Source organism: Triticum urartu, chromosome 2, assembly GCF_003073215.2.
Source record: "Triticum urartu cultivar G1812 chromosome 2, Tu2.1, whole genome shotgun sequence".
NCBI lineage: Eukaryota > Viridiplantae > Streptophyta > Magnoliopsida > Poales > Poaceae > Triticum > Triticum urartu.
Genome location: NC_053023.1, coordinates 730104208 through 730170278, shown reverse-complemented (window position 1 = coordinate 730170278; position 66071 = coordinate 730104208). Strand labels below are relative to the sequence as shown.

Sequence of the window (66071 nt, the reverse complement as noted above, 5' to 3'; positions counted from 1 at the left end):
GGCAATGACACCTTCTCCAGCCTTGGGAACGGCGTTCTTGATGACATACCATAGGTCGACATCAATGGCTTCAAGATGCATGTGAAGGAAATATGCCCTAGAGGCAATAATAAAGTTATTAGTTATTTCCTTATATCATGATAAATGTTTATTATTCATGCTAGAATTGTATTAACCGGAAACATAATACATGTGTGAATACATAGACAAACAGAGTGTCACTAGTATGCCTCTACTTGACTAGCTCATTAATCAAAGATGGTTATGTTTCCTAACCATGAAGAAAGAGTTGTTATTTGATTAATGGGATCACATCATTAGTTGAATGATCTGATTGACATGACCCATTCCATTAGCTTAGCACCCGATCGTTTAGTATGTTGCTATTGCTTTCTTCATGACTTATACATGTTCCTATGACTATGAGATTATGCAACTCCCGTTTGCCAGAGGAACACTTTGGGTGTTACCAAACGTCACAACGTAACTGGGTGATTATAAAGGAGTACTACAGGTGTCTCCAAAGGTAGATGTTGGGTTGGCGTATTTCGAGATTAGAATTTGTCACTCCAATTGTCGGAGAGGTATCTCTGGGCCCTCTCGGTAATACACATCACATAAGCCTTGCAAGCACTGCAACTAATATGTTAGTTGTGAGATGATGTATTACGGAACGAGTAAAGAGACTTGCCAGTAACGAGATTGAACTAGGTATTCTAGGTATTGGACACCGACGATCGAATCTCGGGCAAGTAACATACCGATGACAAAGGGAACAACGTATGTTGTTATGCGGTCTGACCGATAAAGATCTTCGTAGAATATGTAGGAGCCAATATGGGCATCCAGGTCCCGCTATTGGTTATTGACCAGAGACGTTTCTCGGTCATGTCTACATTGTTCTCGAACCGTAGGGTCCGCACGCTTAACGTTACGATGACAGTTATTATGAGTTTATGCATTTTGATGTACCGAAGTTAGTTCGGAGTCCCGGATATGATCACGGACATGACGAGGAGTCTCGAAATGGCCGAGACATAAAGATTGATATATTGGAAGCCTATATTTGGACATCGGAATTGTTCCGGGTGAAAATCGGCATTTTACCGGAGTACCGGGGGGTTACCGGAACCCCCCCGGGGGTTTATGAGCCTACATGGACCATAAGGGAGAAGAGAGGGGCCGGCCAGGGCAGGCCGCACGCCCCCTCCCCCCTAGTCCGAATAGGACAAGGAAGGGGGGCGGCGCCCCCCCTTTCCTCTTCTCCCTCCCTCTTTTCCTTATCCAACAAGGCAAGTGGAAGGGAGTCCTACTCCCGGTGGGAGTAGGACTCCTCCTGGCGCACCCCTTGGGGGCCGGCCGCACCTCCCCCTCCCTCCTTTATATACAGGGGCAGGGGGCACCCTAGAACACACAATTGATCCCCGTGATCGTTCCTTAGCCGTGTGCGGTGCCCCCTGCCACCATATTCCACCTCGGTCATATCGTTGTAGTGCTTAGGCGAAGCCCTGCGTCGGTAGAACATCATCATCGTCACCATGCCGTTGTGCTGACGGAACTCATCCCCGAAGCTTTGCTGGATCAGAGCCCGGGGAGCGTCATCGAGCTGTACGTGTGCTTAGAACTCGGAGGTGCCGGAGTAACGGTGCTTGGATCGGTCGGATCGGGAAGAAGACGTACGACTACTTCCTCTACGTTGTGTTAATGCTTCCATTGTGATCTACAAGGGTACGTAGATCATACTCTCCCCTCTCGTTGCTATGCATCACCATGATCTTGCGTGTGCGTAGGAAATTTTTTGAAATTACTACGTTCCCCAATAGTGGCATCCGAGCCTAGGTTTTATGGTTTGATGTTATTTGCACGAGTAGAACACAAGTGAGTTGTGGACGATATAAGTCATACTGCCTACCAGCATGTCATACTTTGGTTCGACGGTATTGTTGGATGAAGCGGCCCGGACCAACATTACGCGTACGCTTACGCGAGACCGGTTCTCCCGACGTGCTTTGCACAAAGGTGGCTTGCGGGTGACTGTTTCTCCAACTTTAGTTGAACCAAGTGTGGCTACGCCCGGTCCTTGCGAAGGTTAAAACGGAGTCTATTTGACAAACTATCGTTGTGGTTTTGATGCGTAGGTGAGATTGGTTCTTGCTTAAGCCCGTAGCAGCCACGTAAAACTTGCAACAACAAAGTAGAGGACGTCTAACTTGTTTTTGCAGGGCATGTTGTGATGTGATATGGTCAAGACATGATGCTAAATTTTATTGTATGAGATGATCATGTTTTGTAACCGAGTTATCGGCAACTGGCAGGAGCCATATGGTTGTCGCTTTATTGTATGCAATGCAATCGCGATGTAATGCTTTACTTTATTACTAAGCGGTAGTGATAGTCGTGGAAGCATAAGATTGGCGAGACGACAACGATGCTACGATGGAGATCAAGGTGTCGCGCCGGTGACGATGGTGATCATGACGGTGCTTCGGAGATGGAGATCACAGGCACAAGATGATGATGGCCATATCATATCACTTATATTGATTGCATGTGATGTTTATCCTTTATCCATCTTATCTTGCTTTGATTGACGGTAGCATTATAAGATGATCTCTCACTAAATTATCAAGAAGTGTTCTCCCCGAGTATGCACCGTTGCCAAAGTTCGTCGTGCCCAGACACCACGTGATGATCGGGTGTGATAAGCTCTACGTCCATCTACAACGGGTGCAAGCCAGTTTTGCACACGCAGAATACTCGGGTTATACTTGACGAGCCTAGCATATGCAGATATGGCCTCGGAACACGGAGACCGAAAGGTCGAGCATGAATCATATAGTAGATATGATCAACATAATGATGTTCACCATTGAAGACTAATCCATTTCACGTGATGATCAGTTATGGTTTAGTTGATTTGGATCACGTGATCACTTAGAAGATTAGGGGGATGTCTATCTAAGTGGGAGTTCTTAAATAATATGATTAATTGAACTTAAATTTATCATGAACTTAGTACCTGATAGTATCTTGCTTGTTTATGTTGATTGTAGATAGATGGCTCATGCTGTTGTTCCATTGAATTTTAATGCGTTCCTTGAGAAAGCAAAGTTGAAAGATGATGGTAGCAATTACACGGACTGGGTCCGTAACTTGAGGATTATCCTCATTGCTGCTCAGAAGAATTACGTCCTGGAAGCACCGCTGGGTGCCAGGCCTGCTGCTAGAGCAACACCAGATGTTATGAACGTCTGGCAGAGCAAAGCTGATGACTACTCGATAGTTCAGTGTGCCATGCCTTACGGCTTAGAATCGGGACTTCAACGATGTTTTGAACGTCATGGAGCATATGAGATGTTCCAGGAGTTGAAGTTAATATTTTAAGCAAATGCCCAGATTGAGAGATATGAAGTCTCCAATAAGTTCTATAGCTACAAGATGGAGGAGAACAGTTCTGCCAGTGAGCATATACTCAAAATGTCTGGGTATAATAATCACTTGATTCAATTGGGAGTTAATCTTCCGGATGATTGCGTCATTGACAGAATTCTCCAATCACTGCCACCAAGCTACAAGAGCTTCGTGATGAACTATAATATGCAAGGGATGAACAAGACTATTCCCGAGCTCTTCGCAATGCTGAAAGCTGTGGAGGTAGAAATCGAGAAGGAGCATCAAGTGTTGATGGTTAACAAGACCACTAGTTTCAAGAAAAAGGGCAAAGGGAAGAAGAAGGGGAACTTCAAGAAGAACGGCAAAAAAGTTGCTGCTTAAGAGAAGAAACCCAAGTCTGGACCTAAGCTTGAAACTGAGTGCTTCTACTGCAAGCAGACTGGTCACTGGAAGCGGAACTGCCCCAAGTATTTGGCGGATAAGAAGGATGGCAAGGTGAACAAAGGTATATGTGATATACATGTTATTGATGTGTACCTTACTAGAGCTCGCAGTAGCACCTGGGTATTTGATACTGGTTCTGTTGCTAATATTTGCAACTCGAAACAGGGACTACGGATTAAGCGAACACTGGCAAAGGACGAGGTGACGATGCGCGTGGGAAACGGTTCCAAAGTCGATGTGATCGCGGTCGGCACGCTACCTCTACATCTACCTTCGGGATTAATATTAGACCTAAATAATTGTTATTTGGTGCCAGCGTTGAGCATGAACATTATATCTGGATCTTGTTTAATGCGAGACGGTTATTCATTTAAATCAGAGAATAATGGTTGTTCTATTTATATGAGTAATATCTTTTATGGTCATGCACCTTTCAAGAGTGGTCTATTTTTGATGAATCTCGATAGTAGTGATACACATATTCATAATGTTGAAGCCAAAAGATGCAGAGTTGATAATGATAGTGCAACTTATTTGTGGCACTACCGTTTAGGTCATATCGGTGTAAAGCGCATGAAGAAACTCCATACTGATGGGCTTTTGGAACCACTTGATTATGAATCACTTGGTACTTGCGAACCGTGCCTCATGGGCAAGATGACTAAAACGCCGTTCTCCGGTACTATGGACAGAGCAACAGATTTGTTGGAAATCATACATACAGATGTATGTGGTCCGATGAATATTGAGGCTCGTGGCGGATATCGTTATTTTCTCACCTTCACAGATGATTTAAGAAGATATGGGTATATCTACTTAATGAAACATAAGTCTGAAACATTTGAAAAGTTCAAAGAATTTCAGAGTGAAGTTGAAAATCATCGTAACAAGAAAATAAAGTTTCTACGATCTGATCGTGGAGGAGAATATTTGAGTTACGAGTTTGGTGTACATTTGAAAAATTGTGGAATAGTTTCGCAACTCACGCCACCCGGAACACCACAGCGTAATGGTGTGTCCGAACATCGTAATCGTACTTTACTAGATATGGTGCGATCTATGGTGTCTCTTACTGATTTACCGCTATCTTTTTGGGGTTATGCTTTAGAGACGGCCGCATTCACGTTAAATAGGGCACTATCAAAATCTGTTGAGACGACGCCTTATGAACTGTGGTTTGGCAAGAAACCAAAGTTGTCGTTTCTTAAAGTCTGGGGCTGCGATGCTTATGTGAAAAAGCTTCAACCTAATAAGCTCGAACCCAAATCAGAGAAATGTGTCTTCATAGGATACCCAAAGGAGACTGTTGGGTACACCTTCTATCACAGATCTGAAGGCAAGACATTCGTTGCTAAGAATGGATCCTTTCTAGAGAAGGAGTTTCTCTCGAAAGAAGTGAGTGGGAGGAAAGTAGAACTTGACGAGGTAACTGTACCTACTCCCTTATTGGAAAGTAGTACATCACAGAAAACTGTTTCTGCGACACCTATACCAATAAGTGAGGAACCTAATGATGATGATCATGAAACTTTAGATCAAGATACTACTGAACCTCGTAGATCAACCAGAGTGAGATCCGCACCAGAGTGGTATGGTAATCCTGTTCTGGAAGTCATGCTACTAGATCATGATGAACCTACGAACTATGAAGAAGCGATGGTGAGCCCAGATTCCGCAAAATGGCTTGAAGCCATGAAATCTGATATGGGATCCATGTATGAGAACAAAGTATGGACTTTGGTTGACTTGCCCGATGATCGGCAAGCAATTGAGAATAAATGGATCTTCAAGAAGAAGACTGACGCTGATGGTAATGTTACTGTCTACAAAGCTCGACTTGTCGCGAAAGGTTTTCGACAAGTTCAAGGGGTTGACTACGATGAGACCTTCTCACCTGTAGCGATGCTTAAGTCTGTCCGAATCATGTTAGCAATTGCCGCATTTTATGATTATGAAATTTGGCAGATGGATGTCAAAACTGCATTCCTGAATGGATTTCTGGAAGAAGAGTTGTATATGGTGCAACCAGAAGGTTTTGTCAATCCAAAGGGAGCTAACAAAGTGTGCAAGCTCCAGCGATCCATTTATGGACTGGTGCAAGCCTCTCGGAGTTGGAATAAACACTTTGATAGTGTGATCAAAGCATTTGGTTTTATACAGACTTTTGGAGAAGCCTGTATTTACAAAAAGGTGAGTGGGAGCTCTGTAGCATTTCTGATATTATATGTGGATGACATATTACTGATTGGAAATAATATAGAATTTCTGGATAGCATAAAGGGATACTTGAATAAGAGTTTTTCAATGAAAGACCTCGGTGAAGCTGCTTACATATTGGGCATTAAGATCTATAGAGATAGATCGAGACGCTTAATTGGACTTTCACAAAGCACATACCTTGACAAAGTTTTGAAAAAGTTAAAAATGGATCAAGCAAAGAAAGGGTTCTTGCCTGTGTTACAAGGTGTGAGATTGAGTAAGACTCAAACCCCGACCACTGTAGAAGATAAAGAGAAAATGAAAGATGTTCCCTATGCTTCAGCCATAGGCTCTATCATGTATGCAATGCTGTGTACCAGACCTGATGTGTGCCTTGCTATAAGTCTGGCAGGGAGGTACCAAAGTAATCCAGGAGTGGATCACTGGACAGCGGTCAAGAACATCCTGAAATACCTGAAAAGGACTAAGGATATGTTTCTCATATATGGAGGTGACAAAGAGCTCATCGTAAAAGGTTACGTTGATGCAAGCTTTGACACTGATCCGGACGATTCTAAATCGCAAACCGGATACGTGTTTACATTAAACGGTGGAGCTGTCAGTTGGTGCAGTTCGAAACAAAGCGTCGTAGTGGGATCTACATGTGAAGCGGAATACATAGCTGCTTTGGAAGCAGCAAATGAAGGAGTCTGGATGAAGGAGTTCGTATCCGATCTAGGTGTCATACTTAGTGCATCGGGTCCAATGAAAATCTTTTGTGACAATACTGGTGCAATTGCCTTGGCAAAGGAATCCAGATTTCACAAAAGGACCAAACACATCAAGAGAAGCTTCAATTCCATCCGGGATCTAGTCCAGGTGGGAGACATAGAGATTTGCAAGATACATACGGATCTGAATGTTGCAGACCCGTTGGCTAAGCCTCTTCCACGAGCAAAACATGATCAGCACCAAGACTCCATGGGTGTAAGAATCATTACTGTGTAATCTAGATTATTGACTCTAGTGCAAGTGGGAGACTGAAGGAAATATGCCCTAGAGGCAATAATAAAGTTATTAGTTATTTCCTTATATCATGATAAATGTTTATTATTCATGCTAGAATTGTATTAACCGGAAACATAATACATGTGTGAATACATAGACAAACAGAGTGTCACTAGTATGCCTCTACTTGACTAGCTCGTTAATCAAAGATGGTTATGTTTCCTAACCATGAAGAAAGAGTTGTTATTTGATTAACGGGATCACATCATTAGTTGAATGATCTGATTGACATGACCCATTCCATTAGCTTAGCACCCGATCGTTTAGTATGTTGCTATTGCTTTCTTCATGACTTATACATGTTCCTATGACTATGAGATTATGCAACTCCCGTTTGCCAGAGGAACACTTTGGGTGCTACCAAACGTCACAACGTAACTGGGTGATTATAAAGGAGTACTACAGGTGTCTCCAAAGGTAGATGTTGGGTTGGCGTATTTCGAGATTAGAATTTGTCACTCCGATTGCCGGAGAGGTATCTCTGGGCCCTCTCGGTAATACACATCACATAAGCCTTGCAAGCACTGCAACTAATATGTTAGTTGTGAGATGATGTATTACGGAACGAGTAAAGAGACTTGCCGGTAACGAGATTGAACTAGGTATTGGATACCGACGATCGAATCTCGGGCAAGTAACATACCGATGACAAAGGGAACAACGTATGTTGTTATGCGTCTGACCGATAAAGATCTTCGTAGAATATGTAGGAGCCAATATGGGCATCCAGGTCCCGCTATTGGTTATTGACCAGAGACGTGTCTCGGTCATGTCTACAATGTTCTCGAACCGTAGGGTCCGCACGCTTAACGTTACGATGACAGTTATTATGAGTTTATGCATTTTGATGTACCGAAGTTAGTTCGGAGTCCCGGATGTGATCACGAACATGACGAGGAGTCTCGAAATGGCCGAGACATAAAGATTGATATATTGGAAGCCTATATTTGGACATCGGAATTGTTCCGGGTGAAAATCAGCATTTTACCGGAGTACCGGGGGGTTGCCGGAACCCCCCCGGGGGTTTATGGGCCTACATGGACCATAAGGGAGAAGAGAGGGGCTGGCCAGGGCAGGCCGCGCGCCCCCTCCCCCCTAGTCCAAATAGGACAAGGAAGGGGGGGCGGCGCCCCCCTTTCCTCTTCTCCCTCCCTCTTTTCCTTATCCAACAAGGCAAGTGGAAGAGAGCCCTACTCCCGGTGGGAGTAGGACTCCTCCTGGCGCACCCCTTGGGGGCCGGCCGCACCTCCCCCTCCCTCCTTTATATACGATGGGCAGGGGGGCACCCTAGAACACAAAATTGATCCCCGTGATCGTTCCTTAGCCGTGTGCGGTGCCCCCTGCCACCATATTCCACCTCGGTCATATCGTTGTAGTGCTTAGGCGAAGCCCTGCGTCGGTAGAACATCATCATCGTCACCACGCCGTTGTGCTGACGGAACTCATCCCCGAAGCTTTGCTGGATCGGAGCCCGGGGAGCGTCATCGAGCTGTACGTGTGCTAAGAACTCGGAGGTGCCGGAGTAACGGTGCTTGGATCGGTCGGATCGGGAAGAAGACGTACGACTACTTCCTCTACGTTGTGTTAATGCTTCCATTGCGATCTACAAGGGTACGTAGATCATACTCTCCCCTCTCGTTGCTATGCATCACCATGATCTTGCGTGTGCGTAGGAAATTTTTTGAAATTACTACGTTCCCCAACAGCATGCGCATCTTATTCTTCTAGTATGGATATTCAGTTCCATCGAAGACGGGGCATGCAGCGGAGACTATAATTATCCCTGCAGTTGACATAGCTAAAACTCCAGGTGGTTAAACCGAATCACAGAGAACAAGGGAGTACCTTGCTTTGATACCAATTGAAAGTGCTAGTGATCGACTAGAGGGGGGTGAAGGAAATATGCCCTAGAGGCAATAATAAAGTTATTATTTATTTCCTTATATCATGATAAAAGTTTATTATTAATGCTAGAATTGTATTAACCGGAAACATAATACATGTGTGAATACATAGACAAACGGAGTGTCACTAGTATGCCTCTACTTGACTAGCTCGTTAATCAAAGATGGTTATGTTTCCTAACCATTGACAAAGAGTTGTCATTTGATTAAACGGGATCACATCATTAGTTGAATGATCTGATTGACATGACCCATTCCATTAGCTTAGCATCCAATCGTTTAGAATGTTGCTATTGCTTTCTTCATGACTTATACATGTTCCTATGACTATGAGATTATGTAACTCCCGTGTGCCGGAGGAACACTTTGTGTGCTACCAAACGTCACAACGTAACTAGATGATTATAAAGGTACTCTACAGGTGTCTCCAAAGGTACATGTTGGGTTGACGTATTTCGAGATTAGGATTTGTCACTCCGATCGTCGGAGAGGTATCTCTAGGCCCTCTCGGTAATGCACATCACTTAAGCCTTGCAAGCAATGCAGCTAATGAGTTAGTTGCGAGATGATGTATTACAGAATGAGTAAAGAGACTTGCCGGTAACGAGATTGAACTAGGTATTGGATACCGACGATCGAATCTCGGGCAAGTAACATACCGATGACAAAGGGAACAACGTATGTTGTTATGCGGTCTGACCGATAAACATCTTCGTAGAATATGTAGGAGCCAATATGGGCATCCAGGTCCCGCTATTGGTTATTGACCGGAGACATGTCTCGGTCATGTCTACATTGTTCTTGAACCCGTAGGGTCCGCACGCTTAAGGTTTCGATGACAGTTATATTATGAGTTTATACGTTTTGATGTACCGAAGGTTGTTCGGAGTCCCGGATGTGATCACGGAACTGACGAGGAGTCTTGAAATGGTCGAGACATAAAGATTGATATATTGGACGGCTATATTCGAACACCGGAAGTGTTCCGGGTGATGTCGGAGAAAACCAGAAAGCCGGAGGGTTACCGGAACCCCCCCCCCCCCCCCCCCCCCCCCGGAGAAGTAATGGGCCTTAGTGGAGAGAGAGAGGGGCAGCCAAAGGTGGGCCGCGCGCCTCCTCCCCCCTGGTTCGAATTGGACTAGGAGAGGGGGGGGCGGCGCCCCCCTTTCCTTCTCCCTCCCCACTTCTTTCCCCCTCCTAGTAGGAGTCCTACTCCTACTAGGAGGGACTCCTACTAGGAGGAGGACTCCTCCTTGGTGCGCCATAGGGGCCAGCCGGCCTCCTCCTCTCTTGAACCTTTATATACGGAGGCAGGGGCACCCCAGAAACACACAAGTTGATCCACGTGATCATATTCTTAGCCGTGTGCGGCGCCCCCTGCCACCATAGTCCTCGATAATATTGTAGCTGTGCTTAGGCGAAGCCCTGCGACAGTGGTACATCAAGATCGTCACCACGCCGTCGTGCTGACGGAACTCTTCCCCGACACTTTGCTGGATCGGAGTCCGGGGATCGTCATCGAGCTGAACGTGTGCTAAAACTCGGAGGTGCGGTAGTTTCGGTGCTTGATCGGTCGGGCCGTGAAGACGTACGACTACATCAACCGCGTTGTCATAACGCTTCCGCTGTCGGTCTACAAGGGTACGTAGATCACACTCTCCCCTTGTTGCTATGCATCACCATGATCTTGCGTGTGTGTAGGAAAATTTTTGAAATTACTACGTTCCCAACAGTGGCATCCGAGCCTAGGTTTTATGTGTTGATGTTATATGCACGAGTAGAACACAAGTGAGTTGTGGGCGATATAAGTCATACTGCTTACCAGCATGTCATACTTTGGTTCGGCGGTATTGTTGGACGAAGCGGCCCGGACCGACATTACGCGTACGCTTACGCGAGACTGGTTCTCCCGACGTGCTTTGCACATAGGTGGCTTGCGGGTGGCAGTTTCTCCAACTTTAGTTGAACCGAGTGTGGCTACGCTCGGTCCTTGCGAAGGTTAAAACAGCACCAACTTGACAAACTATCATTGTGGTTTTGATGCGTAGGTAAGATTGGTTCTTGCTTAAGCCCGTAGCAGCCACGTAAAACTTGCAACAACAAAGTAGAGGACGTCTAACTTGTTTTTGCAGGGCATGTTGTGATGTGATATGGTCAAGACATGGTGCTGATTTTATTGTATGAGATGATCATGTTTTGTAACCGAGTTATCGGCAACTGGCAGGAGCCATATGGTTGTCGCTTTATTGTATGCAATGCAATCGCGCAGTAATGCTTTACTTTATCACTAAACGGTTGCGATAGTCGTGGAAGCATAATATTGGCGAGACAACAACGATGCTACGATGGAGATCAAGGTGTCGCACTAGTGACGATGGTGATCATGACGGTGCTTCGGAGATGGAGATCACAGGCACAAGATGATGATGGCCATATCATATCACTTATATTGATTGCATGTGATGTTTATCTTTTATGCATCTTATCTTGCTTTGATTGACGGTAGCATTATAAGATGATCTCTCACTAAAATTATCAAGAAGTGTTCTCCCTGAGTATGCACCGTTGCGAAAGTTCTTCGTGCTGAGACACCACGTGATGATCGGGTGTGATAGGCTCTACGTTCAAATACAACGGGTGCAAAACAGTTGCACACGCGGAATACTCAGGTTATACTTGACGAGCCAAGCATATACAGATATGGCCTCGGAACACGGAGACCGAAAGGTCGAGCGTGAATCATATAGTAGATATGATCAACATAGTGATGTTCACCAATGAAACTACTCCATCTAACGTGATGATCGGACATGGTTTAGTTGATTTGGATCACGTGATCACTTAGAGGATTAGAGGGATGTCTATCTAAGTGGGAGTTCTTAAGTAATTTGATTAATTGAACTTAAATTTATCATGAACTTAGTACCTGATAGTATCTTGCTTATGTATGTTTGATTGTAGATAGATGGCCCGTGCTGTTGTTCCGTTGAATTTTAATGCGTTCCTTGAGAAAGCAAAGTTGAAAGATGATGGTAGCAATTACACGGACTGGGTCTGTAACTTGAGGATTATCCTCATTGCTGCACAGAAGAATTACGTCCTGGAAGCACCGCTGGGTGCCAGGCCTGCTGCTGGAGCAACACCAGATGTTATGAACGTCTGGCAGAGCAAAGCTGATGACTACTCGATAGTTCAGTGTGCCATGCTTTACGGCTTAGAATCAGGACTTCAACGATGTTTTGAACGTCATGGAGCATATGAGATGTTCCAGGAGTTGAAGTTAATATTTCAAGCAAATGCCCGAATTGAGAGATATGAAGTCTCCAATAAGTTCTATAGCTGCAAGATGGGGGAGAACAGTCCTGTCAGTGAGCATATACTCAAAATGTCTGGGTATAATAATCACTTGATTCAGATGGGAGTTAATCTTCCAGATGATTGCTTCATTGACAGAATTCTCCAATCACTGCCACCAAGCTACAAGAGCTTCGTGATGAACTATAATATGCAAGGGATGAACAAGACTTTTCCCGAGCTCTTCGCAATGCTGAAAGCTGCGGAGGTAGAAATCAAAAAGGAGCATCAAGTGTTGATGGTCAACAAGACCACTAGTTTCAAGAAAAAGGGCAAAGGGAAGAAGAAGGGGAACTTCAAGAAAAACGGCAAGCAAGTTGCTGCTCAAGAGAAGAAACCCAAGTCTGGACCTAAGCCTGAAACTGAGTGCTTCTACTGCAAGCAGACTGGTCACTGGAAGCGGAACTGCCCCAAGTATTTGGCGGATAAGAAGGATGGCAAGGTGAACCAAGGTATATGTGATATACATGTTATTGATGTGTACCTTACTAATGCTCGCAGTAGCACCTGGGTATTTGATACTGGTTCTGTTGCTAATATTTGCAACTCGAAACAGGGACTACGGATTAAGCGAAGATTGGCTAAGGACGAGGTGACGATGCGCGTGGGAAACGGTTCCAAAGTCGATGTGATCGCGGTCGGCACGCTACCTCTACATCTACCTTCGGGATTAATATTAGACCTAAATAATTGTTATTTGGTGCCAGCGTTGAGCATGAACATTATATCTGGATCTTGTTTAATGCGAGATGGTTATTCATTTAAATCAGAGAATAATGGTTGTTCTATTTATATGAGTAATATCTTTTATGGTCATGCACCCTTGAAGAGTGGTCTATTCTTATTAGATCTCGATAGTAGTGATACACATATTCATAATGTTGAAGCCAAAAGAGGCAGAGTTGATAATGATGGTGCAACTTGTTTGTGGCACTGCCGTTTAGGTCATATCGATGTAAAGCGCATGAAGAAACTCCATACTGATGGACTTTTGGAGCCACTTGATTATGAATCACTTGGTACTTGCGAACCGTGCCTCATGGGCAAGATGACTAAAACACCGTTCTCCGGTACAATGGAGAGAGCAACAGATTTGTTGGAAATCATACATACAGATGTATGTGGTCCCATGAATATTGTGGCTCGTGGTGGATATCGTTATTTTCTCACCTTCACAGATGACTTAAGCAGATATGGGTATATCTACTTAATGAAACATAAGTCTGAAACATTTGAAAAGTTCAAAGAATTTCAGAGTGAAGTTGAAAATCATCGTAACAAGAAAATAAAGTTTCTACGATCTGATCGTGGAGGAGAATATTTGAGTTACGAGTTTGGTGTACATTTGAAGCAATGCGGAATAGTTTCGCAAGTCACGCCACCCGGAACACCACAGCGTAATGGTGTGTCCGAACGTCGTAATAGTACTTTACTAGATATGATGCGATCTATGATGTCTCTTACTGATTTACCGCTACCATTTTGGGGTTATGCTTTAGATACGGCCGCATTCACGTTAAATAGGGCACCATCGAAATCCGTTGAGACGACACCTTATGAACTATGGTTTGGCAAGAAACCAAAGTTGTCGTTTCTGAAAGTTTGGGGCTGCGATGCTTATGTCAAAAAGCTTCAACCTGATAAGCTCGAACCCAAATCGGAGAAATGTGTCTTCATAGGATATCCAAAGGAAACTATTGGATACACCTTCTATCACAGATCCGAAGGCAAAACTTTTGTTGCTAAATTCGGAAACTTTCTGGAGAATGAGTTTCTCCCGAAAGATGTGAGTGGGAGGAAAGTAGAACTTGATGAGGTAACTGTATCTGCTCCCTTATTGGAAAGTAGTACATCACAGAAAACTGTTTCTGCGACACCTACACCAATTAGTAAGGAAGCTATTGATAATGATCATGAAACTTCAGGACAAGATACTACTGAACCTCGTAGATCAACCAGAGTGAGATCCGCGCCAGAGTGGTATGGTAATCATGTTCTGGAAATCATGCTGCTAGATCATGATGAACCTACGAACTATGAAGAAGCGATGGTGAGCCCAGATTCCGCAAAATGGCTTGAAGCCATGAAATCTGAGATGGGATCCATGTATGAGAACAAAGTATGGACTTTGGTTGACTTGCCCGATGATCGGCAAGCAATTGAGAATAAATGGATTTTCAAGAAGAAGACTGACGCTGACGGTAATATTACTGTCTACAAAGCTCGACTTGTCGCAAAAGGTTTTCGACAAGTTCAAGGGGTTGACTACGATGAGACCTTCTCACCCGTAGCGATGCTTAAGTCTGTCCGAATCATGTTAGCAATTACCGCATTTTATAATTATGAAATTTGGCAGATGGATGTCAAAACTGCATTTCTGAATGGATTTCTGGAAGAAGAGTTGTATATGATGCAACCGGAAGGTTTTGTTGATCCAAAGGGAGCTAACAAAGTGTGCAAGCTCCAGCGATCCATTTATGGACTGGTGCAAGCCTCTCGGAGTTGGAATAAACGCTTTGATAGTGTGATCAAAGCATTTGGTTTTATACAGACTTTCGGAGAAGCCTGTATTTACAAGAAAATGAGTGGGAGCTCTGTAGCGTTTCTGATATTATATGTAGATGACATATTACTGACTGGGAATGATATAGAATTTCTGGATAGCATAAAGGGATACTTGAATAAGAGTTTTTCAATGAAAGACCTCGGTGAAGCTGCTTACATATTAGGCATAAAGATCTATAGAGATAGATCAAAACGCTTAATTGGACTTTCACAAAGCACATACCTTGACAAGATTTTGAAGAAGTTCAAAACGGATCAAGCAAAGAAAGGGTTCTTGCCTGTGTTACACGGTGTGAAGTTGAGTCAGACTCAATGCCCGACCATTGCAGAAGATAGAGAGAAAATGAAAGATGTTCCCTATGCTTCAGCCATAGGCTCTATCATGTATGCAATGCTGTGTACCAGACCTGATGTGTTCCTTGCTATAAGTTTAGCAGGGAGGTACCAAAGTAATCCAGGAGTGGATCACTGGACAGCGGTCAAGAACATCCTGAAATACCTGAAAAGGACTAAGGATATGTTTCTCGTATATGGAGGTGACAAAGAGCTCATTGTAAACGGTTACGTTGATGCAAGCTTTGACACTGATCTGGACGATTCTAAATCGCAAACCGTATACGTGTTTACATTAAACGGTGGAGCTGTAAGTTGGTGCAGTTCAAAACAAAGCATCGTGGCGGGATCTACATGTGAAGCAGAGTACATAGCTGCTTCGGAAGCAGCAAACGAAGGAGTCTGGATGAAGGAGTTCATATCCGATCTAGGTGTCATACCTAGTGCATCGGGTCCAATGAAAATCTTTTGTGACAATACTGGTGCAATTGCCTTGGCAAAGGAATCCAGATTTCACAAGAGAACCAAGCACATCAAGAGACGCTTCAATTCCATCCGGGATCTAGTCCAGGTGGGGGACATAGAGATTTGCAAGATACATACGGAGCTGAATGTAGCAGACCCGTTGACTAAGCCTCTTCCACGAGCAAAACATGATCAGCACCAAAGCTCCATGGGTGTTAGAATCATTACTGTGTAATCTAGATTATTGACTCTAGTGCAAGTGGGAGACTGAAGGAAATATGCCCTAGAGGCAATAATAAAGTTATTATTTATTTCATTATATCATGATAAAAGTTTATTATTCATGCTAGAATTGTATTAACCGGAAACATAATACATGTGTGAATACATAGACAAACGGAGTGTCACTAGTATGCCTCTACTTGACTAGCTCGTTAATCAAAGATGGTTATGTTTCCTAACCATTGACAAAGAGTTGTCATTTGATTAAACGGGATCACATCATTAGTTGAATGATCTGATTGACATGACCCATTCCATTAGCTTAGCATCCGATCGTTTAGTATGTTGCTATTGCTTTCTTCATGACTTATACATGTTCCTATGACTATGAGATTATGTAACTCCCATGTGCCGGAGGAACACTTTGTGTGCTACCAAACGTCACAATGTAACTGGGTGATTATAAAGGTACTCTACAGGTGTCTCCAAAGGTACATGTTGGGTTGACGTATTTCGAGATTAGGATTTGTCACTTCGATCGTCGGAGAGGTATCTCTGGGCCCTCTCGGTAATGCACATCACTTAAGCCTTGCAAGCAATGCAACTAATGAGTTAGTTGCGAGATGATGTATTACAGAACGAGTAAAGAGACTTGCCGGTAACGAGATTGAACTAGGTATTGGATACCGACGATCGAATCTCGGGCAAGTAACATACCGATAACAAAGGGAACAACGTATGTTGTTATGCGGTCTGACCGATAAAGATCTTCGTAGAATATGTAGGAGCCAATATGGGCATCCAGGTCCCGCTATTGGTTATTGACCGGAGACATGTCTCGGTCATGTCTACATTGTTCTCGAACCCGTAGGGTCCGCACGCTTAAGGTTTAGATGACAGTTATATTATGAGTTTATACGTTTTGATGTACCGAAGGTTGTTCGGAGTCCCGGATGTGATCACGGACATGACGAGGAGTCTCGAAATGGTCGAGACATAAAGATTGATATATTGGACGGCTATATTCGGACACCGGAAGTGTTCCGGGTGATTTCGGAGAAAACCGGAAAGCCGGAGGGTTACCGGAACCCCCCCGGGAGAAGTAATGGGCCATATGGGCCTTAGTGGAGAGAGAGAGGGGCAGCCAAAGGTGGTCCGCGCGCCTCCTCCCCCCTGGTCCGAATTGGACTAGGAGAGGGGGGGCGCCCCCCTTTCCTTCTCCCTCCCCACTTCTTTCCCCCTCCTAGTAGGAGTCCTACTCCTACTAGGAGGAGGACTCCTCCTTGGCGCGCCATAGGGGCCGGCCGGCCTCCTCCTCTCTTGAACCTTTATATACGGAGGCAGGGGCACCCCAGAAACACACAAGTTGATCCACGTGATCATATTCTTAGCCGTGTGCGGCGCCCCCTACCACCATAGTCCTCGATAATATTGTAGCGGTGCTTAGGCGAAGCCCTGCGACAGTGGTACATCAAGATCGTCACCACGCCGTCGTGCTGACGGAACTCTTCCCCGACACTTTGCTGGATCGGAGTCCGGGGATCGTCATCGAGCTGAACGTGGGCTAAAACTCGGAGGTGCCGTAGTTTCGGTGCTTGATCGGTCGGGCCGTGAAGACGTACGACTACATCAACCGCGTTGTCATAACGCTTCCGCTGTCGGTCTACAAGGGTACGTAGATCACACTCTCCCCTCGTTGCTATGCATCACCATGATCTTGCGTGTGCGTAGGAAATTTTTTGAAATTACTACGTGCCCCAACAGGGTGAATAGGCGATTTTTATGAAAGTCTTCAAAACATGTAAGTTTCGAAGACAAACAATAGAAATAAACCTATTACCATGCAGCGGAAGGTAGACTACACTAGGCAAACCATAGTCACGTATTCAATGAAGTGAAAGCACAATGACTAATAGCAGCTAGGCAGTAAGGATCAGGTAGGAAGATATTGTGAAGCCAATCAGTACACGTAAGCACTTAGTGAAGTCGAATGGTGATGCTATCGTACAATGACTTCACAAGAACCGACAGTAAGTAAAGGGAGGGGAAGGATGAAACCAGTGACTTGTTGAAGACAATGATTTGTTGGACCAGTTACAGTTGTTGTGACAATTGTACGTCTGGTTAGGGAGGCTGAGATTCAACTCAGAAGACCTCGTCTTCACCTTATTCCCCTTGAGCTAAGGACACCCAGTCCTCGCCCAATCACTCTGGTAAGTCTTCAAGGTAGACTTCCAAACCTTCACAGACTTCATTCACCGGCGATCCACAATGACTCTTGGATGCTCAGAACGCGACGCCTAACCGGCTGGAGGATTCACAGTCTCAAGTGTAATAAGTCTTCAGATCACACAGACAAGAAGACTTAAGTGATGCCTGACACTCTTTGGCTCTGGGTGGTTAGGGCTTTATCCTCTCAAGGAATTCTCTCTCAAAGGCTTCGAGGTGGGTTGCTCTCAAACGACAAAAGCCATACTTTAACTCTGAGCAGCCAACCGTTTATGGTTGTAGGGGGTGGGCTATTTATAGCCACTAGGCAACCCGGCCTGATTTGTCTGAAATGACCCTGGGTCACTAAGGAACTGACACGTGTTCCAACGGTCAGATTTCAAACACACACGGCAACTTTACTTGGGCTACAAGCAAAGCTTACGTGTCCAACTCTAGACAAGATTCGCTCTCATAGTCTTCACTCGAAGACATAGGATTTTGGTTAAGCATCACTTCAGTCATTCTGACTGGTTCTCTTGGACCCCACTTAACAGTGCGGTGGTTCCTATGACTCAACAAATAAGAAAAAAGAACTACGAAAGATCTAAGTCTTCGCGCTCCATAGTCTTCATGCGATGTCTTCTCTTGTCATAGTCTTCAATGTGAATGTCTTCACATACCACCTTTGACTTCAATGTCTTCATACATTTTTAGGGGTCATCTCTGGTAGGAAAACCGAATCAATGAGGGACTTCTACCTGTGTTATCCTGCAATTCTCACAAACACATTAGTCCCTCAACTAGGTTTGTCGTCAATACTCCAAAACCAACTAGGGGTGGCACTAGATGCACTTACAGTGTTTATCCTAGAATCCACCTCAATTCATGAACACCGGACCACCCCAGTGGCTTTCCCCATATAATTTGGTATCATGAGAAATGGTTCCACAATTCAGAGCCCCCTCATTTATAGCCTAATTCATTTATTTTCCTCCTAATATCGAAAATCGCCACAAAAGATAGCCTCACCCGATCTTGAGCAATTTGTTGCTTCTAGTAAGTTTTGGTTGGATTTGATCCATCGATCTGGTGTTATGTGAGTAGATATGTTTTTTATTTATGTTTCCCTAGCCTCCCCCTTTTTTTCCTTTTCCACCTCAAAAATTGAGATCTTCCTCGAGTCGACCGGCAGCTGCCTGGACAAGTCAGGCTGTCCGACTGAAGTCAAAACATCCTACTCGGTATCTGACAAAATATATGACTTGGTTCAGCAGTGTACGACTTCGGTAACTTCACAAGAAAGTTGGGTCTCTTCGACAGCCTTCACCTAGGGCTTCTTCGGCAAGAATGAAAAGTACCTCTACACTATCTCTGTAAACCACCAAGCTCATCGTCGATGACGATCAATCCATCATTTTGAAACCAACGTCGGAAGAAAGGTCGGTACTGATGACGTGCAAGTGCATAGGGTTGTTGTAATTTGTGATAAGTAAGGTTTTCCCAGAAGTGCACGAGAGCATTGAGGATGCTTTCTTAGGGCACGACCATAGATTCATGGGACTAGTACCTCTGGATGTTTGAAAGCACATGCACAGTTGCCATGGTGAGGTTTGCTACTGCGGTGGTCAAGGTGTTTGGACGGTTGTACTGAAGAGAACCAACTGTCGGAGACACCCAAAAGATGATGACAATGTCTGAAGTACGAGGGTGGCCATGTATGCTCCGATATCTTGATTGCATACACTAGAGATGGAAGAACTACCCATAGGCTCTACAAGGGCAATATCATGATCCTGTTAAGAAGCCCACCATCATTCTTGAAGCAGTTGCATCACATGACCTCTGCATTTCGTGTTCTTTGGCATGTCGGGTCTCACAGTGAAATCAATCGTGCTGCAGCGGTCTCCATTGTTTGCCAGGTTGACGGATGGACAAGCTCCTTCATGTAACTATACTATCAATGGTCATGAATACAAGATGGGATACTATTTGGTTGATGATAGCTATTCTCCTTCAGCAACCTTCGTCAAGACCATCTTTGAGCCAGTTAGTCAGAAAAGAGTTCACCTTCCCAAAGACAATGAGCTAGAAAGGATGTGGAGAAGACAGCTCGGAATCAGGTCGTGTTTGAGGAGTTTGTCCAAATGCATCAACAGATTCAGCATCAAGCAACTCATGAGCAGCTTAAGAATGATCTGAAGGTTATTTTATTTGAAAACTCAATGTTTGGATTGTATATTTAAATTTGAACTAATGTTGCATTCGATTTTTTTTCACTACTCGATGAACTATGCTTATCTATAGTTATTTTGGATGAGGCGGACTTTAAAAAACATTGCAGGCGTTTTGGGGACAGTGTTGGATGTCTGGCTTCTGTATCTGTGTCTGCGATTTGTCCATGTACGGATAGTAAGTCCAATTTAAAGGGCGGTGATGAAGATGGCCTTAGAGTATCTAAAGTCGGGCGCCTCAAATCCTCCTCATACGTTTGAGAGGACGGACCGGTCAGTGATCGATCATGAAAGCCAACCATGATGGGCGCCTGAAACAGGCCTCAAACGCGAGTGCTGGCCGGCACCCCTCATATCCAGCCCAAATGTAGGATATGGGAGCGACCGGGCACGCGCGGGCGCATTTGCCGTGTCGGACCTGGCCCATGCTGCCCTCCCCCCCGACCCCACATGTATTCCTCCCCATCCACTCCCCCGGATCAAATCCTAACTAGTTCATTCCACTCCCCTCCGCCACCCAAGCTCCTGTCTGGAAATCTCTGACCTTCTCCGACATAATGGGCATGGGATCCGACGATGACCAGTATAGAGCCGTCGACCGGGGTGTCATCCCTTTCGGTTTGGAGGAGGCAATGGTTGTCAGCATTGCACTCTGCCGCTCCCGGGAGGACAACGCCCAACCGACGGCGAGATCTGTCCGGCGTGAGTCCATTGCATCGGCGCATCGGCCGCTCGGTTCCTCCGGCGCTGGATCATCGAGGTCATCTCGGGAGTCTTCCAATCTCCCTTTCCCCATCACCGGTCAGCCAGAGTATGAGTCCTGCTGGGACTGGTGTCCCCGCCATGAGAAGGAGAGGATGCGGGTCGCCGAGGCCCGACTCGCTGCCGAGATGGTGGCGACGGAGGCGGCTGATGCGGCAGCGCGGGGTGCCGTGAAGAAGGAAGACATCTGCGTCCGCTTTGTAAAGAAGCGACAGCAGAGGAACACGCGCGCCTTTGTCCGAGAGCAGAATCGGACGGTCTGTGTCATGGCCAGACTACCCACGCAAAGAGGAGAAGGAGGACAGTGATGAGTCGCACAGCTCTAGCGATGAGCAAATCCGACTCGATCCATACTGCGCTTTCAAATGCTACTTCCGCGAGCAGGATAACAAGGAAGTCGGGAAGGGCAAGGGTTGTCGCGGATGAGCTAGCATGTAGGTAAAACATGCCTAATTTTAGTAGTCCAATGGCATGTCTTGATATAGTAGGCCGACAATGTATGTAATGCATTGTTTACGTAGTTGTATGAGTTTGTATGGATTTGACGTATGTTAATTTAGGTGTCTGGTTGTGAGAAAGAAATTTTGAGACGTGATCGGTCAGTTTCTGCGGACGTGTCCGGGCGTTTGAGAGCCCGTATTTAACAAGTCCGGCTGTGGATGCTCTTAGGAAAAGGGAAGAAAAGAGGGGGAGAAGAGGAGTAATGCTACACATGCATAGGTTTACATGGGTTTTACAAACAGATGGATTGTGATTGGAGGTTAAGGGGGAGACGGGGCCCACCTCCATGAAAATCAGGAGGGGTGGTTAGTTAGAAAGAAAAAGCCTAGTCAGCATGTAATTACGTGCAATTCTTCGTATGTTTAGCATTCCCCTCCCCTGATTTTCATGGGGTGGATCGGGTCTCTCCCTTAATCTCCAATTATAATTTATCTGTTTAAACCCATGTAAACCTATGTATGTGTATCATTACTTGAGAAGGGTGAGGGGAAAGTGAGCTATGTTGCGTGTATCCGACCCGTTGAGTCAACTGAACTCGCATGAACCGCGATCGTGTTTAAACTGATCTGAGCTTCCCGAGCAGAGTCTTTACAATGTCGCCTTGGGCCTTGCTCTTTCTGCTCGCCGCCCACCTCCATCACGACCCTCACCGCCACCCCGGCGAAGTTGACCAAACCAGACCGCTTAGTCACCCTCCAATGGTCCAACCTCCCCGACCCGGGCCCGCTCGACTACGTGGCCGTCTACTCCCCGCCGTCCTCCGGCGACCTCGACTACCTCGGCTTCCTCTTCCTCAACTCCTCCGCCTCCTGGGCCACGGGCGCCGGCAGCCTCACGCTCCCGCGCCTCCCCGACCTGCGCGCCCCCTACCAGTTCCGCCTCTTCCGGGGCCAGAACCCGCGCGTTGACCAGGATGCCGACCCGCTCCCCGACGCCAGCCGCCGCGCCGCCGTCTCGGGCAACGTGGCCTACGAGGGATCCGGCGCCCGACCCGCCCAGCTGCACCTGGCGTTCACCGACGAGGTGGACGAGATGCTGGTGCTGTTCGTGTGCGGCGACGGCGGAAGGAGGTCGGTGAGGTACGGGCCCGCCGGCCGGCGCGAGGAGGAGTGGGAGGAGGTTCCGGCGGAGGCGAGCACGTACGAGCAGCGCCACATGTGCGGCTACCCGGCGAACCATAGCGTCGGGTGGCGCCACCCTGGGTTCGTCTTCGACGGCGTCATGAAGGGGCTGCAGCCTGGGTCAAGGTACTTCTACAAGGTAGTGACCTGGTGAACTGTGGCTACTAATAGTAGCACTAATTTTGTGCTGACATTGTGATCTGAAAGATTTATTTCCAGATAAACATAGTTCATTGTCTGAAATCCTAGTTTGTGATGTGCGAAATCATGCTTAATTTCATACGGGATCGTCTCAAAGTTGTCCAGATTTCGTTTTAGAACACTAGCTTCAGTTTGATAAAGACTCTAGTTTATGACGCAAGAATTATTTTTCATAGCTCACAGTTTCAAGTTCCAACCATAATGAGCATCCAACATCATCATCATTTGGTATAAGTATTTCCATCCTATACCACATTCACCTAATCTTTTGAACTTTGAACTGTTTTTCATAGGTTGGCAATGATCTAGGAGGTTGGAGTGAGACATACAGCTTCATCTCACGCGACACCGAGGCCAACGAGACCATCGCATTCCTCTTTGGTGATCTCGGCACTTACGTTCCTTACAACACCTACTTTCGAACACCTCAAGAAAGTCTGTCAACTGTGAAATGGATTCTCCGTGATCTCCAAGCCCTTAACGACAAACCTGCAGTCATTTCACATATCGGTGACATCAGCTACGCCAAGGGTTATGCGTGGTTATGGGATCATTTCTTCGAACAGATTGAGCCTATTGCTGCCAACACACCATACCATGTCTGCATTGGGAATCATGAGTACGACTGGCCTTCCCAACCTTGGAAACCCTCCTGGGCTGCAAACATATATGGCGGGAATGATGCTGGCGGTGAATGCGGAGTACCATACAGCATCAAGTTCAAAATGCTTGGGAATTCTTCTCTCCCTACCAGCACCATTGCTCCTGACACCCGGAATCTCTACTACTCCTTTGACGCAGGTGTTGTTCATTTTGTTTACATGTCTACTGAGACTGACTTCACTCATGGGAGTGATCGGTACAACTATATAAAGGCCGACCTCGAGCGCCTCAACCGGAGTCGAACACCATTCGTCGTGTTCCAGGGCCACCGTCCGATGTACACCTCAAGCAACGAGTCCAAGGACACGGCTCACAGGGAGCAGATGATTCAGCATCTGGAGCCTCTCTTTGTGAAACATGGCGTGACGCTCGCTCTGTGGGGGCACGTTCACAGGTATGAGAGGTTCTGTCCCATGAAGAACTATCAGTGCCTTAACACTTTGTCGAGCTTCGTGTACCCTGGTGCTCCTGTGCATATTGTGATCGGGATGGCTGGGCAGGACTACCAAGCAAGCTGGGAACCGAGACCTGACCACCCCGAAGTCCCCATATTCCCTCAGCCGCAGAGGTCCATGTACCATGGTGCTGAGTTCGGGTACGCAAAACTTGTGGCCACAAGGGAGAAGTTGACACTGACATACATTGGTAACCATGATGGGCAAGTCCATGACATGGTTGAAATATTGTCGCCGCAAGTCGATACCGGCAGCGCACCTGATAAGCTGGTCGGTGCGATGCCGAAGAAGATGAGATACCTGGGAATTGCCGGCAGCGTGATGCTTGCGATACTACTCGGATTCATGGCTTGCTTTGCTGTTAGAAGGAAGACGGACCCGGCACGATGGAGTCCTGTACAAGATGAGGAATCCTAATTACTTCACCCTTACTCGATTGTCTTGGTAATTACTCTTTCTTTTACACTGTAACAGAGTACCTAGGCACCAACTAAAATATCTACGGTTTTGCTAATTTTCATTCGACTGAAAACAATTCGTTTTCAGTTGGATATTGTGTCCGTTCGATCCTTACGCAGCGATTCGTGCGTGCCCGCTTGGTTATTTGTTTTAGTGGGCTCTCTCATGTGTTTATGGGCTGCCTGTTTTCCCTTCGATTCTGAAACTTCTCTATTCGCTCTGTAGCTTGTCTTCTTTTTACCCCTTCGTCAGCGACAGTTCAAGCAAAGACATTGAGAGCATGGACAGGGGCGACTCTCTGGCGATTTCCATTCTGAGCTCTCCCTCTCTCATTGCTTGAGCGTTTGGTTACTGTTGCCGGCCGCTGTGCCTAAAGATGCTCTTCCATGTGGTTCGCATTTGTTGTTCTCCCTCCTCTGCATTCCTTATTACTTTTCTAGATCTTGGTTTGTGGATTTTTGAGCTCTCGTCCGCCAATCCTAGCTAGGTTTCTGTTCATGTTTTTGCCTTGTTTTGTAGCTCTTCTAATTCTATTTCTCTGAACTTCTCTTATCAATCTGCTTCTTGTTACTCTGAAAATCTGCTTCTTGCCCGCCAATACAGATTTTTGCAGTATGATTCTCCTGTTTCTCTGAACTTGTCTTATCAATCTGCTTCTTGTTACTTTTTTTCAGTAATTTCAGTAATGTATCGTATGATTGTATGATTATTGCAGCAGAATTTACTTGGTTTAGCTGAGTGTAAACTTGGGTGTACTAGTACTGTTACTTTTAGTTTTAGAGATTGTTTTCTATTTTTATCACTTATTTCTGATTTTTTTTTCTTTTTATCCTTTCTGTTTCTGTAGAAGTGCAAGAGATCTACCAGTGTTCCTGTTTCAACAACCTTTACTCACTATTCTGGGAATTTTTTCTCCAATGTGGTGAAAAATGTGATCCCAATCAGGGCTACTATAATTTCCAAGGCCCTTCAAGGTTTAACTTTTTTTACAGTGCATTTATGTGCCATTTACAGTGTAAAAAAATATGTAATTTGCAAGGCCCCTTCACTCGATATTTGGAGACTATGGTTGCAAGAAATGTAATTTTTTTTACAGTACATTCCCAAGGAAGACTATACAATAGATCACATGACTGTAGTTTATTTGTTAGTGTTTTTACCTGAATATGTGTGCTGCTCCCAGTTGAAACTATACTACTGTTGCATTACAGTGCACCTTCTATATTATTTAAAGTGTAACACGAAATGTAGTTTTCATGCAAAGCTATAGTATTTTTGAACCATCTCTTCAAGTTGTTTGTTGCTGGATACTAAACTAATGTTATTTGTTTACAGTGCATCTTCTGTATTATTTGCAGTGCAACAAGAACTGTAATTCTCATGCAAAGCTATAGTAATTTTGAACCATAGTTTTAAAGTTGTTTGCTGCTCAATACTAAACTACTGTTGTTTTTTTTGTAGTGCATCTTCTTTGTTATTTACAGTGCAATAAGAGCTGTAATTCTCCTGCAAAGCTATAGTAATTTTGAACCATAGACTTTTAAGTTGTTTGCTGCCCCCAGTGTTACAGTGAGCTTACTGGGATTTTAATGTGTATGTGTCACAGTAAATAGCTTGATGCATGTATCTATGTCAGGTAACACTAATTTTCTAGTCCGCTCCTTATGTTGTTTTTCCCTTTTTACAGTTAGCTAAAGGCTTTGTAGTTTGTACTATGCAGGTGTCACTGGGAATAGCTTGATGCATGTTTGTGTGTTTTTCTGTCAAAAGGATTTCACATTCCAACAGAGCAATACCCATGGCTCTTCTTTTTGCTTGTTCTGTCAGATTTCTCACTGTTGAACCTTAGCAATGGTAGAGAGGATATTTTGACAGAACTACTACTCATGTGATCTACTGTATTTTTCAGCCCTTGTTCCCCTAGAGAACTTCTGAGTAGTAATGGGATCTAATAAACAGAGTTATCCTATGACCATAGAGTGATGCTAGAGACACTTGTAAGGATGATTTGCAGTGTTAATATCATTGTAATTTTTGCACATAATGACTGTAAGTTTCTAAAATTGGTGACTGTAATTTTAGGTACTAATATAACTGTAATTTTTTCTAAGAATGACCGTAAGTTCTGTGTAAATAGAACTGTAGATGGCTGCTTACAGTGTCGAATGACTGTAAATTCAGTGTAAACAGCACTGTAAGCACATTAATTACCGTGTAAACAGCACTATGATTTTTGTGATATGTTCATCTAATTTGATTTGATGGATACTTTTGGTGGTGTTGATCTGTTTGTTTTGAGATGAGAGAAGATGCAGAGGATTTAGATGTACTGGGCGGGATGATTTTCTGACCTGTGCATTTAGAAGTGCATGTTTTATGGCAGCCCTTCTGTACATTGATTTTGGTTGAATCCGTTTTGCTGGGAGCCCTTAATGCGTTGATGTTTTATATGGCCTTTTGGGCTGCATAGTCGTAGGTTTATTGCTGTAGTTTTAGCTGATTGATCTGTTTGAACCCGGGTCCTGTTGCAACCCGGTAAGGTTTGTTTGTGTGGAGTCATTTAGCGTTGATATAAGTACTGAGCATGGACGACAAAAATATGGACATACAGATACATACAAGTGTCATTTTGTTATTGGTTGAAAATTTGAATGATGTCCAATTGATTTTCAGTCGGTTATCAAAGAGACACTCCCAATAATTACGAAAAAAGAAGACACTCCCAATATCTAGTCTTTGGATTGACTACCATCAGTCCATCTGTGACTTTGATTAAAACTTTTCTAGTTGTGTGTATCCTTCGAGAGGTCGTGGGTTTTTAGAAAAGAAGGATGACCCCCGGCCTCTGCATCTGGACGATGCATACGGCCATTTTATTAATTATTCTCATAAGACCTTACAAAGTCATACAACAGCAAGACTAAAGCCACCGTCTAAGCAACAATTGTCGCTACACCTATCCAATTGATGAAGGGGCGCAGATAGTCTGGGCCTAATACCAAATAGACATCGCAGCCAAACCTAAACATCTAAGACCTGAGGTCCCAACCAGGACGCCTGCCGGGTATGGGGCACCTACCAGTCCGGCGCACTCCTCAACCAGGACGCTGCTACCTCTTGAGCACTGTGTTGGTTTTCCCTTGAAGAGAAAATGGTGATGCAGCAAAGTAGCGTAAGTATTTCCCTCAGTTTTTGAGAACCAAGGTATCAATCCAGTAGGAGGCCACGCACGAGTCCCTCGCACCTACACAAACAAATAAAATCCTCGCAACCAACGCAATAAAGGGGTTGTCAACCCCTTCACAGTCATTTACGAAAGTGAGATCTGATAGATATTATAAGATAATATTTTTGGTATTTTTATTATAAAGATGCAAAGTAAATAAAGCGAAATAAAAACGGCGCTAGAAATAGCTTGTTGACGGGAGATTAATATGATGGAAAATAGACCCGGGGGCCATAGGTTTCACTAGTGGCTTCTCTCGAGAGCATAAGTATTACGGTGGGTAAACAAATTACTGTTGAGCAATTGACAGAATCGAGCATAGTTATGAGAATATCTAGGTATGATCATGTATATAGGCATCACGTTCGAGACAAGTAGACCGACTCCTGCCTGCATCTACTACTATTACTCCACACATCGACCGCTATCCAGCATGCATCTAGAGTATTAAGTTCAAAAGAACAGAGTAACGCTTTAAGTAAGATGACATGATGTAGAGGGATAAACTCATGCAATATGATATAAACCATATCTTGTTATCCTCGTGGCAACAATACAATACGTGCCTTGCTGCCCCTACTGTCACTGGGAAAGGACACCGCAAGATTGAACCCAAAGCTAAGCACTTCTCCCATTGCAAGAAAGATCAATCTAGTAGGCCAAACTAAACTGATAATTCGAAGAGACTTGCAAAGATAACCAATCATACATAAAAGAATTCAGAGAATATTCAAATATTGTTCATAGATAAACTTGATCATAAACCCACAATTCATCGATCTCAACAAACACACCGCAAAAGAAGATTACATCGAATAGATCTCCACAAGAGAGGGGGAGAACATTGTATTGAGATCCAAAAAGAGAGAAGAAACCATCTAGCTAATAACTATGGATCCGAAGGTCTGAGGTAAACTACTCACACATCATCGGAGATGCTATGGTGTTGATGTAGAAGCCCTCCGTGATCGATGCCCCCTCCGGCGGAGCTCCGGAAAAGGCCCCAAGATGGGATCTCACGGATACAGAAGGTTGCGGTGGTGTAATTAGGGTTTTGGCTCCGTATCGGGTAGTTTAGGGGTACATAGGTATATATAGGAGGAAGAAGTACGTCGGTGGAGCAACGTGGGCCCCATGAGGGTGGAGGGCGCGCCTGGGGGTAGGCGCGCCCCCTACCTTGTGCCTTCCTGGTTTCTTTCTTGACTTAGGGTCCAAGTCCTCTGGATCACATTCGTTCCAAAAATCATGTTCCCGAAGGTTTCATTCCGTTTGGACTCTGTTTGATATTCTTTTTCTGCGAAACTCTGAAATAGGCAAAAAAACAGCAATTCTGGGCTGGGCCTCCGGTTAATAGGTTAGTCCCAAAAATAATATAAAAGTGTATAATAATGTCCAAAACAGAATATAATATAGCATGGAAAAAATTATAGATATGTTGGAGACGTATCAAGCATCCCCAAACTTAATTCCTGCTCGTCCTCGAGTAGGTAAATGATAAGAAAAGAATTCTTGATGTGGAATGCTACTTGGCATAATTTCAATGTAATTTTTTTAATTGTGGTATGAATATTCAAATCCGAAAGATTCAAGACAAGAGTTTAATATTGACATAAAAATAATAATACTTCAAGCATACTAACTAAGCAATTTTATCTTCTCAAAATAACATGGCTAAAGAAAGTTATCCCTACAAAATCATATATTCTGACTATGCTCTATCTTCACCACACAAAGTATTTAAATCATGCACAACCCCGATGACAAGTCAAGCAATTGTTTCATACTTTTGGTGTTCTCAAACTTTTTCGATCTTCACGCAATACATGGGCGTGAGCCATGGACATAGCACTGTATGTGGAATAGAATGGTGGTTGTGGAGAAGACAAAAAGGAGAAGATAGTCTCACATCAACTAGGCATATCAACGGGCTATGAAGATACCCATTAATATGTTGGAAATATGCCCTAGAGGCAATAATAAATTGGTTATTATTATATTTCCTTGTTCATGATAATCGTTTATTATCCATGCCCTAGAGGAAACTCAGATACATGTGTGGATACATAGACAACACCATGTCCCTAGTAAGCCTCTAGTTGACTAGCTCGTTGATCAATAGATGGTTACGGTTTCCTGACCATGGACATTGGATGTCGTTGATAACGGGATCACATCATTAGGAGAATGATGTGATGGACACAAGACCCAATCCTAAGCCTAGCACAAGATCGTGTAGTTCGTTTGCTGAAGCTTTTCTAATGTCAAGTATCATTTCCTTAGACCATGAGATTGTGCAACTCCCGGATATCGTAGGAGTGCTTTGGGTGTGCCAAACGTCACAACGTAACTGGGTGGCTATAAAGGTACACTACAGGTATCTCCGAAACTGTCTGTTGGGTTGGCACGAATCGAGACTGGGATTTGTCACTCCGTGTAAACGGAGAGGTATCTCTGGGCCCACTCGGTAGGACATCATCATAATGTGCACAATGTGATCAAGGAGTTGATCACGGGATGATGTGTTACAGAACGAGTAAAGAGACTTGCCGGTAACGAGATTGAACAAGGTATCGGGATACCGACGATCGAATCTCGGGCAAGTATCGTACCGATAGACAAAGGGAAATGTATACGGGATTGATTGAATCCGCGACATCGTGGTTCATCCGATGAGATCATCGTGGAACATGTGGGAGCCAACATGGGTATCCAGATCCCGCTGTTGGTTATTGACTGGAGAGTTATCTCGGTCATGTCTGCATGGTTCCCGAACCCGTAGGGTCTACACACTTAAGGTTCGATGACGCTAGGGTTATAGGGAATAGATATACGTGATTACCGAATGTTGTTCGGAGTCCTGGGTGAGATCCCGGACGTCACGAGGAGTTCCAGAATGGTCCGGAGGTAAAGATTTATATATGGGAAGTCCTGTTTTGGTCGCCGGAAAAATTTTGGGTTTTATCGGTAATGTACCGGGACTACCGGGAGGGTCCCGGTGATCCACCAAGTGGGGCCACCAGCCCCGGAGGGCTGCATGGGCCAAGTGTGGGAGGGGACCAGCCCCTGGTGGGCTGGTGCGCCCCCCCCCCCCCACCAAGGCCCAAGGCGCAAGGGAGAGTGGAAGGGGGCAAACCCTAGGCTCAGATGGGCCTAAGGCCCACCTAGTGGTGTGCCCCCCTCTCTCCTCCCTTGGACGCCCCCCTTAGATGGGATCTAGGGCTGGCCGCCACCCCTAGGGGTGGAAACCTAGGTGGGGGCGCAGCCCCTCCCCTCCCCCTATATATACTTGAGGTTTTGGGCTGCCATAGACACGATTGAATCTCCTTCTTGGCGCAGCCCTACCCCTCTCCCTCCCCGTCTCTTGCGGTGCTTGGCGAAGCCCTGTTGGAGTACCACGCTCCTCCACCACCACCACGCCGTCGTGCTGCTGCTGGATGGAGTCTCCCCCAACCTCTCCTTCTCCCCTTGCTGGATCAAGGCGTAGAAGACGTCACCGGGCTGTACGTGTGTTGAACACGGAGGTGCCGTCCGTTCGGCACTAGGATCATCGGTGATTTGGATCACGACGAGTACGACTCCATCAACCCCGTTCACTTGAACGCTTCCGCTTAGCGATCTACAAGGGTATGTAGATGCACTCTCCTTCCCCTCGTTGCTAGATTACTCCATAGATTGATCTTGGTGATGCGTAGAAAATTTTAAATTTCTGCTACGTTCCCCAACATAATAGATATCAATGTGAGTGAATAGGGATTGTCATGCAACGGATGCACTAGAGCTATAAGTATATGAAAGCTCAACAAAAGGAACTAAGTGGGTGTGCATCCAACTCGCTTGCTCACGAAGACCTAGGGCATTTTGAGGAAGCTCATCATTGGAATATACAAGCCAAGTTCTATAATGAAAAATTCCCACTAGTATATGAAAGTGATATCATAGGAGACTCACTATCATGAAGATCATGGTGCTACTTTGAAGCACAAGTGTGGTGAGAGGATAGTAGCATTATCCCTTCTCTCTTTTTCTCTCATCATTTTTTTATTTGGGCCTTTTCTCTCTCTCTCTTTTATGGCCTCCTTTTTTTTAGTCCGGAGTCTCATCCCGACTTGTGCGGGAATCATAGTCTCCATCATCCTTTCCTCACTTGGGACAATGCTCTAATAATGATGATCATCACACTTTTATTTACTTACAACTCAACAATTACAACTCAATACTTAGAACAAAATATGACTCTATGTGAATGCCTCCGGCGGTGTACCGAGATATGCAATGAATCAAGAGTGACATGTATGAAAGAATTATGAACGATGGCTTTGTCACCAATACAATGTCAACTACATGATCATGCAAAGCAATATGACAATGATGGAGCGTGTCATAATAAACGGAACGGTGGTAAGTTGCATGGCAATATATCTCAGAATGGCTATGGAAATGCCATGATAGGTAGGTATTGTGGCTGTTTTGAGGAAGATATATGGTGGGTGTATGATACCGGCGAAAAGTGCGCGGTATTAGAGAGGCTAGCAATGGTGGAAGGAAGAAAGTGTATAATCCATGGACTCAACATTAGTCATAAAGAACTCATATACTTATTGCAAAAATCTACAAATTATCAAAGCAAAGTATTACGCGCATGCTCCTAGGAGGGATAGATTGGTAGGAAAAGACCATCGCTCGTCCCCGACCGCCACTCATAAGGGGGATAAATTATTCCAAGTCGTACTATATTTACATTGGTTTTTATTTCGTACGGCATCAGACAAAATAAACAGTAATTCAAAGTGGGGGTGGGCAGGAGGAGAGAAAAACGAGTTAGGAAGTGAGATGAACCGGTGGGAGGAGACGCCTGTGGAAAGGGGATTAACTGGAGTGGAGGTGACGAACCGAACTCTCCATTGATAGTAGAGATTAGGGGGCCTAGGACTTCGTGTGTTTCATCATGCATTTCACACTACACCACAACTAACATCAAACACTCATATCATTTTACATCATTTAAGTGTACCTTGTGTTCACAATTCCTCCGTGACAACAAAAATAATATACATGAAGTCAAGATGTTTCCGCATGAGCTATTTTCGAAAACAAATGAGCACCTTCTAGAATGACACCCCTCTGCTATATATACGCTTTCATAACTTGTTTGAAAAGAGAACAACATGTGTAGGTTTAGCGTGATAATCCTCGCAAATGATTCATGCTATAAGCTTATATTTCTTCACATCCCCGTCTAATATATCTTCTAGCTATGAGATATGTGAGGAAAACAAAAAAAACTGGAAGGCATCTCATTATTTTTGCTTATCTGCACTTGTGGCAGGCACTTTTAATTATGCTCTTTACTTATGATACCTTTTCAAGCGGCTTTGGTAGTGTCTTCTAGCGAGTTGATAATATGGTTTCATGAATGGAAATACCATGCACCATGATAGAAACATGAAACATATCATAGCAGTCAACATCGCGTGTGAGTTCTACCAACAGGAAGGGTGTTCAGAGTCATCGTGATCGTGTGAGCAAGTCCATTCCTCTAAATTCAACATTACAATATGTGATTTTGTATGTGACGAGACTTCCTTTTGACAAGGGCACTCAAATTACAGGGGCTTGCATGTTTCTCCAGTAGAGGTATAGGTTTCGTCGCTAACCTTGTAATAAGTAGAATGATCGTATGAATGCAAACTTCATACTCGAGTATTTGTTTCTGCAGGAAAAAAAACTCAAGTATTTGTTACCAGCATCTGTGGTTTCAGAAACAAACTGGGACACATTTTTGTGTTCTTTTCTCATTTATGAAGACGTGTTTTTGTGTGACTGGTGGAATTATGGTAGGGGCGTAGTACTTTCTTCGTCTGAAAATACTTGTCATTAATCAAAATAAATAAAAGGTGATGTATTTAAACATATATTATTTTCGGACTGAGGGAGTATTTTTTTTCTATTTTTGAGAACTGGTAGGGGCGTGGGGTAGTCCCACCCACCAGTGACGAATAAAGAAGCAACGTAATCCACCGGCGGCGCCTGCCGGCCGGCGCGCTTCGCCGTCGCTCCGTCCGGCCAGCGGGCGATGGTTCCAGAGCCAAAACGCAACGGCACGGGGTAGGGTGAGGGTATATTCGATCCAACCGCACGGCACGCCCACGCCCCGCACGCTGCCGCCATCGCCGTCACGCCTCCCACGCCCGCACTAATTTCTCCTGCCCGCACCCTTCATCGGCACAAACCGCCGCCCCTTTGCACTGCCAGCCGCGCCGCCGATCGATCGCTTCTTCTTAGTTGACTCCGCGCTGTCCTGATGGCCCCGCCTCCCCCTGCTCCTGCTGCTGCTGCGGCGGCGGCGAGGGCCGGCGGGCTGGTGCTGTGGCTGCACGGCTCCGCCGAGACGGGCGAGCAGAGCCGCGGCCAGATCGCGCCCTACTTCTCCGCCGCCCCCGCCCTCCGCCTCTCCTTCCCCACCGCCCCCATCGCCTGCGTTGGTACGCTCGCTCACCCAACACTTGCTGCTCCTGATTCGATGGATTTGATTCAGTTGCTCGATCGATTTGCGGTGTTGCTGCTGCAGGTGACTTGGTGCTCAATGCGTGGTTCGGCATCCCGGAGGTCCCCATAACCGCTGTAATTCCCTGCTTGATAACCCAGAAGTATTTGCTTGCTGTTGAGTCATATAAGAATACTGCATCCACTTGCAGTCTCTCTTCAGTACTATACATATTTGTTGATCCACAACAGCCTAGGTTGCTGCTAAAACCTGGCTAGTGTTACTTGCCGAGGATGCAATCTGCTTGCTACAAACTTTGTTTCCGACACTAAATAATCAGTACACTGAAGCTGCTAGTGCTATTGGCGAGTCAATTTAGAGGACTATTACAAAGTAAATATGGTTGAAGAACAATAAGTTAGCATCTTTTGCGCTCCCAGTCTGTCGCTATAGAACAACATGTCATCATTTTCTCATCGGTTTGAAGATTTAAAATGTAGTGTAAGTTCTTGAGCACTTTGCATTATAACGAACCTCTTGCACCAATTTAACCCTTTTAGAATCAACATGACCATTCAAGGACATCAGTGTACAAGTTACAAGAGCAGAGTGCAGCCTGGATATACTGAACAGGGTGGATTGTTCTTCTAATGTTCTACTACTTCTGTATCCTTGAATTAGACCACAAAATCGGATAAAGAACAGATAAAGTGTCCCAAGTCTCCAAGCATTTATAGTCTGATACCTCACTTGCTATTATACCATTAATTATGATTTATTTTGCTCATTCTGTTCCCACTTTCCTTCTTAGACCACTGTTAGAGACGAGGAAGAGGTCCTAGAAGCTGTTGAGCGTGTACACGAAATGTTAGACAAAGAAGTGGCTGCCGGAACATGTCCTACGAACATTTTTGTTTGTGGGTTAAGCCAAGGAGGTAAATCACTGAAACCTACATCTATTATATTGTTTCCAAGGCAGTTACATACTGTAAAAAAATTGATTTCCATTCTGTCTACACAGGCGCTCTAGCCATAGCAAGTGTTCTGCTCTACCCCAAGACTTTAGGTGGGTGTGCTGTTTTCAGTGGTTCAGTTCCTCTGAGCAAATCATTTGCTGACAGGGTGACACCTGAAGCCAGAAAGGTAACAGCAGCCCAGCAACCATTCTTAAGCTAAATATATTTCGTAGCTGAATCCTCTTGCAAATGTCTTGTCTCTGAATTCTTGCAAACCTGCAGACTCCGGTTTTATGGTTCCATGGGATGGCAGACGGGGTGGTACTATTCGAAGCCGGGCATGCCGGATGCGCATTTCTCCAAGAGCTTGGCATGGCCTGCGAATTCAAGGTGCTAGAAAATCATACCTGAAGTCATAACCGTTGAATTGGAGCTTCGGTTTTAGCTTCTCTGACTATTTTTCTCCAATATTATCAGACTTATCCGACCCTTGGGCACTTGCTTGTGGATGAAGAGCTCCAGTATTTTCGACGATGGATATTCGATCGTCTAGGGATTTCTCAAGGAACTGAAGCTGCAAGACCGTCGTCATCATCGTTGTCGAACCACGAAGATCTACACTAGCTAGGGTGCTTCACAAACTTACTGGCACCATTTCTAGGTGGCACATTGCTACCACATACGTGACCTGAATCTCAGTTTATCTTGCCACACGAATGCTTTGGAAGACATGATCCAATGGAAGTTGTTTTTTATGATATCCAAGGAAAGGATTATGATATACTATTACAGTTGACTTGCTCTTTTTCGTGTGCCTGATTGATGACTTGCTCTGTTATTCGTTGATGCTTCGGTTAACTGTCACGTGAATCTGACATGGCCGGTGGCTCATCGATGATGTTCTCTTATTCATGTTATCTTTGCAATCGTCAAAATCGGGTAAATTTTTGCTTCTGATTGGCAGTGATTTTTCTACCACTCTCTAAGCACAAGCGCACAGGCTGACGAGCTACTTCGGCCCGGCCCGGCCCATATGACCCATGAGTAGACGCGTCCGCTTCCTCTTCTCCATCGCCGCAGCCATCGCCGCGGCCTCCCTCCTCGCCGCCTCGCTCCGCCGCCGCGCGCAGCCGCCCCGCCTCCCCGGCCCCATGGCGGCCCGCAACCGGAGCTTCGTGCTGTGGCTGCACGGCCTCGGCGACTCCGGCCCCGCCAACGAGCCCATCCGCACCTTCTTCGCCGCGCCGGAGTTCCGCCACACCAAGTGGGCGTTCCCCTCCGCCCCCAACTCCCCCGTCTCCTGCAACAGTACGCCTCCCCTCCGTCCACCGTCACAGCCCCATCGAAGTTTTTGGGGGAAGGGTGCTTCGATTCATCAAATTAGCATCACCTGATTCTGAAGATCACTTGTTGTTTTTGCAGATGGCGCCGTGATGCCATCATGGTTCGATATCCACGAGCTGCCTTTGAGCCCTGTGAGTTAACTCATCAACCCACTCAGTCCCTCCCGCTTGTATTCGCGGAAGGGAGGCAAGTAACTGTACCAGTAGAAATTGATCTGGCTCAAATCTGTAAATATTAGGGTTCGCCGCAAGATGAGAGCGGTGTTCTTAAGGCTGTGGAGAATGTGCACGCCATGATCGACAGGGAGGTGGCCGCTGGCATCCATCCTGACAACATATTTGTGTGCGGGTTCAGTCAGGGAGGTAGGATTGTTGCATGGGTGTTGGATATATTCTGAAGATCACAAATTTTTGTGCCGTGAATTGATACGTATTGGATTTTGTGTCAAACTGCAGGTGCTCTGACATTAGCAAGTGTTTTGCTTTATCCGAAGACGCTAGGTGGTGGTGCCGTGTTCAGTGGCTGGGTCCCTTTCGGTTCGTCGGTCATTGAGAGGATTTCACCCGAAGCAAGGAAGGTATGTCACACAGTCATCCCTTGATGCCTTCTCCTTAGTTTAGCGCACAATAACTAGATGTTGTGTAAGCTTCAATTTATTGGTTGGTATGAAACTGAACGCTGGTCAACAAGAGATGTGGTTGGTGATGTTTATGACTTTATGTGCAGCCTTGTCATTGCCTTTGAATAGAAATATTTCTTATCTCTTGATGCCTTCTCCTTAGTTTAGCACACAATAACAAGATGTGAGGAAGCTTAGATTTATTGGTTGGTATTAAATTGAACGCTAGTCAACAAAAGATGAGGTTGGTGATGTTTATGTACAGCCTTGTCACTACCTTTTGAATAGAAATATAGCCTTCTCCTTAGTTTCAGCACACAGTCACAAGATGTGAGAAAGCCAAAATTCATCGGTTGGTATAAACTTGAACGCTAGTCAACAAGAGATGTGGTTGGTGATGTTTATGTACAGCCTAGTCATTGCTTTTTGAATAGAAATATTTCTTATCACGTGCCCGAGCACTGCCGGAACTCTGCCTACACTAGTATGGCCATACCAAGGATCCCTCATCTACAGATTTCTTCAATTTTAATTGGATTGCTTCTACACCTGGAACGGAACGATGTAGTTTTTGCAATAATTCCTGATCAACATGAGCATACTCAACAATTGAGCTATGGAGTATAGTTTTGGCACCTAATATATTAGATTGAACTAGTCTGTGAAAACAGCTGGAAGACCAAAATGTACTGACCTCAACATTGCCAAATGAAATTCACTACATTTGAACTTCAGTTATTTCATAGTTGGTACCTAAAACTTAATATCCAGTGCTGCCTCTTGGATAAGAAATATGGCAATACACCTACTGTGATCCAACCTTACATATAAAATTATTACATTTAGGAGGACGAAGCAACTTTGCCCACCTTAGGACTGTTACACCATATCAACTTTTGTATTTTAACCAGTCAACGACGCTATTGTCCACAAAAAAGATAAATGGCATTGAACTTTGAAGGATGCCATCAGCATTTTTACTCGTGATGTTCCTTTCGTATGTAAACCTTCATGAACCTGTGAGTGATATGATCTCTGACACTCTATCCTAACAGTCTTGACAGTAAAATCATATAGTGTTGACTCTTCTATACGAGAATGTATGGATAAAAACACGCAGATTGCAGGCATTTGTTAAACATACTTGATGCAATTAGCCTGATTGATCGAAGGAAGCACTTGCCAAAAAAATTAGTAAACTTTGAAGAATGCTAGATGAGCCCTTCAATACATGAATAGGAGTTTGACAGTAAATTTGAACTCTTTATAAGAGCATTAATTTTGTTTGGCTGAATTTTTTCCTGGAACTTTTCAGACACCTATTCTGTGGTCGCATGGAATAGCTGATCAAGTGGTATTATTTGAAGCCGGTCAGGCCGGCCCACCATTTTTGCAAAGTGCAGGCATCAGTTGTGAATTTAAGGTAATCTTCTACATCCTCTTTTCCCCCTTCTCCAGGCAAGCTTCGGTTCCATATTTCTTCATACAACTTTTCGGTTCCTATCTGAGCTCTCAACTGCTCATGCACATTTATCAGGCATACCCAAATCTAGGCCACTCGATCGCAAAGGAAGAGCTATCCTCTCTCGAGGCGTGGATCAAGGGTCGTCTCAAAGCCTCACAAGATAAGCAAAGTTAACGTCCTTCAGTTTGGGCCGCCGTCACGTTCCCCACCATAGCAAAACTGGCTAATGCAGCCGTACTGAACCTGTATTCCCTGGTATATTGATGAACTCGGACGATCCAAACTATTCTTGAGACTTTGTCATGCACTCATGCTCATGAATGTCTCCGCGGATGCATCACTGATGTTCCAGGAAATTATGTACTGCGGTATGTTGTTTCTTTCTCCTGTAGGTTTGACCTGGTACTACCTGGATACCGTTGTACAGGTATCCTCTCTGCTTAGAATCTGCCTATCGACACGGTCCATTGTAGCTTTCAGTTTCCACACTTTTGAGCGTATCTTACATCGGTTGAATATCATACGGTGTATGCACGGCATGTAGTAGAACTTGTCCTTTATTGTTAGTAAGATACCACTGGGATTCTGAACCGACGTTGGATGTACCGAAATCCATGCCCTTCCTAGTCATTTGTGTAAATGGAGCTCATGTCTTTGCTACAAAGAGAAGAACTTCATGTCCTCTTCCCTGTGGATGCGTTTTTTCCGGACAAAATGTTTCTCCCTGCGGATGTGTTTCTTCTCGACAAAATCGTTTGAAGGCGTTGATGATTATGGTTCTGGTTTGCATCATTTTCCCTTTCTATGGCCGAGTCAGAGGCGTTGGCCATTTTGTGTTCCTTTCCAGAGCTACACGGGGACCGGGCAGTTTGATTGATTTGCCGCGCTTACCATGACCATTTCAATGAGGACCAACGAAGTTTTGATCACCAGGCAATGCATGCCCTGGACTTTTGTTGCGGCTACGAGCTGTAGATATGAATGAATATACGTGCATTGGAGACTCGTGTAGTCTTGTTCAACTTTGGAGTAATGGTGGAACGCAAACAGTCCAAATCTCACCAGTAACATTGACCAGGAAATGGAAACGATCCACTCACGGTATGATATAAGTACGTGGCAAGAGGGAGGGCAGAGGGCAGCAACCACTCCTGCGCCAACAAACACGACACCAAAGATGGCCAAAACCCAGCTTGTCTTGTGCATGCTCGTGGCCTTCTTCCTCGTCCTCGCCATGGAGGTTGCTGCCGCTAGGAAACTACAGGAAACAGGCACGGGATCTCATCTCTCTCTCCCTCCCTTCCTCTGTATGTGTGTCTGCACTTGTAAACATGATCAATGCTTTGCTTCTTTGCTTGCTTCAGGTGATCCCTACAAGGGCACGTATCCTGAAATGGGTTATCCAACTGGACCGCCACCATAGTCCATAGGTCTCCGGGAATATTTCTAGTACAACATATTTATACATACACGCATCTTCTTAGTTTCATGAGAAATAAACGACATGTATGTATATATGTCCATCTTTTTCTACCTACAACTGGATCTGCTGGATGAAATGATTGGTTCTTGCACGCGGTGCAATGCAAGTTCTTTTTTTACAGCTTATCATCAGAACAAGTTTGTATCGAACGAATGGAGCGGAGTTGCCTCTCGTGTCAACTTTTGTCCATCGCTTGGAAACTGAGGTTAGGAATATCTTACGAATAAGTAAGAAAACTATAAAAATAAGATGGCTTAAATCAAGCTCAGTCCTCCTATCCTACATACAAATAGGATTTCTGATCTATTTCTACAAGCCAAAGGGCTTAAAAAAAAGTCCTATAAAATTCCTCTAAACCAAAGAAGGCATGAAACAACGAAATGGATAGTCACAATGAGATCAACAAATCTTCTCCTACTTTTCATTACACATAATCATAAAAAAAAAGCATGAAGACCACTTGAAACAAAGGACCAAAAATCAGCTAGTTGCTTAAAAGCAAATAATTGTCCGTTAACATTGTTGTGATTGACCCACATGTCACTCGTGGGTTACGCATACCTCTAGGTTTGCTGCCTCTAGTGGTCCCTCCTCCGTGTCACCTCCACTTGTCGTCGTGGGGCAAAGCTCAAGTGGAAGGCGGTCGGGAGAGGGGGGAAGCTCTAATGGGAGCGACAACGTAAAGCAAGGGTCCACCTCCTAAAACTAAATGTTACTTGAAATCCTCAGCTCTAGATGTTTGTTCACATGGATATGAATTGCCAGAAACCATAATTTTCTTTATGCACAAGCAGATACATTTCTTATGCAGCCAGAAGAAATCAAAATCATTAAAACTATCAAGAATAGATGCAAATGATGATGTCGGTGGTAATGTTGTCTTGCACGCGAAGGGCATTGACCCGATGGATGACATACCAAGTGTCGTTTGTGCCCGGTCAAGATTTGATGCCTTAGTTGTGGGTCACATGCAAAAGATGTACCTGAGTTCAAGCTTCTTCAAACATAAGCAGAAAACTTATCTGTAAATTTTACAATGTATAGATGTAACAGATATCTTTACTAAGTATTTTGCTCTAAAGGACGCCACGAAGTTTGTATGTGTTATGCAATGAAGAATTTTGTGATTCCGAACATGAAGAAGGCTCCTGATGAGGAGACAAAAGTATCACACTCATTGATGGATGACACAAAGAAGATTATTCTTGGTTCTTAGAAGGCCAAGGTGAAGTTCAAGGCCAAAAAATATTAACATCGAACCGGCATAGCACGACCACACTTGTAGTGACACAAGCATCACGTGTGCTACACATAATGCTATGGCAACCAACAAGGCTGCCGTTGACCAACGTCAATCCCGCTATGTGCGAATTTCGCTCCAAGAACAAAGAAGAAAAGAATGTGCCCATCGAACAACATGCAACTTGAAAACAATCAACAATCAACAATCAAAAGAAACAAAAAACACAGAGAAATATTTAAAAGGAAAATAGCAGTGAAACACGTGTACCCTTGATGCCCCAGGAACTTCTGTACTACCGTATGTCTTTGTTGTAGTTTTGACCCGGTGCCTGAATATGCCTGAAGAACTGTGCAGGTATCTTGGATCCTGCATATCGATGTCGTCCGTTGTTGCTTCCCACTTTTAGTTCAGTTCCAACGACCTCATTCCAGAACCCATGGCATATCATACAAGTACTCATATGGAGAAATGTCCTTTGATTCCTGGGTGTATATACACCTGATATGGGAAAAAAATATAAAAAGTCAAAAGAAGTATAGAAGTTTTTTAGAATAAATTTGAGTTTCTATTGCACTAGCATATAAATTTTTATGAATAAAAAACCAACATTGATTTCCGGGCAAAAAAAACGAAATTTATTGCTATTATAGATCACTATTCACACTATTTTGACCATTCTTTTAAGAAATCAATGGGGGTTTTTCATTTTGTGGAAAAAAATTATAAGTACAAGGGAAGGTCAAGTTTATTTTTAAAAAAATCAGAACTTTTTTTACTTTAGTTTAATTACAATTTTTTTACTTTGTAAGCAGCACGACACATAGAGCTTGTCCTTTATTTGTACTAAGATACTACTAGTGGGATTCCTCTGCCGATATTGGATATACCGACTGAATGTCGTTCCTGAACATTTTTTTTACCGCAACTCGTGTCTTTCCTTGAGCTATGAGACAGTCTCTCTGTAAACACAGGTTTCTAAAGCTTCCTATATTAGTTTACAGAGTGAGTATATGATAGCAGAAGAATCCCATGTCCTCTTTCTCCTCTGGGCGCATTTTCTTTTAGACAAAGTAGGTTTCTTTTTTCAAAAATGGACAAAGTTGTTTCTACTACACTAGTCTTTTTTTTAGTTGGTACTACTAGTCTTTTGAGGTTTCGAATTCTTCTCATTTGCTTTTTTTCAGGCTTTGGCAGTCTCAAGCGTCAATTTTCCTTTGGGTCGTCGAGTCAAAACCGTGCCGCCTTTGGCATCAACCTTGTGGTCACATCGCGCTGCATCAATGCCTGCCATTGCGTGCTCTGGGCCAGTATTGATGCGGCGCGTGCATCGGATGGAAGGGAGCTCCTATTGGGTGCTTTAAGCGCCGGCTAAGGCTGGTGGCGCTCCAACGCGGCGCGTAGCGGGCCGCCCCAGCAACATGCCCCTGTCAAACAGAAAAAGCAATTCTGATTGTTGCACAGAAGAAGTGGGATTCAAACTACCAACGCCTATCTCAACAGCTTAGCACCATAACCACTAGACCAAGCTCACTTGGCTGTTCTACTAGCAGGAAAAACATAACTATTTGGCTGGTATAAATTATTTGAAAAATCGTTCACAAATTGGAAAAAGTTCATAAATTTCGAAAACATTCATAAATTTCAGAAAAAGTTCATTCATTTGAAGAAAATGTTCATTGATTTGAAAAACAGTTCTTTGATTTGGGAAAAAAGTTCATCAATTTTTTTAAAAAAAGTTTACATGCTGCAAGATTCTATGAATATGGTTACCTAATAATATATTAGAACCACTATTGAGATTATAGTTAGACGATGCACTTTAGAGATCTCTATCATTATAGTTGATGATATTAAAATGCACAAACCATATATGTACACACTATATAAGCTATGCAACAATAATTAATTCGAGGATAAGTTTTTTCTACACAACATAATTTAAATTTAGCCATAACAAAATTCTAGCGATACGTTACAAATGATAACAAATAACATTACAATTAATAATTAACAACATAGTTATGTGGTTCCAACACGAAAAATATACTATTATGTGGTTAACTATGTCAACTAAATAATAGACATTATACTCGTTAATATTGTAACAAAATGAAAATACATTTAAATAAGGACAAATGTTTGGTATAAAATTGTTTTGTATAGAAAATAATTTCTTATTTTAATTTTCTCCAGGTCTCAAATATGTTTGGACTGGGTAGAGGTCCTAAGTTAGGCGTTTTGGATCGATGGTAGCATGGACACATGATTTTACCTAGGTTTAGGCTTTCTCGAAGAGATAATACCTTGCGTCTTGTTTTTTATTGTATTGATATGGGGTATAGTATAGAATGCAGGTATCTACCACGAGATTATTGTGTATGATTATAATAATCTGAAATATGATCTAATAATTAGCCTGACCTCGGCTTATATAATGTACTGGAGGCCTAGGATTTAGAGAAGTCCTTAGCTTGTAAGCAACTCTTGTGAAAATCTTCTTTTATACATCATGTGATATCCAAAAAAGCCCATTAATGAACCGCCATGGAAGACCTCAGCCCGACCCACATAGTCGAGAGATGCTGTGGTGAGTACTCCTTGTCCAGGACACCAGCTAAGAGAAATAAATCATTATAATGTGCATTCATATAGCAAAAATAAATTGATCAAGCCAAAAGGTTCATATTAATAGGTAGGTCATACTATTACAGCTAGAAGGTCAATATTAACACGAATATCACAGTGTTAAAAGTGAATGTCAAAGCACAACTATTAATTTAAATGAAAGCCTAAAATGCTCCAAAAGGCGTTTGATCTCCAAAAGAAAGTCAGAGTTAATCGAATCATCACAACGCAGGAATATCAAGTCTTAGAGATAAGCTAAAAACGATAGACAAGTGATGTGCATAGGCGATAGAAGGTGCTGAGAGCATTACGTCTAGAGACGATGGATGGTGAGGGAGAGACGGCGCCCTTATTTGTGCTAAAATGGAAGGCGTAAATGACACCTTTCTGCATGTTGGCATGGTGGTGAAACCATGACCAGTTCGTCGTGGTGGCCCTCTTGTCGGTTCCAAGGATGAAATGTGTGTCGCAGCTCACGGCTCCATCTCCGAGCTTGAGTGGCAGTGTGTCATCCTCTTTGTTAATGTATTTCTGTAGTTTGTCCTCGGTGTACTCCACCTGAAAGTAATGTGAAGGCAAACAAAAGCAATTAGTTCTTTGCAAGAGTTATTCTCCAATATTTTACTTGTATTGACAAGAAGATATAAGAACTATGAAATAATTAGTGAGCTAGAACAAATGCAATAATAAAATATTATGGAAAAGAGAGTTGAATGAATGCCAATGAGTGTACTAGAGTGGGAGAGAATGTCGGCGAAAGAAAATCCGCATTACAGATAGACATCGAAATTCAAAGTTGTCTTCGTCACATACATAGTGGGCATGGTGGTAAAGCATCAGTAGTGGTGTTGAAATATTTAAGTGAAAAGCACAGATATTCAGTGACAATCAATCAACAAGTTTTGCATGATAAAAATTAATAAAATGTGGCAGTGTATAGTATGGATATATAACCTGCTACATCAATCAATGCAAGCCAGCAACATGCTAGATCTTTAAAAAAACATAAGCCAAAAAATTATCCGGAAATTTTACAATATATAGATGTGACAAATTACTTTTCGAAGTATTTGTGATGTAAAGGACACCATGAAGTTTGTATGTGTTCAAAAAAAACTGTTAACAAAACTTCATATGCAATGAAGAATTTTGTCGTTCTCAACATGAAGAAGGCTATCGATGAAGAGATGGGTATCACACTCATTGAAGAACTACAAGAAGAAGATTATTCTTGGTTCTTAGAAGGCCAAGATGAAGTTCAAGGCTGAAAAATATTAACATCAAAGATCGATCTTTGTTTGGTCACTTAGTAGCTGAAATTAAGTCCCTTATGGTTGATAGAGTGTTTCCGCAGAAACTTCATAGGTCTCAAAACAGTGTTGCAAATTGCCTGGCAAGGTAAAGTCGCTCTGAGCGAGCTACGGCTGTGTGGCTCGGTAGAGGAACCCCATGTATTGAAAATCTCTTGCCAAGAGATTGTAGCCCTATCATAATGGAATAAAACCCTTTTGATCTCGAAAAAAAAAAAAGGGCAAAACTTGGCAACACAAACCTCACGTGTGCTACGTACACATAATGCTATGGCAACCAACAAGGCTACCGACGACCAACATCAATTCCGCTACGTGCAAATTTGGCAAGGAATTTGTGTAGTGCCGTATGTACGTTTCTATTGTAGTTTTGGCCTGGTCCCTGAATATGGCTGAAGAACTGTGCAGGCATCTTGGATTCTACCCATGATGCCTTCGGTTGTTGCTTCCCACATTCAGTTCAGTTCCAACGACCTCACTCCAAAACCCGTGGCATCAATGGCGGAGCTTGATGAATATTATTGAGGAGGCTAATCTAAATTGAGGGGACAAAGAAGATAAGTCATGCATGAACTCTGAGAATTTTTTTATATTCAAACCTAATAATTAAAGATATAGAGTTTTTCTAGAGTAGAGGGGGCAATGTCCCCTTTTGGCCCCATGAAGCCCAGCCACTGCATGGCATATCATATAAGCACTCGTGCGTTGTAAGTAGCACGGCACGTAGAGCTTGTCCTTTCTTTCTAGTAAAATACTAGTGGGATTCCTGTGCCGACATTGGATGTACCGAACCCCGTGTCGTTTCTGCACATTTTTTTAGCGCAACCCGTGTCTTTGCTTGACATATAAGAAGAATTTCATGTCCTCTTGCCCCTTTCGGTGCATTCTCTTTTGGACAAAGTCGTTTCCACTACTAGTACGTAGTAGTCTTTCTCAGGTTTGTGTTGCTCTCATTTGCTTTGCTTCGGGCTTTGACGGTCTCAGGCATCAATTTCCCTTTGGGTCGCCGAGTCAAAACCGTGCCGCCCTTGGCCTTGGCCTTGCGTTTAAACCTGAGAATAGTTTGTAATCCAAACCAAACCCAGATCAATCCATACATGTACTAGTCTATTAGTCAAGCCAAACCAATCCAAATTGTAAGTGCTATAATCCAAACCAAATTGAACTGCTTGTGCTTTCAAACCAAACCAATCCAGCCCATTTCCTAAAATCGGTTTGTGCCCAAAATCTGAAACTATGGACAATGGACTGCACATGCGCACGTGGATAGCTGCTGATGCTTTCATACCCATTTCCGTTACTGAACACCCAGGCTGTTGATGCACCTTGTTGCAGTCAGCGAAGTAGCAGATGGACATGCCGGCTGGTGGTGCACCACTGCGTAACACCGATGCATATGTACGCGACTTGGTCGCCGGCGGCGGGGTCTTGGTTCAATGGCAACATTTCATCTACAGAGCATATGTAAGTCTTGGTTCGGTGGCAACATCTCATCTACAGAGCATATGTACGCGACTTGGTCGCCGGCGGCGGCATCTCATCTCATCTCATCTCATCGAGAGAGAGAGAGAGAGAGAGAGAGAGAGAGAGAGAGAGAGGCGTTGGCCGGAGCTCAGCCCAGCCTAGCGGTGGCCGCCCGTCAAAGCTGCTCGCACGTTTGGTGGCTCAGTTTGGTTTCAGACTCTGAGTTGAAACTGTTTGAGACCAATTGGTCTCTGTCCACATCAAACCAATCCAGCCCAAAAAGAAGTATAGCCCAAACCAAACTAAATTAAGGCCTATTTTGTCCAATCCAATGACAGCCCAATAGGAAACCAAACTGAAACTGTGGTTTGAATCCAAACCATTCCCAGGTTTACTTGCGTTCCTTCCCGAAGCTACACGGAGACCGGACAGCTTTGTGTGGCACCAAAGTGTGGGAGTAGTCCAGTTTGATCGTGTCCTGGCGCTTACCACTGACCGTTTCAAGGCAAAAGAAGGAACAAACGAGGTAGAGCGACCTGTGACGTGACGCTCGCCCCGCCGGGCACGCACTTGACATGTACTGCGGCTGCGTCCGACGGGCGCTGTCACGATACTTGGTGACGCGCTCAGCGGTTCCAGTTTCTCTTTGCTTCGTGGCGTATCATACGTTGTACGTACGTACTACTATGAGCAGCACGGTACGCATAACTCGTCCTTTCTTTCCACTACTATAAGAAACTGCTGGGATTTCTCTTCCGACATTGTATATACCGAACTCCATGTCCTTTCTATGCTTAACCTATTAGGCTCGAGCCTAGATGGAATACCTTCTTATTTTATGTCTATGTTCCTATTCAACAAGACTTTTATTGAGAAAATGGATAAACACCGGAGAAGATTTTCCTGGAAAAGGAAGAACAATAAACGGGCGTATCATATGATGAAATGGACTAGGGTTTGTAGGTCCAAAAGAATCGGTGGGCTGGGGATCAAGGACCTCCACAAGCAGAACATTAGTCTGTTGACCAAGTGGTGGTGGAAACTTGAAACTAAAGATGGGTTGTGGCAACAAATTATTCGGGCCAGATATTTCAAGAATAAAACGATAGCTAATATTCGTAGTCGTTTTTCAAACTCCCCTTGCTGGAAAGCAATTATGAAAGTTAAAGAGACATATATGGCTGGGAGGACCGTTAAGGTTAATAGTGGGAACTTGGCTAGGGTCTGGCATGAGCCATGGATAGATGCTGTGCCATTATGTGAAAAATTCCCCGTTTTATTCAGTATATGTCAGGATCAGGATGAGACTATTGCAGATTTTGTGGCGAAAAACTATAGCCTGGGTTTCAGGCGTAGGCTGTTTGGGGAGATCAATGATCAATGGGAATGGGTAGTTTCTGAGGCAAAGAAATATACTTTGAACAATATCCCTGATACAGTGTTTTGAAAGTTGTGCAAGAACAAGAGACTTACCACTAAATCGGTGTATAAGTGGTTGGAGAGGGATTTAGCTGGCCCTAACTATAAGTGGATCTGGAAAGCTAGTATCCCACTGAAAATCAAAATATTCTTATGGCAGCTATTCCAAAATGATGTGCTTACCCGAGATAATTTGAGGAAGAGGAAATGGCCCGGGAATCCTGTTTGCTCTTTCTGTACGAACATGGAAACTGTGAACCATCTACTTTTTACATGTCCTCTTGCTCGAACAGTTTGGGGGGCCCTGGGACTTACGGCTGGAGTATCCTGTTGCCCGCGTTCCCTTTGGCAAAGCTGGGCGTGGTTGTATAAGTTTTTCCCTGGTGGAAAACAATTTTTCATGATGATCATTGCGGCTTTGTGTTGGGGGATATGGTGTCTTCGAAACAAAGTTACTTTTGACAATTATAATGCTCGTTCTCCGCTGGAGGCTGTTTTCAGTGCATGTTCTTTTATGTTGTACTGGACAGGACTACTGAAGGAAGAAGATAGGTCGAAATTTCAGGCGGGCGTGAAGAGATTGGCGTATGTGGCAGCAGCTCTGGCGGACAGGACTCACTCACGAGGTGTGATGCGACTGAAGGATGGAGAGGGGATCCAGATCGGCTAATCTGCTTGGTTTACAGTCCACTAGGGTTTGATGCCCGTTCTGGAGTCTTATATGCTTTTGGAGAGTTGCTTCTTTATGCCTGAGTAGACTATGTAGTCTATCAGGTGGTGCACTATTTTCGTGGATGAGGTTAGGGTAGTGGCTAGTCGGTGTCGTCAGGTTTCTGTCCTATGGCAGTTGATCCGTTTTAGGGTCCTCTTGCGGTGGGTTTCCTGTCGATGCTCCAGCTCGCTCCTCCCCTTTCAGTCTTATTTTGGATGTGGTTGGCTTGGTAAAACTACTGGAACATTGTATTTCCGTTGATTGCAAAATTAATGAAAAGGGGTGCGAGCCCGGTTAGACAAAAATGTCCTTTCTATACTTTAAAAAAGATGGAGCTCGTGTCTCTCTCTCTCTTTGCGAGGGAGCTCGTGTCTTTCTCTGCACGTAAAGAATCGGAGAACAACTCCATGTCCTCTGCTCCTCCTTTCTCCGACGGAATCGCTACAAGTCTATCAACGATATACTTGGAAGTTGTGGTTCGCTTTGCTTTGGCAGCGAGTCGCGTTTCCCTTTCGACCGCCGGGTCAAACCCCACCGCGTCGGCCTTGGCCGTGCGTTCGGTTCCAAAGCCCCACAGAGAGCGGCCAAGTTGTTCTACTATCATTCTATGCCGCCAGTCCAAAGTAAGAATTCCAGCTTGATCGTTCCGTGGCGCTTGCAGTTGCCACTGACCACTGACCATTTCAAAGTAGAGGAACTCGACAAGCGCGGTGCGGCGACTCCTGCTGCGGCTACGTCCGACGCGCGCTGTCAAAGTGTACTTAGCACAGTGCCCAGTCTCCGCTCCCGTTGGTCTGAGCCGCCGCAGCGTCACGGGGGGTGGGAGCGGGGGACCGGCGGGGCAGCCGCCGGTGACGCGTCGCGTCCCCATCAGAGCCGTCTCCGAGCGCCTCGAGATCCGAGCCGCCTGCCAGCATCACGGGGCGCAGCAGCGGTTGGGCCAGCCGGGCCCGTCTCCGACATTCGCACCCGATAACACGGCGCACAGGAAAGAAAGAAGAAAAGAGAAAAATGAAAGCGGGCGCACGGTGATAGAGAAGGAAAACGCATCATTCCTCCTCCGTCTTGGAGCGGGTTTCGAGGACACCGAGGCGAGAACAAAAGGCCTCGTGCTCGCCGCCGCGCCACTCGTCCCACCCTAGGAACCCGGTGCGCTCGTACGCTTGCAGGACGTGCTGCTCGTACTCGCCTCGCGTGTCGCTCTCTGCTCCGTCGCGCTCGTGCATCGCAGTCTTTCATTGCTCTCGGCATCCATCGATATGACGAAACCAAGAGCGAATCATCGACGAGACGGAGAATCTTGTCCACGACATGTTGACAAAATTCTTGGTTAAGTACGGCTCCGCGGCTAGGGTTTGACTGTTAACCACGAGCCGTAGTTTTGTCGCCCGATGATGAATAGTATGCTTTTCTCCAGCGATGAGGTCTAGACAGACGCTGACTATTTTCCTCCGGCCACGTCCCCACGGGCCCGGAGGTAACCTTCTAAGCAGCTTATCAGATAAGTCAGGAGACAAAATAATTATGTCAAATAGTGTCTCATCATAAGCCACGAACCAAATCGGAGCATTGTTGCTTTGCCTCCCGGCGTTTTTGCACTGCGGCGTCGCTGTCGCACTGCCAACAATGCCATGTCCCGCACCCACGGCACGACGACACCGACCCATCGGCAAATCTAACCCATCTAATTAATTAACCCACGCCCGCCCACGCGGCACGGACAGGCCCATGCACTGCACCGTCGTACCGTCGCCGTACCCAAACCCAGCAGGGGTACCATTCACGATTCATGGGCACATTCATGGCGTGACAGCGCCCAAAAAGCTCCACCAAATCGATCGATCAATCGATCGAACCCCAGCCTAACAAAAATCAAACTCGAGTTCATCTCAATTCTACAGGATTTTAGGTTGTTCGGTTGCATCATATGAAAAAGGGATATTCTTTCATAAAGATTTGAGTGGATGCTATAGATCAGCTGTACACATAAATCATTACGAAAAATTCATATATAATTCAATCCTACAGATCAAACAACCAAAGTACAGTACGAAAAGATCCTAATAGCCTGTTTGTTTGGGGGGAGTTGGAGCTAGGGAATGAGAATTTAAGGTGGCTGGGACTAAAAATCTCTTGATTACATGGACTTGGGAATTAACAAGGGAAGGGGAAGGGGAATTAGGAGGCCCAACTCCCATCGATCTCTTCTTTGGGGGGACCCTGGTAATTCCGTGAAGGAAAGGGAGTTGACGCCTGGAAGAAAATTGTTATAGATTTATTGACCCATCTCCCGCAAAGAAAGAAAAAAACTCCACGGAAATCCTACTTGCAGCGACATCATTTTTCCTCCAAATAAATCGGCCAGCTCTAACTGTTTACTAATCTGCAGATGCAATGCCAAGCACGAGCACATCTCATGCAAGAGGGGCACCCAGCAGCGTGTAGCCCATCTGATTTTGCTACGTAACAAAGTTTGATTCGTTTATCTTTCTTTTACAGACCGATGCAGATCTATTTTCCCTTTCTACTCTTTTTTTTGCCTTCACATGTTACGATTTTGTTTCAACATTTGCGTGTCCCATTCTTTCTCCATTGTTCATTAGAATTATTCCCACATATAATTCCCACCCCACACCAAACGTGGGATTAGGACTAATAGTCCACTTGCCAAGCCTAATCCCTCAGGCAACTCCCTCTCATAAATTCCCAATCCCTTTCCCTTAAACAACCAAACGCGTTGTAAGGGGTCTAATCATCCAAAAAATCCCACTCTGTAATTTGTTAGAATCAAAGGACCCCTTACTCAAAAAAAAAACTCCCACGGGTCCTTTTTACTCTGCATATGAGATTTGTCTAAAGTCAAACTTCATAAAGTTTGACCAACTTTGTAAAAAATAATATCGACATTCACAATGCAAAATTAATATCATAGATGCGACTTGAATTTAATTTGCATATTCTATAACTTTATTGTTGTAGGTGTTGGTAATTTTCATATAAATATGGTCAAACTTTACGAACTCTTACTTCAGGTAAATCTCATATGCAGAGTAAAAGGGACTTCACCATAGGAGTATTTGTCAATAGTTGTGTGTATCGTAATAATGCAGAGCCGATGATCTCAACTTTAGAGAGAAAAAAGGTTCGTCAAACCAGATTACACTTGCGATGTAGATGGTGGACCCTAGGCATGAGCGGCTGTGGGAATGACTATTTTGGTGTTGTTTCATTTTATTTCAAGCATGCTTCTTTCGGTTCGATAGACCAGTTTTTGATTAATATGTCCACCTTTAGTGGTCCTCGATAAAAGGGGGACGTCAGCAATCAAATTATCGATCTTATCATTTTTTATGCTCCGTGGATGAGATCCGTTCACAAGTATGGAGTGTATGCACATGTGTTTAGAAGAAATACAAAATTGAAGTCAAACCAAAAAAGGGAAAGAAATGCTCGCTGCATTTGGTACTCCTCGGCGCAAATTTTTGAGTTTGTCTCTTCCAATCATTGAAGTTCTTCAACAAAATCAGTGGTGAGAAGTACTAGATGCATCAAACTTTTCTTTCTCTCTCTTCTAATTGATGCTCTCATTTTCAAGGTCATCACTTTCCTTTTTGGAAGCGTCATCTTGGGAGTTCAGAGCGCCTAACTCGAGGGGGGGGGGGTGATCGAAGACTGGAGGCGGCATTGCCGAAGTTAGTGTGTCGTTGGCCATTTTCTGACGCAATTTGCAACGGTGCAACCAACATAGGAACAATGTGTGTGTGCGCGCACACATGTTTGTTCGATGTAGGAGAATGCCTAGTTTTGCATCTCTTGGAACATGTCTCATCTCTTCGGCAATGGTAGGATTGATAAATGTGATCATGGTGGACCCAATTTTTGGTGCGGCGAAGTCAAAGTCATCTGGTCACTAGTGCGACAAATGACGTGGCAAAGCCAGTCATGCCGCCAAAGTCAGAGTCGTCTGGTCATTAGTGCGACAAAAAATGTAGTGAAGTCAGAGTCGTCCGGTCATGAGTGCGACAAATGATGACGGTTTTGGTGTTAACTCCATGTTGGTGTGGTCTGGTGTGTTTGTCTAGTTGTGTCATTTTTTGGCGATCTATCCTTTTGAACGGAACACCTAGCTAGAGGTGGAGCAACAGGAGGCGGCATTGGTGAACTTGGTGTGTTGTTGGCAATTGCAGGTTCAATTTTGTGCCAGTGCAGCCGACATACAAACGATGTGTGTCCATGTTTGTTTGGTGTAGGAGAAGGGCCAATTTTCATCTCTTCGAGCATGTTTCCTCTCTTTGGCAATGATAGGATTGGTAGACATGGTCATGGTGAACCGAAATTTGGGTGCGGCAGAGTCAAAGTCATCTAGTCACTAGTGCGACAAATGACGTGGCGAAGCACGCCCTGGCGACAAGTCAAAGTAGTCGTTATCGTCCGGTCATGAGTGGGAGAGATGATGACTGTGTTGGTTGCGACTCCGTAGTTCCTTTGTTGGGGTTATAAGTGTATTTTAGTCTTAAATACACACACAAAACTCTCAAAGCGAAGAAATACTAATAAAATGAATGGTTCAAAAGATGGTAGTAGTCCCCTTTCGAAAAAAGAGAGAGATGGGAGCAGCAGTGGCATGGGAACTTCCCACTTTTGGGTCAAATTCGTAGGAGTTCTGCTGCCACGTCGCGGCGGTTGTTGCTACTGATGTGCTAATTAATTCCTGGTTGAGCTCGAGCTTTACGAGTGCCAAGAGCTGCTCCCACTCTCACTCACTAAATCAAATCAATCAACCTACAACAGCAACAACGATTGTACTGTACTTACTACCAGTACTACGCATGACTCCATCATTGAGGGGAGATGGATGTCACCAAAGCGAACTATGAGGACAGGTACAAATGTCCCATGAGAAAAAATAGGTTATTTTTATCATATGGATGGATCGTACAACCCTTACATGGTCTCTTGGCATGAAACTGGGGCATCTATATTGATTTTGTTCTCTCCAACGTAAGCTATTGCCCTCATTAAAAGATAGAAAGTAGACTCTCACTACACATGCAACCCTACTCTCCACTTCAACTTTTTTAGCTTTATGCAACGGACCACACTTTTTCTCCACAAGCACCCGCCTCCTGCCGAGGATCCCGCTACACTATCCGAACCTACTTTTCCTGATATCCGATCCTACATGGCCTGTGGTGCATCATCCTAGGGCTATGCATTGTCCATGCCCTGAGTAGCAGGGGGACAAGCTTAACGATGGCTTTGCAGAACTCCAACGCCTTTGCGCAGATGCCTTTGCTTAGCAGACAAGGCAATGGACACAGGACATGGGCCAGGTGACAACGAGGTGGGCACCGAGCATTTCTTGGCTTTGACAAGAACTAATTAAAAGAGCAGATTCTTAGTCCTGCTACTAATAGGAGGAATAAATCGACAGAGTCAAACCCTAACATAAGTAGTACGGGTCAGGCCCAGTGGCGGAGCTTTGTGGGGCGAAAGGGGGCCATTGCACCCCCCTACTCTAGGAAAACTCCCAAGTGTACTCCTAATATTATTAGGCTTGAATATCAACCATTCTCAGAGTTCATGCATATTTTATCTTCTTCACCCCCCCTCAATTCTGATTAGCCCCCTCAATAATCATCATGAAACTCTGCCACTGGTCATTCCATGCATAGCCGCACCATCGCCGTACCCAAACACATCAGTACCATTCACGATTCCTGGGCGCATTCATGGCGTGACAGCGCTCAAAAAGCTCCACCAAGTCGATCAATTGACCGGAACCCCAGCCTACCGAAAATCAAGTTCGAGTATTGTTGACACGTTGATGTTTTGGTCTACTATAGTCCTTGTCTTCCATCCACTTTGCTCAGGAAAATAGTTGCCGATGGTTGTGTGTATCGCAATAATGCAGAGCCGAGGAGACGAGGATCTCAACCGCATCTTCAAAAAAGAAAACGGTTCGTCAAGCAAGATTATATTTGCGGTGTTGATGGTGCACCCTAGGCATGGGCGGCTTTGGGACCGATTTTTTTATTGTTGTTCCGTTTGATTTCAATCATGATTATTTCCTAATCTTGGTTAATATGCCCACCTCTAGTGGACCCCCTCGATAGGGGCAACTTATCAATGAACTTATTGATTTTGATGCTCTGTAGATCCATTCTCGAGTATGGAGTGTATGCACATGTGTTTGGAAGATACAAAACTAGAGCCAAACCACAAAGAGAGAAAGAAACACTCACTGCATTTGGTACTCCCCACTACCAATTTTCGCGTTTGTCTGTTGCGATAATTCAAGTCCTTGAACAAAATCAGTAGTGAGAGGTAGTGAATGCAGCAAATCGTTTCTTTCTATCTCTTTCAATTGATCATCACGTTTTACAGGTCATCACTTTTTTTAACATCATATTGGAGATATGTCCTTTTGGTTAGAGCACCTAACTAAAGGGGGACCAATCGACGACTGGAGGCGGCATTGCTGAAGTTGGTGTTTGGCCGGCCATTGCTGACGCAATTTGCAATGGCGCAACCAACATACGAACAGTGTGTATCCATGTTTGTTCTATCTAAGAGAGGGTCTTGTTTTGTATTTCTTCGAACATCTGTCCTCTCTTCGGCAATGGTAGGATTGATAACTATGGTCATGCTGGACCAAATTTTTGGTGCGCCATAGTCAAAGTCATTTGGTCGGTAGTGCGACAAAAAATGCAACGAGGTCAGAGTCATCCGGTCATGAGTCCGACAAATGATGACGGTATTAGTGTTAACTCTATGTTGATGTGCTGTGGTGCGTTTGTTTGGTTGCGTCAAATTTTGGGAATCTATCCTTTTGGGCGAAGCACCTAGCTAGAGGTGAAACGACCGACTAGAGGCGGCACTGGCGAACTTGATGTGTTGTTGGAAATTGTGGACTCAATTATGTGCCGGTGCAAATGGACATAGAAACGTTGTGTGTCCATGTTTGGTTGGTGTGGGGGAAAGCCTAGTTTTCCTCTCTTCCAGCATGTCTCCTCTCTTCGGCACTGATAAGATTGGTAGGCATGACCATGGTGAGCCCGAACTTTTTACGGCAAAGTCAAAGTCATCCAGTCACTAGTGCGACAAATGACGTGTCAAAGCATGCCCCGATGGCAAAAGTCAAAGTTGTCTAGTCATGCGTGTTGCAAAAAATGTGGTAAAGTTGGTGTCGTCTGGTCACGAGTCCGACAAACGGTGACGGTGTTGGTTTTAACTTCGTGGTTCCTTTGTTTGCGTTAAGTGTAATACTATGTATTTTCCCTTTTTTACTATCAATCAGGTCACTAACATATGACCTAGTTTTTTTTCCAACTGTAGAATCCTTTTGGCATGTATCGATTGCATTACTAATTTAATTGGTGATGAAACAAAGTTTCGAAGCACGTATTAGGAAATATAAACTTGGAGTGAGGGAGCGCCATTTCTTGACTGAGGGAGCACCATTCCTTGCAGAAAATTTCCATGAATGCAACCTGAAAATCCCATAATAACATAATGGATGTGCAACGCAAACGCGGCGTCATAAAGGCCCCTTCATTCCTTGGCCTTGCGCAGCAAACGCCTGCGATGGACGCTGCTTCGGTGCCGTAACTGCACCTGCAGTTGGGTCACCTGGGATCATCGAAGCCGCTCGCTCATTTAAACCAAATGAATGAATTCGCAGCAGCATCATCAAATGCGGCGATCCATGATTTTCCGTCGCTGCCCTCCCCTCATTACGACCTTGCCCCTGCGGTGGTGTACCTTGGAGTGGAGTGGAGCAGCGCGGGCGGCAGTGAGTGAGAGTGAAGCACGCAAGGCCGTGGTGCAGGTACATTGCATGTGCCCATCAATTCCCTGTCCTCCGCTCCGGTAGCACCAGTAGTAGTACTCTAGGAGTGGAGTGACATACCACCCCGTCATCCGTGCCCTCGACTCCACTCCACTCGGCCTCAGGCCAGTTCCACCGCCCGACCCTAACAAATGAGGCGGCCCAGCGCGCGGGAGCAAATGGATTTTTATTCATTTTGTGTCCGCTTTCGATCTATCCATAGTTCAATTTTGCGCCGCTTTTGGGGTAAAACAAACATCACACGGACGCGCGGGCCGTCTGTGCATGTCCTTCCCTGACCCGCCCGTCGGTGGCACAGGGTATCTTCTAAAATGTATTCTTATTGTTCTTGTTTTCTTTTGTCTTGCTTTACTAGTCAAAATATGATGATGTATTTTTCATGTACCGAAAATGAATGATGAAAAGAAGTTAAGGACTTGAAAAAAAAAGTACACAGACAGGATGTGGCCGGGATGCGTCCGCGCGCTGAGCGCACGGCCACCGCATCGCAGGACAAATCCGGACACGACCCCATCGGACAGCATCCGAACAACGTGGAGTTGGCCTCATCGCCATCCACCTCCGTTTTCCCGGCGGGCTCACCGGCTACAGTGACTTCTCTGTTTTCCCTGCCCTGCCATGAATTCTCTCTTGCCCACTCTCTGTTTGGTTTCCTGCCAATGGCAATGGGTGTCATGTCCACCCACCCCTTGTTCTCAAACATTTTGGCAAGGCTAGTGTAGCGTGGGCATCATGAACCAGGCACGCCCTACTACCTTGTTGGCAGCTGTTCCAAAGGCTAGCTAGCGTGGGCATCAACAACTCAACATTGCAGCCAAACAGTGGCCCTTGGTTCCGGGCTTTCTCTCCGCCCAACGGAAACGCGGCCGTTCCCGTGCCATGTAAAAACGTATGCAGTTTCGTTGCAACATAGCCGCCAGCTAATGGTACGCATCAGCCATGACATCGCTCAAGGGAGCAAAGCTAGAAAAGCTTTCCCCCCCTAAGGAAAAAAGCAAGATAAGTGTGAGATAAATTTTGTGCTAGTAGGTTATTAAAGTGCACTAAGCTTTGTACTAGCTCTGGTAATAAAGTTAAAAAGGCTTAATTTCGTGGAGTACACGTCCGTCCCCGCCGAGCAGGCAGCAGAGTGGGAGCGAAACAAACAAACAAACCGCCCGGCCCACGGATAACTTTCACTTTGCAACTAGCAGGAGTAGCAATTCTTTTCGGTAAGTACCGATGCGGTACATTGGGAGGAGAAAATATCTACTCTACCAGTGCATCCTTTTGCCTCGTCCAATGAAAGAATAGAATACACCAAAACGCAGTCAAATCAAAGAAATACTAGTAATAAAAGGCCTGTTTCAAAAAAAGGTAGTGGTTCCCTTTCGAGAAAGAGAGAGGTGGAGCACGGGAGCTTCCCGCTTTTGGGTCAAATTCGCACCGGTTCTGCTGCCACGTCGCGGTGGTTGTTGTTGCTGCCGATGATGTGATGATTATTTGCTCTTTATAAGCTCGAGCTTTATCGGTGCCACGAACTGCTCCAGCTCTCGCTTACCAAATCAAATCAAATCAACCAACAACAACAACAACAAAGATTGTACTTGCTACTAGTAGTACGCATGATTCCATCGTTGAGGGGGGATGGACGTCACCAAAGCCCACCATGAGCGAGTGAGTAGCAGGAGAGCAGGGTTAGCGAGGGCCTGTGCGCAGATGCTTTTGCTTAGCACACAAGGCAATGGGTGCTTATGGGCCAGGCGACAACGAGGTTGGCACTTAATCATTTCTAGAGGCTTTAATAACAAGAACTAATTAAAAGAGCAGATTCTTAGTCCTGCTACTAGCAGCGGGAATCATATCAAACGACGGTTCGTAGAGCAAGATTTTGCTGAAGCAGCTCGCCAATGGCGAGGAGAGAAAGGGGAAATGGGGAAAGTTTCTTGTTGAACCAAATGAGCAAAAATATGGTACATGAGAGGCCTGGATGTGGGGAGATTTTGGTCGGATTGGACCTTCACAATCCCCACCCGGAGCCTCGGGGTTGCTCGTTCATCAGAGTTGCAAGAAATCAAAAGGTGCATAGAGCGGGTGCTCTTGCTTGCTTGGACAAAACGACCGAACTGCTACTACTACTACTGCTTTCACTGACCTTGCTGGTCTCCTTCCTCCCTAATCTACGACAAGTTCTAGCGGCGGCGGCAGAGGAGGTCAGGTCCAGGCGGCCCACACCTTCTCGCCGATGAAGCGCACCAGCTTGCCCACGGCGCTCTTCTCGGCCGAGTTGCTGGCGCCCGCGCAGTCGCTGTCGTCCGTCAGGGCCTCCTCGCCGCCGTAGAGGCTGTCCGCGCCGTCGTCCTCGTCGCCCTCGTAGTCGCCGTCCTCGCCGCCGTCCGACGCGCAGCAGCCTTGCGGTTGCAGGTGGTCATCCGCGCACCCGGCCTGAGCCTCCGCGGCTCCGTGCTCCTCGGCGGCGGCGTCGATGGCGCACGGCCCGCTGCGGCCACGGCGGCGGCGGCGGTGGCCGCGGCGCGTGGCGCCGCCTGGTCCTCCAGCTCCTTTGGCTGCCCCCTCGCCTCCGCCGCCGTTGCCCTCCTCGACGGCGTCGATGATGCGGTGGATGAGGTGGCGGTTGGGGGAGGCGTCCCAGCGGGCCCAGAAGCTCTTGTAGCAGCCGAAGCAGCCGCAGCCCATCTCCGGCTGGTGCGGCCCGTTGAGCCGCCTGCGCCGGCCCCCGCCAGCACCCGCCGCCGCGCCGCCAGCTCCTCCAGAGAGCAGGTAGGCGAGCACCTCCTGCTCCTCGGCGGTGAGCGCGGCCACGAGCGCCAGCAGGGTGGCGGGCAGCATGGCGAGCGCCACCGCGGGCGCGTCCGGCCCCGGCGCCGGCGCCGGGTGCACCCGCCGGCCCTTCCCCTGGTACAGCTTCTTCATCCCCGGCCCCCGCAGCAGTTGAAGTAGTAGCACTCACTGGCTGGCGATGGCGGGCGGGTTAAGTGGCGGGTAACAACCTGGTCGACGGCGTGCGGGGAGGGGGAGGGGGGGGGGGGGGGGGGGGGGGGGCTCGTCGGCTGCGACGTTGCTGTATGGCGGCTGCGCAGCTCTTCTCAGCTTCTTGGGGGGCTGAGGTGAGGCGAGGGGAGGGAGGAAGAGAACGAGGGATGGGCTAACCCTACCCTCCCCTTGGGGTGGTGATGGGGTGTGGTGTGGTGGTGGGTTGGGTCTGGTGGGTGGGAACCCAGGACCCTATTATTATTGCAGCCTGGGAGAAGCCAAGGCGATGGGGATGCCAAATCTCCATTGGTCCAACTTCGTCTTTGGTTTGGGTAGTCGTGGTACTACTACCTGTGGTGTGTGGCGTGTGTTTGGTGGTGTCGCGACGGCAGGCAACGGAAGTCTTGGATACGACCGCGTAAACGTAGGACGGTCGCCGGGGCGGCGGCGGCACGGCACGGCACGGCGGTGCAGGCGAAACGCACGGGCGTGTCGTGGTTGGACCTCAGCCGTGAGCAAGTTCAGACCTTTTTGGGAGAATTGGTAGGGGTGAGGCAGGTCACCCTGCTGGCTCGACGTAGTACGTACCAAGTGCCGTCCCGCTGGTGAAAAGTTTCGTGGTGGTGGCGGTGGTCGGGCGATGCGAGTTGCTAGGAGTGTTTCCCGGCCACGTACGGGGGTTCCACGGAGGTTCCCGCGGGGACGTGCGTGGTGGTTCGGGTGCCGCGAAATTCCGGTGTCCCCGACGGGGTGAGCTGAGGAGGAGTGCTATCTAGTTTGATGTGGATGTGGATGGGTCCGTCTCCGTCAGGGTCACGTGGAGCAGCGGCTGTGCGTGCGTGCCGTGGGTGGCCCGTTCCTTTCCACGGCGACTGCGAGCGTGTGTCCAGGTCGGCCCAAAGGATGTCGAGGATGAACAGGGGTTGGTTGGTTGGTGGTAAACCTTGTGGAGGGGCGATTTCGCGCAAGTTTTTCTAGATTACTGTATAGCCTTTTATGGCATGCCTAGCCACGGTCAAATTTGCGAGTCGTGTGCCACGTAGGCAAGGTAATCCTCGCTAAACCCTAAACCTTCACTTACTTAACTGAAGGCTCTATTGTGATACTATTGTTCCCAGCAAGCATTGTTTCTTTCTTAATGAAAAACCTCGCCAAATTCATTTATGAAAAAAATTAACGGTTTGTTTGTTCTACAACTTTTTCTCTACCGTCCTGTAAAATGGAGTTGCTGGTGAGCTTTCCACTCCACCAAATTTCATCCGTTTTATTGAACACTTCAATTTCAATGAGTTCACTCGTCACTCCACCTCGATCTCGCCCATCCACACTTGGGCCGGGCCATTTTAGGCTAGCCCGAAGCACGACTAGAAGCACGACCGTCCACACAAGAGCTAACGGGTCAGGTTGGCACCACATGAATCATCTACTGTGCTGGGAATCAAAATTGACGGAAAGGGGGGCACGACGACATGGAGATGGGGGCCAGCAAGACCCAAAGTGGGCATGGAGATGGTCAAACATTAGGCCCAAAGTTAAGAGAAATACTTAACTGAAGGCTCTGTTGTGATACTATTGTTCCCAGCAAGTATTGTTTTTCCGAGGCACTTTCTCAACGATTTCAATTGTGATTATGATTCATTTTATAACCTTATTAGTTCGTGAACTTGGAGGATTACGTGATTCATCAGAAAAAGGAATGATGGTTACTTTTGGTTTGGTGAATCGGAAACAATTTTATAGAAAAACTGAAGTAAAAATTCCAATTTCTTTTCTTTGTCGGAGTGGGGATAGCATTTCTCTTCTGCATGTCTATGGAGTTTTGCAAAACTCAAACACCTCAGAGATAGATATAGAGGTAGGAATTTGTCGAACGAACCACACTCCTTCGTAGACGTCATGGGTCCATTGATGAAAAGGGGCTGGGGAAAGCTTAAACCCAAGTCCTACAGTGATGGATATAAGCGCAATTGAAATTCCTGGGGAGTTATACATTTGTGTATTGATAAGCCTGCAAGTTAAGTTGTTGGCTGCTCTTAGCGATTGAGTGCCAACATGAGACCTATTTGTTAGCTTTGAACCGAGAAGGTCCCTCAACCATAGCGTGATACGAACCATTGGCTGGTTAAAATATGCCAAATTCTGCCAAATACACAAATAAAACCCAACCATACATGCCCACCCATTGTATCTTCTAAATCGTCTACACTAACAATCCACCCTTCTCCACCAAAAGGAGATTTTAGTAATATAACACTGGGACTGGAGAAAGCAGCAATTAATAGGACTTCCCTAATCCTCCCTTCCTTTCAGGAAGAACGTGAAATTCTTTTTCCTTAAATGGGAGGCAAATAGAGCTCTCGCACATTTTCGTTAATCCATGAACAGAATCTATGTATGTAGACACATGGATCCGTACATCTCGATCGGAAAAGAATCAATAGAAGGAGAATCGAACGATATCTTTCTCGAAACAAGAGGCCTTCCTCCACTAGCAGGTTTCTTCTGAAAACTCTATCTATTCTGGTGTGGATGGCAAGCAGGCCTATATTTCTTGGTTTCAATAGGACTCCTTACGAGCGTTCTTTCTATCTACTATTATCTAAAAATAATCAAGTTATTAATGACTTCATAACTCGTTAAATGCCGAGTAGGCACGAATTCCCCCAATTTGCGACCTACCATAGGGTTTGTTATGTAAATAGGTATATGTTCTTTTCCATTATGAATCGCGCCCCTGCCACAACATTTGCACATTTGGATGCTACTACCGTACTTTCCAGAGGATTAGCTTCCAAGGGTATTTATCCAGCAGTAGATCCTTTAGATTCAACCTCGACTAAGTTACACCCTCGGATCGTTGGCAACGAACATTATGAAAAGAAATAGCTCGCTAGATTAATTTATGAAAAGACAAAAAAAATCAGTTCGTTTGATCTACAACTTTATCTCTACTGCCCTGTAAAATGGAGTTGCTGGTGAGCTATCCACTCCATCAAATTTCACTCGTTTTAATGAACACTCCAATTTCAATGAGTTCACTCGTCACTCAACCTCGGTCTCCCCCATCCATCTAGAACTAATGTTGAGACTTGGGCCAGGCCATTTTAGGCTAGCCCAAAGCACGACTAGAAGGCACGGAATGACACAAGAACTAGTGGGCCAGGCTAGCACCACATGAATCATATGCCGTGCTGGAACTCAAAATTGACAGAACAGGTGGCACGATCCGACATGAAGATGGGGGCCAGCAAGACCCAAAGTGGGCACGATGGTCAAATATTAGGCCCATGTAGCTATTTAGCAGTTCTAAACGCACATGAAACTCACAACATGAGCATACCCAGTCCAATCTTTGTGTACCGTAGCAGTTATATCTCAAATCCATCCCAAATCCATGGCCACTGGTTAACCATGAAAAAAGATGGATGCCGCCGCCACTCCTCCATTCTCGTCCTCGACAGCCCTCCTCCAGATCTTCGGCAAAAATCAAGATCCACACCTCTCCCTTCCTGTGAGCTCTTAAGTTTTGACTACCGGCGAGGGAGGAGACTACTTGGCGGTGGTGCAAGACTATGACAAGTTGTTGGCGGCATACATGACATAACTGCAACTGAAGGAGTGAAGGACGACGGTGTCCATGGCGGCCACGTCCACGACACGCCTCTTTCATCCCTCCTCCACCCGTGCCGGCCTATGCCAACATTAGGTACCAACTCGATCTAATCACTCACATATACTCCGTCTCTAGTTCATACAAATCACATATTTGCTAGATAGTTCTCGAGGAAGAAGAAAGGAAAACAAAAGGAGAAAAAGCCGTTGTTCGTCCGTGCCTGATCCTCTCGATGCCTCCCCCCTTCGCGTACTTTGCTTTAAGTAGTGGAAGTAGACGCTCCAGTTGGTGTCTTGGTGTGGTTAACCCAGTCTGTTGGGGAACGTAGTAATTTCAAAAAAAATCCTACGCACACGCAAGATCATGGTGATGCATAGCAATGAGAGGGGAGAGTGTCATCTACATACCCCCATAGACCGTAAGCGGAAGCATTATGACAACGTGGTTGATGTAGTCGTACGTCTTCACAATCGACCGATCCTCAGTACTGAACGTACGACACCTCCGCGTTCAGCACGCGTTCAGCTCATTGACGTCCCGCGAACTTACGATCCGGTAGAGCTTCCGGGAAGAGCTTCATCAGCACGACGGCGTGGTGACGGTGTTGATGAAGCTACCGACGCAGAGCTTCGCCTAAGCACCGCTACGATATGCCTGAGGTGGATTATGGTGGAGGGGGGCACCGCACACGGCTAAGAGATCAATGATCAATTGTTGTGTCTCCAATGGGTGCCCCCCTCCTCGTATATAAAGGAGTGGAGGAGGGGGAGGGGGCCGGCCTCCTATGGCTCGCCCCATGAGGAGTCCTACTCCCATCCGGAGTAGGACTCCCCCCTTCCAAGTAGGAGTAGGAGAGGAGAAGGGAGAGAAGGAGAGAAGGAAAGGGGGGAGGGGGGGCGCCGCCCCCCTCCTTGTCCAATTCGGACTAGAGGGGGAGGGGGCGTGCGGCTGCCCTGGCCGCCCCTCCTCTTCTCCCACTAGGGCCCATTAGGCCCAATATACTCCCCGGGGGTTCCGGTAATCCCCCGGCACTCCGGTATATGTCCGAAACCTCCCGAAACACTTCCGGTGTTCGAACATAGTCGTCCAATATATCGATCTTTACATCTCAACCATTTCGAGACTCCTCGTCATGTCCGTGATCATGTCCGGGACTCCGAACTACCTTCGGTACATCAAATCACAAAAACTCATAATACCGATCGTAACAGAACTTTAAGCGTGCGGACCCTACGGGTTCGAGAACTATGTAGACATGGCCGAGACACGTCTCCGGTCAATAACCAATAGCGGAACCTGGATGCTCATATTGGTTCCTACATATTCTACGAAGATCTTTATCGGTCAAACCGCATAAGAACATACGTTGTTCCCTTTGTCATCGGTATGTTACTTGCTCGAGATCCGATCGTCGGTATTTCAATACCTAGTTCAATCTCATTACCGACAAGTCTCTTTACTCGTTCCGCAATGCATCATCCCGTAACTAACTCAGTAGTCACATTGCTTGCAAGGCTTGTAGTGATGTGCATTACCGAGAGGGCCCAGAGATACCTCTCCGACAATCGAAGTGAAATATCCTATTCTCGATCTATGCCAACTCAACGAACACCATCGGAGACACCTGTAGAGCACCTTTATAATCGCCCAGTTACGTTGTGACGTTTGGTAGCACACAAAGTGTTCTTCCGGTAATCGAGAGTTGCATAATCTCATAGTCATAGGAACATGTATAAGTCATGAAGAAAGCAATAGCAGTAAACTAAACGATCAAGTGCTAAGCTAATGGAATGGGTCATGTCAATCACATTATTCTCCTAATGACGTGATCCCGTTAATCAAATGACAACTCATGTCTATGGCTAGGAAACTCAACCATCTTTGATCAACGAGCTAGTCAAGTAGAGGCATACTGTTGACACTATGTTTGTCTATGTATTCACACATGTATTATGTTTCCGGTTAATACAATTCTAGCATGAATAATAAACATTTATCATGATATGAGGAAATAAATAATAACTTTATTATTACCTCTAGGGCATATTTCCTTCAGTCTCCCACTTGCACTAGTGTCAATAATCTAGATTACACAGTAATGATTCTAACACCCATGGAGTCTTGGTGCTGATCATGTTTTGCTCGTGGAAGAGGCTTAGTCAACGGGTCTGCAACATTCAGATCCGTATGTATCTTGCAAATCTCTATGTATCCCACCTGGACTTGATCCCAGATGGAATTGAAGTGTCTCTTGATGTGCTTGGTTCTCTTGTGAAATCTGGATTCCTTTGCCAAGGCAATTGCGCCAGTATTGTCACAAAAGATTTTCATTGGACCGGATGCACTAGGTATGACACCTAGATCGGATATGAACTCCTTCATCCAGACTCCTTCATTTGCTGCTTCTGAAGCAGCTATGTACTCCGCTGCACACGTAGATCCCGCCACAACGCTTTGTTTAGAACTGCTCCAACTAACAGCTCCACCGTTCAATATAAACACGTATCTGGTTTGCGATTTAGAATTGTTCGGATCAGTATCAAAGCTTGCATCGACGTAACCATTTACGACGAGCTCTTTGTCACCTCCATAAACGAGAAACATATCCTTAGTCCTTTTCAGGTATTTCAGGATGTTCTTGACCGCTATCCAGTGATCCACTCATGGATTACTTTGGTACCTCCCTGCTAAACTAATAGCAAGCCACACATCAGGTCTGGCACACAGCATTG

The 66071-nt window shown here is 45.4% G+C and overlaps 3 protein-coding genes and 1 pseudogene across 3 annotated transcripts; 3 read left to right on the top strand and 1 right to left on the bottom strand.

The window, feature by feature from the left end:
* The first annotated feature begins 22245 nt into the window (after positions 1–22245).
* On the top strand, positions 22246–26658 carry LOC125540224 (annotated as a pseudogene).
* Positions 26659–33760: 7102 nt separating this feature from the next.
* On the top strand, positions 33761–36019 carry LOC125540223 (probable carboxylesterase Os04g0669600). The gene is made up of 6 exons (XM_048703800.1): positions 33761–34259; positions 34346–34398; positions 35073–35196; positions 35283–35404; positions 35500–35607; positions 35695–36019. The coding sequence occupies exons 1-6, from the start codon at positions 34079–34081 to the stop codon at positions 35839–35841; spliced, it is 735 nt and encodes a 244-aa protein (XP_048559757.1). The 5' UTR covers positions 33761–34078; the 3' UTR covers positions 35842–36019.
* A 199-nt stretch (positions 36020–36218) lies between these two features.
* On the top strand, positions 36219–39025 carry LOC125540222 (probable carboxylesterase Os04g0669500). Its single transcript, XM_048703799.1, has 6 exons — positions 36219–36525; positions 36640–36692; positions 36800–36923; positions 37017–37138; positions 38496–38603; positions 38718–39025. Exons 1-6 carry the CDS (start codon positions 36258–36260, stop codon positions 38817–38819), a joined length of 777 nt encoding a protein of 258 aa, XP_048559756.1. The 5' UTR covers positions 36219–36257; the 3' UTR covers positions 38820–39025.
* Positions 39026–58665: 19640 nt separating this feature from the next.
* LOC125540221 lies at positions 58666–59975 on the bottom strand. Its single transcript, XM_048703798.1, has one exon. It carries the CDS (start codon positions 59664–59666, stop codon positions 58947–58949), a length of 720 nt encoding a protein of 239 aa, XP_048559755.1. The 5' UTR covers positions 59667–59975; the 3' UTR covers positions 58666–58946.
* Between the last annotated feature and the right edge of the window lie 6096 nt (positions 59976–66071).

Bases quoted from the DNA above. Each gene is read 5' to 3' on its own strand.
- LOC125540221 (XM_048703798.1), bottom strand. From the start codon at position 59,666: ATGAAGAAGCTGTACCAGGGGAAGGGCCGGCGGGTGCACCCGGCGCCG.
- LOC125540222 (XM_048703799.1), top strand. From the start codon at position 36,258: ATGAGTAGACGCGTCCGCTTCCTCTTCTCCATCGCCGCAGCCATCGCC. The intron at 36,526-36,639 runs GTACGCCTCCCC...TTGTTTTTGCAG, and splicing joins CTCCCCCGTCTCCTGCAACA to ATGGCGCCGTGATGCCATCA. The intron at 36,924-37,016 runs GTAGGATTGTTG...GTCAAACTGCAG, and splicing joins GTGCGGGTTCAGTCAGGGAG to GTGCTCTGACATTAGCAAGT.
- LOC125540223 (XM_048703800.1), top strand. From the start codon at position 34,079: ATGGCCCCGCCTCCCCCTGCTCCTGCTGCTGCTGCGGCGGCGGCGAGG. The intron at 34,260-34,345 runs GTACGCTCGCTC...TTGCTGCTGCAG, and splicing joins CGCCCCCATCGCCTGCGTTG to GTGACTTGGTGCTCAATGCG. The intron at 34,399-35,072 runs GTAATTCCCTGC...TTTCCTTCTTAG, and splicing joins CGGAGGTCCCCATAACCGCT to ACCACTGTTAGAGACGAGGA.